Source organism: Vulpes vulpes, chromosome 14, assembly GCF_048418805.1.
Source record: "Vulpes vulpes isolate BD-2025 chromosome 14, VulVul3, whole genome shotgun sequence".
In the NCBI taxonomy this organism is placed as follows: domain Eukaryota; kingdom Metazoa; phylum Chordata; class Mammalia; order Carnivora; family Canidae; genus Vulpes; species Vulpes vulpes.
In genome coordinates, this window is record NC_132793.1 from 45,239,170 (window position 1) to 45,311,258 (window position 72,089).

At 41.9% G+C, this 72,089-nt stretch overlaps 1 long non-coding RNA gene and 2 pseudogenes across 2 annotated transcripts; 1 reads left to right on the top strand and 2 right to left on the bottom strand.

Moving 5' to 3' along the window:
- Positions 1-20,069: 20,069 nt before the first annotated feature.
- LOC112922633 (oligosaccharyltransferase complex subunit OSTC-like) lies at positions 20,070-20,517 on the bottom strand (annotated as a pseudogene).
- Positions 20,518-40,886: 20,369 nt separating this feature from the next.
- On the top strand, positions 40,887-47,986 carry LOC112922673 (glyceraldehyde-3-phosphate dehydrogenase-like; annotated as a pseudogene).
- Positions 47,987-55,033: 7,047 nt separating this feature from the next.
- Positions 55,034-67,954, bottom strand: LOC140595406 (uncharacterized). 2 transcript variants are annotated; one of them, XR_011996992.1, is made up of 3 exons: positions 63,730-67,954; positions 58,531-58,792; positions 55,034-56,256 (listed from the first exon to the last, which is right to left on the bottom strand). It is a non-coding gene; the product is annotated as an uncharacterized lncRNA (long non-coding RNA). The 2 variants fall into 2 exon arrangements; XR_011996991.1 differs by lacking the exon at positions 63,730-67,954 and adding an exon at positions 60,846-63,723.
- Between the last annotated feature and the right edge of the window lie 4,135 nt (positions 67,955-72,089).

Below are 72,089 nucleotides of genomic sequence, written 5' to 3' on the forward strand. Positions count from 1 at the left end.
CTTTGGGGAGGTCAAATTTTACTCAATCTGCCAAATTACTGTTCAGCTCATCAAAAAACTCCATCAAAGAAACACCCAGAAAATTGTTTACCAAATATCTGGGCACTTTGTGAGCCCAGTCAATTTGACACATAAAATTAATCATCACACTGGCTTTATGCATATCAACAGGCTTTAAATGTACTCTCTCCGTGTGGCAAATCCCAGGGCAGAGGTGGCTCACCCACCTCCTAACATTTTCCTGAAGAGTTGTGAGCAATGGATGAATACTAAACCCTAAGTATGAATTCTTCTAGAGTGTGATACCTTTGCTATGCTGCTACCAGAGCCTGCTGTCATTCAGATATAAAGGGGAAAGGGATGATGAGTAGAGGGTAGAGAGGTTACTGACCAACCATCAGCCCTAAATTCCAGAAACACCATGTGTGGGTTTGTTAAAGGCTGGCTTCCCCATAATATGTTCTGATGGGTTTGAAATTGGCCTGATGTAGACCAACAATAAGGGAGAGTCAAGCTCATAGAGCAGAAAATCTATACTCTCTAGATACCTGCTTACTGCAGGAGAATTCAAGGTATTGACCTTCAGTTCAATGCTGAGATAAGAGGCGCTAATCTGTCCAGCCTCCCAGGCACTTCCAGGCTGACAGGGATCTCTTCAGGCACAGCTTTGTAAGTTACTAAATGGGCCTTCATGGGCTCAGTCTGGGGTGACACTCCTGGGAGTGTGGAAGGTTCTAACAGTGAGCCCAAATTCCTCTTCCTGCCTATTCAATGGGGCCTGAAATTCCTTTAATAGAGGCTTAAAAATGCAAATGACCTTGGCATAGGGCAAAATGAATTTATATTCACTGAGATCTCTAGAAGTGGGCATTTCTCACCTTAATCCTTCCTGTCTCTACACCTCCTCATCCCCCAAAGGAGGGGCCCCACTATAATTGGTCAGTTTCCAAAACATAAGTTGAGGCACGTTTATTTGTGCCAGATCAATGGCAGCAGCTGGCCCAAGGCCTTGCCCACAAAAAGGAGGTCTGATCCTCTTGCTTTATCTTGCTGGTGCCTCTCTTGCTCTGTCTCTGTCTGTCTGTCCATCTCTCTCTCTGCTTCTTCCTTCCACAAAGCCATTTTGCTCTCCCTAATGCATTCTGGTCTTCTCCTATGGGTCCTTTGGTCTTCTGGGTGGCTAGCCAGGGTGTGGAGAACTTCAAGGTGATGGGTTTGCTGTGGGGAAGCCATGCCGGGCCGGGCCATCTTCTCAGGCTTAGCATCCCAGAGCATGGTGCTCTGCACACTGGTAGCCCAACCATTACTGACCTCAGTTAGGGACTCACTTTCCTTCACTGCTGTCCCTCTCTCTATCTCTAATGGCATCCTTGAGGGAAAACAAGTGCAGGGTCAGACTCAGGAATACGTGCCCTCTTGGCCCCTATGCCATCCTAATAACATCCAAACCTCTTAATTCCACTTAACGGCACTAAGGCATAATGGACTTAACCATGGATTCTTCCAGAACTTTGGTGGTAGAGAGGTGGCCACGCTATTTGATGGAGCAAGAAAGGAGGAGAGGGCTGAGAAAGAAGTTTCTAAGGAACAAAGATGGAAAGAGGGAGGAGGTTAGGAATGTAAGGTTAGGAAATGATACAAGAGGGTGTCCCCCAAATAATTCTGCTTTTCTTTTTTATACAATTGCTTGTCTGGCCCACAACAAAATCAATGTCATGGGATCCCTGGGTGGCGCAGTGGTTTGGCGCCTGCCTTTGGCCCAGGGCGCGATCCTGGAGACCCGGGATTGAATCCCACGTCGGGCTCCCGGTGCGTGGAGCCTGCTTCTCCCTCTGCCTGTGTCTCTGCTTCTCTCTCTCTATGTCTATCATGAATAAATAAATAAAATCTTAAAAAAAAAAAAAAAGATTAAAAAAAAAATCAATGTCATAAATCCTCCACCCAAAGATGGCAGCCCCTTGTCACTTATACTAGCCCTTGAGAATGAGTATTAGATGAGAACATAATTTGGAGACAGGGAAGAGAAAACTTGCGGTTTAAACGTTTTTTTAAGTTAAAATACTTTTTAAATGGCTATGCTTTCTAAATAATGCTTCCACAAAATTGTGGAAGCACAATTAGAAACACATTCTGGAAGTTGAAATTAAGGAGAGAAAATCAGATGAAACTTTATCCCTTTAAGGGGCACTAAGGGACTTGTCACTCTATATGATTTAGGATCTGTGAATGCCAGGCTCCAGAATTCAGATATTTTATTCCACAGAGATATTCTGAACCAAAATTTCATCGCCCACTTGGGTTCCTTGTGGCATATCTATCTTAAGACTGAGCCAAAGAAATAGATGCCAAACTTCCAAATCATCTGCAGAAATGCAATCTAGGAAGTTAGGCATAATAGTGGCCATAACAGTAGTAATAATAATAGTGATGATGACTAACATCCATTAAGCATTTTCTGTGTGCTGGGCAATATACTATACTCTTTACAAACATATATTTATTCATTCATCTCCTGCAACTCCCAAAATGTAAGAACTCTCTTGATCTCCGATCCTGGCTAGAGAGCACAAGTCCAGGGTTACCCAGCTCCAGATGGCTGAACCTGGAAATAACTACACCTGGCCTAACTTTAGAGTGGGCCTCTTAGCATGAGGAGAACCAAATAGGACCAGTGCAAGGTGGGGAAGGAGGGACCAGGGACTGCATAGACAACCCTAAACCATTCTACTTGAACTGGCCTCATCTTTGTCAAATGACAGTATCTATTATTAAACTTCACTGCCATCACAGGTAGAATTAGGCTAGGTCCTCCCAAAACAGACCCTGAGACAAGAATTTAGGTTCAAGTAGGTTATTTGGGAAGTGATTCTGGGGAAAATGGTGGAGGGATGGGGAAGTGAGACAGGAAAGGGAAGGAAGCCAATCTGAGGTGCCCTTAGGAGCTGGTTACCACCGTGGGCAGCTGGGACACAATGCCCTGGAGACATCTGGGTGATGATGTCAAATGTGCCTCAGAGTTGTCCCACTGGGAACACTAAATACTGTATACAAGGTGTATATACTATATACTGTACCAGTGCTTTGGCTTCACATTTGACAATCAACTCTCCTTCACAGAGGTGTCATTTTTAAGAAAAGTGTTATGGCCAAGGGCTTGGAATTATGACCACTGAAGATAGAATATTCTTTTCTTAGACTCTTTCAGGTTCTCACCATGAGAGAAAGAAGATATCAGAGAAACATGAGACATTATTTGGCACCAAGGAGTCAAAGTGTGCTGGAGAATTCCCCAAGGCTGGCTCCTGCCTCCTTCTCTTATCCGTGGTCCAAAATTTCTGAGGGTCTGTGGCAAAAAGGCTTTGAGGAAAACCAACAAAAAATACTCAAGGCAGGGAAAGAGATGATCAAATGCTTATAGATTCCTTTTGCCTGAGAGTGTATGGGATTTAAAAGTCATAAGTACAAGAGGAAAAACGGTCAAAGGTATTTAAGCCTTGGAAATCAGATAAGAGACATTGCAAGAATTTTTGCTACATTGATTTGGACCACCTTTTAACATTTAAAAGTAAAAAAAATGAGCTTAATTTATGTACCATATTATACCTGACCATGTCATGTGAAGGTGTGTGTGTGTGTGTGTGTGTGTTGTGCATAATCTGAAAAGACTCGAGAGTGTACAAAGAACAAGAGAGCAGACTTGGGGAATCCCTGGGTGGCTTAGTGGTTTAGCACCTGCTTTCAGCCCAGGGCGTGATCATGGAGACCCGGGATCAAGTCCCACATTGGGCTCCTTGCATGGAGCCTGCTTCTCCCTCTGCCTGTGTCTCTGCCTCTCTCTCTCTCTGTCTCTCATGAATAAATAAATAAAATCTTTAAAAAAAGAGAGAGAGAGAGAGAGAGAGCAGACTTGAAATATGTCATGGATTGAAAGCATGATACTACCAAATACATTATAGGCCAAGTTTATATTGCAATTAAACCTGAGTTCTGATTTATCCTTTTTAACTAAAATAAAAACTTTTCAACAATGAAAGCTTTGATGGCATTCTCATAGAAAAAATATAGATGGAACCACAAATAATTTTTAGTTTTATTTTAAAATCTAAATTGGGTGCTGTATTGCAAAGATGTCTTCTACAAAATATTATTTGAATGCCGAGTCACCCAAGTATATGGGGATAAGGTGAACTTCTAAAGGTTTGGGCTTTTTATTTCCTCCTGGAGCACTTTGTCCAGATAAGGCCAATTTCTGCCTTCAATGTCTATGATTTCAAATATGACTTTTCTAAACGTTGTAACCTTATTTTGAAGGAAACCATTTTAAGAGCATGGGATAAAATTCAATTAACTGAGATGACAGAAAATAATCTACTAAGCGAATATATCAAGCAATTGGAAGCTTTCATAGCTTTCAAAAAGGAAGTAACCTATTTCTTGCCTTGTTATCTAATGACACAGGAGTTTATTTCTCTTGAAGTTGTTACAAATCTACCTAATGAAGCCTAAACACTTTTTTTTTTTATTTTTTATTTATGATAGTCACAGAGAGAGAGAGAGAGAGGCAGAGACACAGGCAGAGGGAGAAGCAGGCTCCATGCACCGGGAGCCTGATGTGGGATTCGATCCCGGGTCTCCAGGATCGCGCCCTGGGCCAAAGGCAGGCGCCAAACCGCTGCGCCACCCAGGGATCCCAAGCCTAAACACTGTTACCAAGCAATTAGTTTTATTGTGTCATTGATTCCCTTCATGTCTGTAGCTGTTGCTAATCATTAGCCAATACTGTCTCATCTAAGAATGGACATGTGTGCACATGTGCACACACATGCACACACACACACATACATGCACACTCCAGCTGGCTGAGAATTATAACAGATCCACTGACAGCTTGGGCCAGTGGCTGTGGGTAGGCATCCTCAGACAGTTACCAAATTTGGACATTCCTGCACATTTTATTAGTTAAGGCATTTGTGCTGACCCATACTCATTTGCTATTCTGTGGTACTCTTTACATCATAGGTACTGAAGGTTGGCAAGTTATATTTTTTTCAAAGGATCACTTCACTCTGACCTGTCCCACATGCTCTTCTAGAACCTTGTCTCCTCCCTGTCAAGAAAGAGGATCTAATTCACTTCCCTTGAATGTGGGCTGGCTCACAATGAGCTGGAACCAACAGAATCCAGCAGACGTGACTTCTAAGGGAAGGTCATAACAACGAATACACTTTCTGCCTTAGACGCCAGAACATCTTCTCTTGCAGACTTCAGCTGCTGAACCCAGTGGCCTGGAGGCCACCGTGCTGTGAGGAAGTCTGAGGAAGCCCAGGCTGACAGACCACATGGAGAGAGATTCAGAGCCATCTCCACTTCCTCTAGAAATCCATCTGCTCTGTCAGTTCCAGGCACCAAATGATGGCAACTACATATAGAATATGTCTAGTGAACTTTCCTGAATTCTTGACCACAGAAACCAGGAGTAATAAAATGGGAGTTGGAGATTAAGTTAGTAAATTTTAGCATGATATTGTATAGCCATACATAACCACAGCACTGCATACTTGTAATGACACGAGTAGGTTAGAATATTTCTGTATATGCACTCTTTTCCTTAATAGTGAAAGCAGATGCTATGGGTGCTATGTCTACACTCCGTTAGCATTCATTGTTCCCATACCAGCCTTTTATTTTTTTCCTGAAAGCCACTGTCACTCTCTGCTTGGGGACTCTCCTGGCTGCAGCCTGCATGGCCACAGAGGGGCAGACCAGAAATACTAGGTAGTTGGTGCCTCCAGGGAACCTCTTAATGGAAAATCGAAGTTTCTGGATAAATAGCCCAACCGTTCATCCCTCAGATGGGAAGTCTAATGCATGCTCTACCACATCCTCAGAGTATAGCAGACTCTATAACACGGGTCCCGCTGCCTTCCCCCACCTGCCTAATTCCCCCGCCCGATGGTGCTTCATGACATCACACCCAAGCATCTGTCCACAAACCCTTGTCACAGTGTCTGCCTTTGAGGGAACCTCTATGAAGATAATGAGGTACCAGGCTGAGGGGCAGCAAGGCCGTGTGGTGTCAGCTCTGACCAGACCCCCAGCTCTTCTGCTGCTGCTTCCAATCACATGAAGCATCTGGGGAGCTGCTGAAGCTGGAGCCTGTGGCTGTGTCCTACCTAAGACTAGATTGGGAAGGGACAGAAGTCATCCTCATTCACACCTCTCATTAGGCACCTAGAAGATGTACACATGAACATCCACACAAATTTATTAAAAATGAATGTGTCCTGAGTGGGAATGTTGTCAAAGACAGCCTTTCTCCCTTCTTGCTCCAAATTTTGAAAAATACTTGAGTCAAAAAATGTATTGCTAATTACCCGTGCGCCCAGCACTCTGTTCAACAATGCAACAAATGCAAGAGAAAGGCACACCCCAAAGTCACAGCACTTGAAATGTGGCCAGAGGAGTGACCCTTCTTCATGGCAAAGACCCAAGAGTGGTGTACGGTGACTTGGGCAGGTGAAAGGCCAGCAGAGAAGGGAACTCCACCCTGGGCAGTGATTGCAATAACGATGGCACCTGCCTTTCTTTTCCCAGGGAGTCCTATGGGTTGGGGACTTACGTGGAAAAGGACTCAGGCAAAACCAGACTTGTGGGAACACAAGCTTTTTGCTTAGTACCTAACTGAAGACTACACCTTGAGAGTAATTGCCATTCACAGAGCGCCTCTTCCATGTCACATAGCCTTCAAGGGCTTTTTATATGCAAGGTAGTGGCACTTTATGCAAAGGATATTATTCCTGAAGAAACTGCATAATGAAAAGACTGCATTGTTCAACGTTAATCCCAAGAAAGAGGTGAATATTTCTTATTACCAGCTATGTGGCAACAGCATAAAACCAGTGTACCACCCACCCCTCCACCTGTCAGCTTTGAAATTACACAATTCTGGATTAATATTTATTTCATGGAGACTTGCATTGTTTCAAATCAAGAGCAAATATATAAAACAACTAGTATTTTATATTATACTAAATTAAACTCATATAAATGTGTCCTCACTACATAATTATCATCTTCATCTGTATGCTAACAATTAAATACTGACATTAATAGTAATATAATCGTTTCATGTTTATAAAGAGCCTCATGTTTATTAAGTGTTTACCATAGATAAATGCTTTGCACAGATGTTAACACATTTAATGTACTACGAAGTAGATTACTATTGTCCCAGTTTAAATACAGGAAAAACTGAGGCACAGAGGTGACATAACTTGTCCATAATTATACAACTGATAGAAGGCAATCGTATAACTGGATACAGCCAGGCAGTCTGACCATAGAACCTGTACACTCTCAATCATCAGGCTCTACTTTCTCATTTAACTCCTATAGTGACCCTATTATGGAGGTATTGCTTTCCCATTTTACCGAGGAGAAAACTAAGGCCCGGATGAGTTAGAACTGCAACTGATTTCTCTGTAGCTCTAAAACCCACACGGGGGCCGCCCTGGTGGCTCAGCGGTTTAGCGCCACCTTCAGCCCAGGGCCTGATCCTGGAGACCTGGGATCGAGTCCCACAACCGGCTTCCTGCATAGAGCCTGCTTCTCCCTCTGCCTGTGTCTCTGCCTCTCTCTCTCTCTCTCTCTCTCTCTGCGTGTGTGTCTCTCATGAATAAATAAATAAATAGATGAATGAATGAATGAATAAATAAATAAATACTAAAACCCACATTGCTTGCATCAGACTCAGCTGGATCCTACCTGCCTTCTGTTTCCTAGCTGTATTGACGCCAAGATAGACTAAGTCCAACACCCACAAAGACTGCTTTTGTCAAGACACTTAATTCGATAGAGACAGACAAATGGAAAAGATCCATTTTGACAAATGGAAAAGATCCATGAGGCTTGATGAAAGGCAGGAAAGCCCAGTGGTTGGGTGACCTTACACCAATAATAGCAAATATTTATTAAGTCCCTCCATAAACCAGGCACTATTCCAGGCACCTTCCACGTATCAGTCTGTATCAGAAGCCTTTTAAAAACCCAGTGAGGTACATACTGCTCTTCCTCCCATTGTACAGTACGTCAGAGGCAGAAGGGAGGACGGGGTCCCGCTGTTTCCCTGTGGAGCTGCTGCTTCTCAGCGGAACTGAGGACAGACTGAATGTCAAGTCCCTCCTCTAGCTCAGGTACAAAGCTATAGATGGGCTCTGAAGCGTGGCGAGTGAGGGAAACTGAGGCACAGGCACACGAGGTCAGCTGCTCAGAGCTGAGCAGCAGTGACCCCAGCAACGCCCAGAGGAAGCAAAGTCAAGGCTCTCTTCTCCAGAAGAGCGGGAGGGCCTGGTCACCCACACCCTGGGGCCTTCTTGGAGGACGGGTGGGAAACCTCAGTGATGGGCACCAGAGCGCCCTCTAGGGAACGACCGTGAGCAGAGCCCAGGGTCTGGAGGGGGTGGAGAAAGCTTCGCCTGCCCAGGCTTGGAGTGGGTGGAGGTGGTGGTGGCCGCAGCGGATGCCGGCATAGTGCCTCACGTGCTAAGACAGGAGACAAACTGCACATGCTGGTGAAGTAAGAGTCCCAGGGATCTCAGGTGACTTGGGGAACTGATTTTTACTAAGTTTTGAGGAGCTGTGGCTCATTAAATTGTTAGTTCCTGTAAGGCCAACGGTGCATTTTATGGTAAGTACTGATTTTGCTATTGCTTGATTGAAATTTATTCTAATACATCTTCATCAGGGTATTTGGAAATGGAATGGGCATCGCAGCCTCACTGATTATATAGCAAAGGTGTGGGAAAATTGATAACCGGTTTAGATCATAAAGAGAATGTACCATAATTCTCAGTAAAGTAGTATTCTATACATGAGCATATACCTCAGTAAGATAATATTCCATACCTGCGTAAGTGTATATATTATATAAACACTGCTGCGCCCTGCCCAAGCCTCCTTTATGGGACCAGGTGCCATCCGCCAGCCGCTGGGAATTGTGGCTGCTAACACTTTTCACCTGCCTGCTTCCCTGGAGAATCGCCCACTGCTAAAAGGGAAGCTACCAACTTACCCATGGGATAATGAGCCCACCCATGGGCAGTCAGTGTCCAATGGCTGTTTCATAAGGGTTCATATGAGCCTAAAGAGACCTGAACTCCATGATGCAGTTTACACTCCAGGGCACCCCATGGGATCAGATTGAGAGTAGACCCCAGGGAAGGATCATAGCTTTGTGCAGCATTAACTGGTGAGATAGAAATGATATGTCCAGCTACCAATTAGAGAGTGGGATTTTCAAGGCTGGTTAGTTCCTACTAAATAATATTTTGGAAGCAAGCCAGCTTATTTTCATTTCAGACTGGAGTCCTATGTGAGACAGCAAAACCCTAGAAAACATCTAACGAGCTAGGGAAAGCATGGTACACACAATGGAAAATACTGCGCCATTATAGAAATCAGGATATAGATCTATATCTACTGACATGGAAAGGACAAATTCAGGTCATAGAATCATATATAGAATGTGCCTTTATTGGACACTGTACATACATTCATTCATTCATTCACACACACAGAGTATCTTAGTGTATGTGGCTCCCCTGCCCAACCTCCACCACCCCCTACCCCAGATCATCCTGAGACAAGGGCTTGTGTGTGGACAGTTTATTTGGGGAAGTGATCACAAAAAAACAGGAAGAGAGAGCTGGAGAACTATGAAACAGGGAAGGAGGGAAAACCAACCCAGGGACAATTGTCGAGCTAATCACCGTGGGCTCAGTCCTATTTAGGACCCTCTTGGGGGCTGTGTAGACAGCCTCAGAATTGTCTATTTGCAGAACTGGAGAGGAGTGATTTATCCACTGGATCCAGGCTCCGTTGATTCGGTATTGCCCTGGGGGGAATTCTCTCCTTTCTGCTCCTGAGAGCACCTGCCCCAAATGGGCATAGGTACTCCACCTGCAGTGGTGGAAGAGCCCTGGGGCAAAGGTAAGCAGGGGAGCTGGGGTTACACCTGCATGGTTGATGGCCATGGATGGAGTTAAAAGGTGGGCCAGGGGGCTTTGAGGAGGGTATAGGGGATGTGCAATCCACACAGAGAAGTGAGGGAGGGAGCTGTCTGCAGGCCACCTCCAAAGCAGGCATAGAGAGGTATTAGGCTTCTGCCTAATAGCATTTGCTACACTCAAGAAACCCAGAACTGAGATTTTCTCCTGCTCATCGTGGGCCCACTGGCTAAACAACACAGATGGTAACGGAGCAGCCAGTGAGTGGGACTCTGACTAGAGTTTACAGTCCCTCCTCCTTCACTCCAAGGGTTGAGGAAGGGATGGATAGAGGGGGAAAGGTGGATGCAAAAACACAAAAGGCCGAAGCTAGGAGCAAACTCTTGAATAAATTGTTTGTTCTCAAACAGAGAAGGAACTTTATCTGAAGGGTTAATCCTCCTGTGCTACAACAGCCAGAGATCTCCCCACAAAGATTATCGACCAGAGTGGTGCAGACTGGGGCAAGCTTCATGCACTGCTTTCCCTTATAAATATCAGATCCTAGGGCCAGGCCAAGATAGTTGAAAGCAAATTGTGAGCCCCATCTGCCAGCTGGGGGCATGCTGAGACAAAGGAAAGATTCTAGCTGGCAGGGCTCACTGGAGACCCTTAATCCAGGCAGGCTGATTTTAACACGTTTGTTCCCGTGTTGTGTGGACATTCCTCCATCCTCAGAGATGCTACTTCAAAAAGATCTTTTCTGCTTGTTATCACCTTAGGCACTGTTTTAGATTCAGCTGTAGGTCATCTAGCTTCTAAATCTCAGCCAGCTGAGGGGAAATCTCCCCAGGGTTCCATCTAAATTGTAAATAAATAGGTGTTACTGCAGAAGGTGTCATGAAAATGGAGCCCTCTGTGATTCTGTGGGGTGGCTTCACACAGGAGCCATGCAGGAGCGTTCCAGAAAACAAAGAGAACTGAGGAAACAAGAAGTCCACATGCACGAAGTAATCCACTTTTGCTATCCATAAAACTTCTCAAAAGTGGTTCTTTTTTTTTTTTAAGATTTTTATTTATTTATTCATGAGAGACACAGAGAGAGGGAGAGAAGCAGAGACACAGGCAGAGGGAGAAGCAGGCTCCATGCAAGGAGTCCGACATGGAATTCGATCCTGGGACTCCAGGATCACGCCCTGGGCCAGAAGGCAGGCACTAAACCCCTGAGCCACCTAGGGATCCCTGGGGCTGGATTCTGAAGGAGAAACGAGCAAGTTTGTGTGTTTCCAGCTACTGAAAGCCATGCCTTCCCCCACAGCAACCCTCCAGATGAACCAAGGAAATATCCATCATCTCTCACCTATACAACAGGTAAGTAATGATACCAAATTCATAGGATGGCTTCAGGGTATAAGCACAAAGGGCCTTGTCTGGTGGCACTCATGATAAATGCTCAATTGATGTGACCTGCTTTGATATTAGCAAGTAACTCACATAGCACAGTGCTTGCTAGTAGAAAATGATCTATTAAATAATAACTCATTTTTCTTGCTACACAGACACACACATATACACACACATATAGACACATACCTTAACCCAAGGTCTCCAAAGTGGGGTATCCATGACAATCTATTGGGTGAAGAACAAAAATATTAGGAACTGTATTTGTAAATTTTTATATAAAAATGTCAACATGATTAGGCTTTATTGAAATATATTATATGAATTGACACTAGTTCCCTTCCTGGGTCTGTGTATCAGTCTTGCAGTATTGGTACCTGAAATGCCCCAGAGGAATATGGGAATGCCACTGCTCCAAAGAGCAAAGAGTGGCATTTGGTGACCTTCCAACAACTGTAATAAAAGACACTTTTGGAACTCTGCTAAATGAACTTACAGATTATATAAATCTAGCTTTAACCAAATTAACTCTCCCATTTGGGGAAAATGGCTTTAAAATATTCTAGCCAAGTAATCACAGATTGAAGATAATCCTAATACCACAAACACAAAGGAATTAAAAAAAAAAATGGCAGAGTTGACTCTTCCATTCCCGTTATCCCCCATCGGCCTCATTATAAAAATTATGATTCAATTAGTGTGACAAGAATTCAGCCAAAAAAATATTGAAATTATAAAGAAGACTACTGGAAATGAGGATATACAATCATTATCATTGACAATGAACGTAACTCTACATGCACATTGTTGCTGTGCTATAGTAGTTATTGACACAGGTTTTCAAAGTGGCTGTACCAATTTATATTCCCACCATTAATATGTGACAATTTCAATTGCCCCACATCCTCATCAAACTTTTATATTGTCTCTTAATTTTTTAAATGCCTTGTAGGCATTCTGGTACGTATATAGTGGTAAGTAATTGAGGTTTTAGTTTGTATTTCCTAGCTGCCTGATAAATAGTTTTTCATGTCTTTAAAAGGCTTTTATCCATTTTTCAGATTGCGGTATCTTTTTCTAACTGGTTTTTAGGAATATTATATATATATTCAAGGTCTGATGTAGATATACAGATATATATATTACAAATATATTTTTGTAACTTCTGGCTTGATTTTTTATTCTTTTATGGTTAGTGATTATAAATCGATTTAAGAAATGTTATTTTTCAGAGTCATGAAGATATGTGCCTATGCTATCTTTCATATTTAAATGTACATTCCAGGGACACCTGGGTGGCTCAGCAGTTGAGCATCTGCCTTTGGCTCAGGTCGTGATCCCGGTCTGAGGATTGAGTCCAGAGTCCCACATTGGGCTCCCTGCGGGAAGCCTGCTTCTCCCTCTGCCTGTGTCTCTGCTTCTCTCCCTGTCTCTCATGAATAAGTAAATAAAATATTTTTAAAAATAAAAAATAAATGTACATTCCACTTGGAATTGGCTTTGTCTATGACATAAGGAAACGTCAAAGATCCTTTCTCCCTTGTGGGTAGTCAGTTAACCCAGAATTTTTTATTGGAAAGACCATCCTTTCCCTACTGCACCATTGTGGTATTTTTGCAATAAGATCACAAGATTAAATGTGTAAGTCTGCTTCTGGACTATTGATTCCATTGGTCTATTTATCTATCTTGTATCTGTTCTATACTGTCTTATTATAAAACAATTAATTAAATCCATCAACTTTATTCTTCTCCAAGATTCCCTTGGCGATTTTTGGCCCTTTTCATTTCCATGTGAATTTTAGAATCAACTAATAAATTTCTACCACACACAAAAAATCTGATTTTTGTGGGGATTGCATTAAATCTACAGATAAAGCTAGCATTTTTATTGCATTGTCTTCCAATCCAGTAATATCTCTCAGTAATTTTGTGTAGACCTCTGGGTAGATCAATATTTATTCCTAAAAACTTCATTTTTTAATGCTATTGGAAATATTTACTTTTTCAAAGTTTCATGTTCTAATCATTGCTAATATAGAAAACAATCTGATTCTGGCATATTTTCATCAAAATGGTATTCAGCAGCCTTGCTAAACCCATGTATAATACGTAGGATTACCTAATTATCCATCCATAGATTGCTTTAACTTTTTTCCCCCCAAAGATTCATTCGTCTATTTGTGAGAGAGAGAGAGAGAGAGAGAGAGAGCACACCTGAGAGCAGGGTGGAGGGACAGGCAGAGGGAGAGGGAGAGAGAATCTTGAGGAGACTCTGCACTGATCATGAAGCACCATGCAGGCTCAATCTTGTGACCCTGAGATCATGACCTGAGCCAAAACCAACAGTCTGACATCCAACCAACTGTACCACCCAGGCACCCCTAACTTTTCTATGTATCAAACATACTGTTTCATTTTTTCCTTTTCTTTTCTTTTCTTCCTCTCTTCCTTTCCAACTTTCATAAATTTTCTTTTTATGCCCAATTTGCACTATCTAGAAACATCATATAATGATGAATAAATGTGATGATAGCAGGCATCCTTCTTTCATTCCCAATCACAGAGGAAAGCTGTTCAGTAATTATTATTATTTTTTAAGATTTTATTTATTTATTCATGAGACAGAGGGAGGGAGAGAGGCAGAGACACAGGAGAGGGAGAAGGAGGCTCCATGCAGGGAGCCCGACGTGGGACTGGATCCCTGGTCTCCAGGATCTGGCCCCAGGCTGAAGGTGGCACTAAACCGCTAAACTACTGGGGCTGCCCAATAATTATTATTGTTAATGATTTAATAATGTAATGTTTTCTATAGGGCTTTTACAGAGACACATATTATCAGATTAGGAAAGTTCTCTTGTATTCCAAGTATGCTGTGAGTTTTTAAATTATGAGTTTAACTCAATTTCACATTATCTTTTTTCATTGTAATATTATTTGATTTTGTTCTGATTTTTTTGTGTGTGTACTATTGTGAGGAATGATGTCAAATGATTTTCATATATTAACCTAAGCTTGATTTCCTGGAATCATCCCAATTTAGTGATACTATCCTTTTGATATATATTGTTGAATTTGATTTGCTAATAATTTGGAATTTTTCATCAATATCCATGAGAGATATTGTCCTGTTATTTTTCCTTTTTATTCTATTCTTATGAGGTTTTTGTAACAACGTTATTCTGGCCTCATAAAACAGATTGAGAAGTGTTTCTCCCTTCTCTCTTCTCTGAAAGAGTATATGTAAGTTTAATGTATATTATCCTTAAGTGTTTGGAAGACTTCAACAGTAAAGCCATCTCTCTTGAGGTTTTATTTATTGGAAGTTTTTATTTTTATTTTTTTTTAAATTTATGATAGTCACAGAGAGAGAGAGAGAGGCAGAGACATAGGCAGAGGGAGAAGCAGGCTCCATGCACTGGGAGCCCGATGTGGGATTCGATCCCGGGTCTCCAAGATCGCGCCCTGGGCCAAAGGCAAGCGCCAAACCGCTGCGCCACCCAGGGATCCCTATTGGAAGTTTTTAAATTACAAATTCAACTTCTCTAAGGAAATAGGAGGACTATTCAGATTTTTTATTTCTTCATGTGTCCATTTTGGTAAGTTATATTTTCTATGAAATATGCACAATTCATCAAAATTTCAAAGATTAGCATGAGTTGTTCAATATATCATTGTATGATCTTTCTAATATATAAAAGATCTATAATGATGTCCTCTCTTTCATTGTTGATAAATGGTGATTTGTGGCTCTTTTGGTAAATCTTGCTAAAGGTTTAATAGTTGTATTAATTTTTTCACAAAGCTAAATTTTTACTATGTTGATTACCTCCATATTATTCCTATTTCCTATTTGATTAATTTCTGGTGTTATCTTTATTTCCTTTCTTTTACTTCCTTTAGGCTTAATTTAATGTTTTTCCTAACTTCATAAGAGAGATTTTGGATCATAAATTATCTTCTTATATAATATATGCATTTAAAGCTACCAATTTCCCACTAAGATCAGCTTTAGCTACTTCTCATAAATTTTATGTCATATTTTCATTGTTACTTTGTAATATCTTCCATTGTCCACTGTGATTTCTTCTTTAAGAAAAAATGTTAAAAAAAAAAAAAAAAGAAAAAATGTTACTTAAAAGAGTACGGCTTAATTTCAAATAGAGACTTTTCTAATGATCTTCTGTTATTTATTTCTAGCTTAATTCCACTGAAGTCAGAGAACATATTCCCTATGTTTTTAGTATTTTGAGGTAAAACTTGATTTATGACCCAATATATGGTTATTTTTGATGAATATTTTATTTGAACACACCTGAAAAACCAATCAATCTCCTGCTGTTATTTGAATTATTCTATATATGTTATTTAGGACAAGTTGGTTACTCATGTTGTCCAAATCTATAATTTTATGATTTTTCTGTTTGTTCCATTAGTTGTTGAAAAAAGTATTTAAAAATTTATATCTAATTATAATTGTGCTTATTTCTTCTTTTCATTCTATTGCTTTATACATTTTGAAGCTATGTTACTACCTGCATACAGATTTAAGATTGTCATGTCTCCCTATTGGGTTGAACATTTTATCATTATGAAATACTCTCCTCTATTTATAATAATTCCTCATTCTTTTTTTTAAGATTTTATTTATTTATGAAAGACAGAGAGAGAGAGAGAGAGAGGCGCAGAGACATAGGCAGAGGGAGAAGCAGGCTCCATGCAGGGAGCCCGATGTGGAACTTGATCCCAGGTCTCCAGGATAATGCCCTGGGCCGAAGGCGGTTCTAAACCACTGAGCTACCTGGGCTGCCCCTAATTCCTTACTCTTAAAGTCTATTTTGTCTGATATAAACATAGTTGTACCAGCTCTCTCTTTTTTGTAAAGACTTTATTTACTTATTTTAGAGAAAGAGCACATAATTGGGGATTAATCGAGGGTCTTTATTATTCCATTTTTGGCCTCCATAAGTAAATTGTGCATTCTTTTATTATTCTTCTAATGGTTGCTCTAGAGATTTCAACAAGTACCTTGACTTATTAGGGTCTATTATAAGTTAACAACATTGAACTTATTGTTAAACTTTTAACCTACTCCCCAGCTACCTTTACGATTTCCTCTTGGTCTTTAGTTTTTATCAGTTTTAGCCTGATATCTGTAGGTATGGTTTCTTTGTATTCATCCTGTATGAGGTTCGTAGTGCTTCTTAACTCGATGCCTTGATATCATTTATCAGCTTTGAAATAGTCTCAGCTGCAATTTCTTCAAATACTGCCTCTGCCCATCCTCCCCCACACCCCACTCCCCTAGGACACCAAATTCTCATGTTTAGACCTTCTCACTGTGTCCAATATATGTTTGGTGCTTTTATAAGGGGATCATCAACTTTCAGCCTCATGTCTGGGCAATCTGAGTGGGCTCTTTGTGGATAAAACTTCAATATTCATAGTTTTGGATATTTCTGCCTTTGGGGCTGTTCAAATTTCCAGTTGTGAAGTATTCCAGTCTTCCTTTCGTATGGAGAACATTTGACTTCCAGCTTTCTGGGAAACTCTAAAAGAAGAGTGAGCATCTTAGCATGTAGCATTTATCTAGGCATTTGTTCAATTAATCCCTCTGTTTTTATTATGGTATTACTGTATTAATTGTCATCCTGGCATCTTTCAGCCCAGTGACCCCATTTTAGATTCTCAAACAACGTCTTTCTAATAAAAGCCATGAATTTTGGTATAAATCTTTTATCAATTAAAAGAAGTTCACTTCTGTTCTTGATTTGTTAAATTTATTATAAATAGATATTGAATTTTATCAAATTATCTTTCTGTGTTAATTAAGAAAAATCAGGTAATTTTCTCTTTTATTTTATTTTTATGGTGAAGTGCCATCCTTACTTTCCTGTAGTAAATCATACTTGATATCGAAATATTTTCATATACTATTAGATGCAGTAAACTGATATTTTACTTAGGATTTCTGCATTTACATTCACAATTAAGTGGACCCATGATCTTCTTCCTGTTGTTCTCATCAAGTCATAGAACCAAAATGATGGGCAGCCTGGGTGGCTCAGCGGTTTAGCGCCACCTTCAGCCCAGGGCCTGATCCTGGACATGCAGGATTGAGTCCCACATCCGGCTCCTCTGCCTGTGTCTCTGCCTCTCTCTCTGTGTCTCCCATGAATGAATGAATAAAATCTTAAAAAAATAAAAATAAAAATGATGCCATAAAAGAGATCAGGCAATTTATATTCTTTGTAATATTTTCTTTCTATATTTTCTTATATTCTTTCTAATATTTTTTAATATTGTTTAAGAAAGAACTAGCTGCTCTTTGTTATTTCTTCTAAAGAATTTACATTAACTAGACGTGTGAGATTTGGGGAAAAAATCTTTGATCATGATTTCAATTTATTTAATATTTATTAGTTATTTAAGTTAGCAACTTCTTTTTATACTAATTTTGGGATATTATTTTTTTCTAGGAATTTGACCATTTCATGTAGGATTTTTATTTCATTTACATACATACATACATAATATTCCTGTATTTTATTTAAATTTCTAGTGTGCCTGTGTTTGCTTACCTTTGCTACTCTTTTGTTTCAATCCCAGCATGATTAACATAGTGTTGTATTAGTTTCAGTATCCTTTGTTATTCTTTATTTGCAGAGGTCAGCCTATCTTACCCATCTTTTCAAAGAACTCAGTTTTGGTTTCAGAACTCTTATTATTTTTTCTTTATTTCATGAATGTGTTCTCTATATCCTTCTTCTTTGGAACTTTCTCCAAAAAAAAAAAAAAAAAAGAATTTTAAGTAGGCTCCACACACAACATGGGCCTTGAATTCACAACCCTGAAATCAAGACCTTAAGCTGGGATCAAGAGTCTGATACTTAACCAGCTGAGCCACACAGGCACCCCCCAAATTTTTTAGTTGAATATTATTTATTACTTATCTTTCTGGCTTTCTAATTAGTATATTTAAAAGCTTAAAAAAAGGAGATGTCTGGGTGGCTCAGTGGTTGAGCATCTGCCTTAGACTCAGGTCATGATTCCAGTGTCCTGGGACTGAGTCACATATGGGGCTCCCCGCAGGGAACCTGCTTCTTTGCCTATGTCTCTACCTCTCTGTTTTTTATAATTAAATAAAATTGAAAAAAAAAAAGCTTAAAAAATTCCTTGTAAGTGCTATGTTTAGCTATGAACCACAAATTTTGAAAAGTAGAGTTTAATTACCATTCAGTTCTAAATATTCCTCTACTTTTTTATTGATTTCTTTTTTAACTCAGGGATTAATAGTATTATATTTTTAATTTATAAATATATCCAATTTTTAGCTATCATTGGTATTCATTTCTAACTGATTCCATATGGCAGAGAAAATAGTCATATCAAGAAAATATAGATATTGGTTATTTAGAATGTATTTAGTTTCCTTTATGGCCTCATAAATGTCTTATTTTCAAAAATATTCCAGGGGTGATCAATAAAAATCAATCTCTCTCTCTCTCTCAATATATACCTATATATGTCTACTAATTCAAGCTATACTAGATTGTTCTAATTTTTGTATCTCTGCCTATTTTTAGTCTATTTGGTCTAATAGTTTCTGAATGGGCTGTATTACACCTCAAAAACACGCTTTATCTAATTCTCTGTGCTGCTCTATCAGTTGTTGCTTGATATGTAAGGGCCATATATAGTCAGGATGGATATATATTTTTGTCTTATTATTCCTCTGCAATTACAACATTTTGTTTTGTTGCTATATTTTGCCTTAAATTTTATTTTGTTGAATATTAAAGTTGCTACACCAACTTTCTTTTGATTCATATTTTCCTGGTATAGCTTTTCATCCTATTTTTTCAAGTATTTTTCACCTTTCCATTTCAAGTATTTTTCACCTTTCCATCCAGGCATCACCCCTGTATATTAGATTTTTAAACCCAGCCTAACAGTCTGTTTTTAAGCCACATACATTTATTATAATTACTAATATATTAGGAGTTAGTCTACTTCCTTATTTTATATTTTCTATTTAGTGCATTTTCTTTTCTTTTACCATTCCTTTTTTTTTTATTTTTATTTTTATTTTTATTTTTTTTATTTTTTTATTTTTTTTTTCCTTTTTTTTTTTAATTAGAAAAACTATTTCTGCTCCTCTCATACATCTTATTGTGCAGGAAACAGTCTCACACATATCTGAATAATGTACTGTCACACTGTTTAAAGGCAAAGCACCATAGGTAAAGCTGATCACCTGTCCAGAGTTCTCAGCTTATGGGATCTCACTTCCTGATTTTACATTAATTTTTGAAAGTCAGAAATGTCATCTCCACAAAATGTTAAGGGGGCTGTAAGAAATAATCACTTTATTCAAAATTATAGTTGTGGAAATGGGAGTATATTTTCTTTAAGAAATGAAAAACTAAAAAGAAAATGCCACTAAACATCATTGGTGTGTCAGTACAGGCCAGCAGGAGAAATACTGTGAGAAGTTTGTCTCTTTGATACCAAGAAGACATTCTAGTTCAAGCTTTAATATGATTCCTATTTCTCACTAAATGCTTCTTTTCTGCTGCTTACTCTTTTTCCATATTTCACATCAGAGGATTGGTACAGCCTTTAAAACTTCATTAACAGGAGTAAGTCCAATATCCACAGATTTCTTGTCAAAAGGCATTTTTTAACCCATCAGGTAGCCTGGCAGTTTCATTCTCATGAATACTCTAGCCATGAAAAAACTCAATAAGACACAGACGAATCCAATGAATAGAAGAAGAAATCTATTGAGTTTTGGAATGTTTGGTGCATTCAATTGGCCCAGGATTATGAAACCTAAACCTCCCATTGTAAACAGGAAGCTGGATGCAAGTCCTTCCATAATATATTGTACATTTACTCTGTAGGCCAAGAAAGCTACTGGTCTCTCATGTCCATGTTCATCAGTCATAGAACCAACACTTGGAGGTCCAACAATAACATCATAAATTATTCCTCCGGTGATGAGGAAGTAAGACACCACCACCAGAGCATACAGTCATGGCCAACAGCATGCGCACCCAGGACAGCTTCTTCAGATTCAGGTTGGGGCATTCGAGCACTAAGAACAGGATACTGTACAAGGTCTCCATGTTGGTGGTGGCAGGGGTTTCTCTCTCCTCTTTTATCATTCTTATCCAACAGATGAAATTTACTTCTGGTAGTTTAAAAGGAAGCCTCTTCATTCTTTTTTATAGATATATATTATTCCCTTGAATGAATGTGCTGTGATTTACCTAATTCATCCACTGTTGGTAGACATTCAGGATGTTTTCAACTATATTACAATCATATCCTATTTCAAATAATGAAAAACCCTGTTCATACTTCCCAATTCAAGTTTGTCTTGCGGATTTACCTTTTTTCTGTATCTTTGGCTCCAAGAATTTATGTTAACTAACTAAAATTTAAATAAAAACATTTTAAAAAGAAAAAGAACTGATAGACTCCTCCATAGATTCTGTCTTGAATTGGGATCTCCAGAAGCAGTCCCTGAGATGAGTATTTCTGTGAACATGGTTTACTAGGAGCTCAGCCCTGGAAAAAGTGGGAGAGTGGAAAATGAAGAAGGGAGGGAGCTTCACCAAGTGCAGCATCAAGCAAATCACCTGCCTAGATGACTTTGACTCAGTCTAACAGGAGAACTCTGAAGACAGTACAGGCCCCTATGATCATGTGCTGACCAGGGCAAGCACACTGCTCCTCTCTGACATTTCTACAGGCTGCCCCCAAGGAGACAAACACTAGCACCTACACTAATCATCAGGGTAGAAGAGTCCTAAGGGCAGCCTGTGGACAAAGAGACACAAGCAATGACTCTGGGGAGCTAGTGTGCATGAGAATGCCTGGGCAGATGTGACATTGTCTGCTATAGCAACCTGACCCCTGACTGGGTGCAGGCCAATAAGAGAGAATCAGTAGGAGATGAAGGGAAGCTTTCTAATCTAATCTAATCTAATCTAATCTAATTTAATTGACCATAAAACAAATGAGATGCTTAAACAGAGGAGTGTCTAGGCTGACTGTTGTCTCCACCACTTGTATGTCATGTGACCTTACGCAAACCATCACTTAACCTTTTTTTTTTTTTAAGATTTATTTATTTTAGAGAGAGAGAATGAGACAATGTGAGCAGGGGGAGGGGCAGAGGGAGAGAATCCTCAAGCAGACTCCCTATTGATCACAGAACCTGACTCGGGGCTCAATCAGGACCCTGAGATCATGACCTGAGGTGAAATCAAGAGTTGGGTGCTTAACTGACGGCACCACCCGGCTCCGCTATCCCTTAACCTTTTTAAGACACATTTTTTTTTCTTTGTGTAAAACTGGGAATGATTATAGCTCTTATAACAAAAAGCTTAGCACAGTGTCTGGCACAGAGTAAGAAATGATACGAGTTCCTGTCATTACTCAGCAGAACTTTATTCAAACAACCCCTGAAGGACGCTAAGCTGATTAAACAACCACTAGAAAGCACCTTACAAAGCAAAAGTGCCAGTGTATTTATTTATATAAAATGCAGAAATGGGAGAAAATCACATAAATCATAAGTTGCTATTTTTCTTGGAGTCTACAACAGCCACATTATTTCATAAAGAATTAGACCATATTAAATTACTCAGGCCTTGGAAATTTGTAAACCTGTACAAACCTCACACTGGAAACACTCATTCATATGTACTGTCACTTAAAGCACAAATTATGGTTGGTATAAAGATTTTAATTCATATAAATTCACCAGTAAAAAGTACATAACAGGACAGAACTACTCAGGGCTTCTACACATAAAGAGGCTGCTAGAAGTTATCATAGTTGGATACATTCTCTCTGGATAATTGAGTAGTGGGATTGGATGAAGGAGAAATAAGGAAGGATTTTTTAGTTGAATTCCTCCAAAAGCCAAACTTGGGCAAGGGCTTGGGTGCAAATAGTTTATTTGGGAGATATATTTAACCAAGTTTCTTCAGAGAAACAGAACCAATAGGATGGATAGATAGATGATAGATAGATGATAGATAGATAGATAGACAGATAGATAGATAGATAGATGATAGATAGATGATAGATAGATAGATAGATAGATAGATAGATAGATAGATAGACATGGGGTAGCTCACATGATTATGGAGGCTGAGAAATCCCATGATTTTCTGTCTTCAAGCTGAAGACCAAGAAGCCTAGTTGTATGATTCAATCTGAGCCCAAAGGCAGGAAAAGGTGCAATGAGATGTCTGTTCCAGCTCAACAGTGAGACAGGAAGAAAAGAGGAAAATTCCTTCTTCATCTGCTTTTCATTCTATTGAAGCCCTCAATGGATTAGATGATACCCACCTACACTGGTAAATATAATCTACTTAGCTGAGTCTACCAATTCCAATGTTATTCTCACCCAGAAATACCCTCACAGACACACTCAGAAATAATGTTTAATCTAGGTATGCCATGGTCAGTCAAACTGATGCATAAAATGAAGCATTACAGAAGATGATACCAGGAAACCCAAGTAAGGGAGTCAGGAAATGAGGCAGGGAAGGGAGAAAAACAGATAAGGACCGTGTTCATAAGCAAGTTACTACTATGGGCAAATGATGCTCAGAGGTGCTGGGGACCTTCAGAAAAACCATGTGGAACACACCCTCAGAACTGTCACACCAAAGGAGGGGGAAGCTGAGAAATTTATCCACCAACTTTCAGCCCCTGTTAGTTGAGACTTACCCCAAGTTGTTGAATCCTTGACACTTATAGGTTGCCCTACAAGTGGGTTGACCAAGTTCATGGGGTGCAGAGGAAACCCTTTGGGAAGAAAAGCAGAAAGACAGAAATGCTTGGGTGGGAAGTTTACAGTATATATGGGAACTGTCCACTGTAGCTGCAGATGAATGCAATGACCGAGGGAGAACCAGTTGGGGCATCCACAGCATCTGCTACAAATAAATGTTTTGAAAATCTGTCATGACTCAAGACATAGTGAAATATGAATCCATTTTAGAACACAACTTTTATTTATTACAGGGAGCAAAATATCACTATAATGTTATTGCTTCTAGAACTTTATTCCATAAAATGTACCTCGAAAATTGTGCTCTAAGGAGGCTCTAGGCAATTATAGTCAACTGTTCTCTTTAAAAAATAAAAAATAAAATGATTTGTTTACTTATTTAAGAGAGAGGGAGAATACACACATGCACGAATTGGGGAGGGGCAGGGGGAGAGAATCTTCAAGCAGATCTCCTGCTGAGTACAGAGCTGGATGCTGCATTCAAACCCAGGACACTGAGATCATGACCTGAGGCAAGGCCAAGAGTCAGAAGCTTAACTGACTGAGCCACCCAGGCACCTCCATCTTTCCTCTTAAAAAGAACTATTTCTCTTTTTTTTTTTTTTAATTTTTATTTATTTATGATAGTCACAGAGAGAGAGAGAGAGAGAGAGAGAGAGGCAGAGGGAGAAGCAGGCTCCATGCACCGGGAGCCCGACGTGGGATTCGATCCTGGATCTCCAGGATCGCGCCCTGGGCCAAAGGCAGGCGCCAAACCGCTGCGCCACCCAGGGATCCCAAGAACTATTTCTCAATCCAGTTTTCCTTAGCCATATGACAACCATGATAACTTTAGCACACAATATACCGTAAGTCAACAGTCAATGTATCATAAATTAATGCCAACACTAATACAACATTTTGGTCACCATATCTGTTACAGAAGAATCTGAATGTGTTAATACTATCCAATAACTCTGCCCTCAAGTTTTCCAGGCCATTTAATTACTAAATTTCTCTTTTAAAAAAGATACCTATTGTAAGCAATTCAGGCTTTGGTGGTTGTCAGGGTTGTGAGGTCACCAGAGCTTTTAACCACTGCCTAACGTGCATCTTGTGCTGATTAACATATCTCGGATTAACTAGATTTAGCATGCGGCAATCATACTCCATTCAGTAGGGCCCATCTCTGGTGAATCATGGACATTAATAACAGTTGCAAGAGCTCAAATATTATATAATCACTAATTACATTCTGCGCAATTAGTGGAGGCTCATCAGTGTGAATCACTAATGGCTGATCACCCTGTTCTCTCTGGAAAGAAATAGACGGTCTGCATAATTTTCTGATTGTATTAGCATAGACACAAACGCTATTAATGAACTTTGGCGATCCTGAAGAGGTTCTGTGTCTGTGATGGACAAAGGCAAGAGGCTCCGTTTGATGGGCACAGACACTTCATTTTGAACCTCAAAGCCATGTGTTTGTGGTTTGTTGATGTGACTCATTCATTCCCCACCTTTCAAAAGGAAAATACACACAACATCCTGTACAACCAACCACTAAAGAACTTGCAAACAAAGCTAGTAAAAAACAAAAAACAAAAACAAAACAAACAAAAAAAAACGCCTATGGACCATCATTGCCTTTAGCTGATTTTCAGAGAGCCAACATCTAAGGATTCGTGAGTATTCAAATTTGAAGCTGGTGACAAGAGGAATACATCTGGAATGGTAAAGACTATTTCTTTTAATCCTCTATGTTCTGGGACAGTGTATTAGTCTGCCCAAGCTGCCATAACGAAGTACCACAGACTGGGGGCAATTTCAATGGGAGAAATTTATTTTCTTATATTCTGGAGTGAAGTCCAAGATCAGGGTGGCAGAAGGTTTGTTGTCTTGTGAGGCCTCTCTCCTTTGCTTGCAGATGGCCACCTTCTCAGCATGTCCTCACAGGGCCATTCCTCCATATACATGCATGTCTCATGTCTCACCATGTGTCCAAATTCCCTCCTCTTATAAGGACACCAGTCATATTGGATTAGGGCCCACCCATATGACCTCCTTTCACCTTAATTACCTCTTCAAAGTCCCTGTCTCCAAGGACAGTCACATTCTGAGGTACTGGGAGTTAGGACTTCAATATTTGAATCGGGAGGAGGGGACACAATTCAGCCCATAACAGGATATGCACGAACTATGACAATTCATTCTAACCCAAGAAGTTCTGGCTGGAAGATAGGCAACACAATGGGACCGTGTGAAAGTCTTAAAGGCATGCTTTGGTGAGCACTATGTTATTCGAAACAGCAGTCCACAGCCACATATGACTCTTGAGCACTTGGAATGTGGCTAGCTAGTGTGACTGAGGAACTGAATTTTTAATTTTATGTCATTGTAATTAATTTTAGAACTAAAGAAATGTAAAATATTTTTCTGTGAAACGCAACTTTATTGTTTTAGAAGGGATATATTTCACCTCAACTATTAAAAATTTAGTGTCCCACTTGAAATGTGCTGTCTGAAATACACACTGAAGTTTGAAACAGGATAAAAAAATATAAAGTATTTCATTAATAATTTTTTATTGCTTATGTGTTGAAATGAAAATATTTTTAATATATTGATTAAATGAAATGTTATTAATTTTTTTTTACTTTTTATAAGATGTCTATAAGAAAATTTAAAGTTGCCTGTCTGTCTTGCACTATATTTCTTTTTTTTTTTTTTTTTTAAGATTTTATTTATTCATGAGAGACACACACAGAGAGAGGCAGAGACAAAGGTAGAGTGGAGAAGCAGGCTCTATGCAGGGAGCCCGATGTGGGACTTGATCCCGGATTCCGGGATCACGTCCTGAACCAAAGGCAGACATTCAACCGCTAAAGTACCCCAGGCATCCCCTTGCACTATATTTCTTTTAGACAGCGTTGGTTTAGAACTTTAGTCCTCTGATATCCCATTGCTCACCAAAGTTGTATCAGCGGATAAGTTCCTTTAGCCAAAATGATTAAAATTCCATGCCTTTTTGTGTCCTTTGTACTAAGATTAGGATAACTGAAACCAACCATTACTTCTTGGATACTAATACAGTTGACCTTTGAATAATGTGGGGGTTAGGGATGTGGACCCTTGCACAGCTGAAAATCCATTTATAATTTTGACACCCCAAAAAAGCCTCTTGTTGGCTGGAACCCTTATCAGTAATGTAAACAGTTGATTAACAAGTATCTTGTATGTTACATGTATTATACCGTGGTGTGTGTGTGTGTGTGTGTGTGTGTGTGTATTCTGTATTCTTACAGCAAAATAAGCTAGAAAAAAGAAAATGTTAAGAAAATCATAAGGAAGAAAAAATACAGTTACAGAATTGTACTGTATTTATTGGGAAAAAATCCATGTATAAGTGAACCCTGGGCAGTTCAAACCTGTGTTGGTCGAGTCAGCTGTATATGATGAAAGTTCCCATTTCTTGCCATATTTGTTAAGTTTTCTCAATAATACTTTCAACATTAAAATCATTTCTTTTTCAACATTAAAATCTTGCCATCACATACTATATTTAGGAATCACGAGTAATTTTCTTCATAATGAAAAAATTCTTCCACATAAATGAATCCAGCTATTCTTGTCACCCTGGCTTTTTCTCCACAGTACCCTGGCTTCATTTGTCCTCCCAACGCTCTCATCTTTTTTTTTTTTTTTTTTCCTCTCTGTCTTCCTACCTCAGTTGCTAGGAAATTTTCAGATAAAGTATTTGATACCCTTTCCTTATTTCTATTTAACACAAGCTGAAAACCCACTCTCATTTCTTCACCTGCAATATGGAAAAGTCACACTGGATTTTACATCTTAAAACTTAAAGAATTAAAATTAAAAATTCAAACTAAATAATTGTTTGATGTTAGGTTAGAATAACTGGTTAGTTGTCTCTAACCCTTTCTTAAGCAGCTTAATCTGCAAACACCAGAGAGAACAACTAACAAGCAACAGAGGAGACAAGGACTTCTAGAGACCTGACCCCATGGTGCAGCTTGTCCTTACCCTACCCACCAGCTGACGTTAGCCCTGAGTAGGGAATGTCTGAAATTCCTTAAGTGACCACAGAATTTGTCCAATATCACATGCTCATTCTAAAATACAGGACACAGGGGCAATAAAATAGATGGGTTTTGCCTTATCTCTTTGTTCTTCCTGGCATCAATCAGCCTTTGGAAATAATTAAATCAATGCAAACATTTGTTGGAAGGATCCCCACTTTGAAGGTCATTTGCTACCTAACTATCTTGGTCATTTACATGGATCCCAGGGAGGATTTCAAAGAATCTCTCACCCTTATTGCTCAGATAAAAGAAAGAATCAGGTGTTAAGTTTGGTTGTATGTATATGTGCTTTAACATTTGACGAGGTTTCCGTTTCACACACGCATGATTCCCATGTTAGTTTTATTTTTCTGTCCTTTAATTGAAGTGATGCCAGTCGAATCAAAGGTGAAAAACACATTTATATCCAAAAGGGAGAAAGTATTTACAGCCAGAAAAGTGACATGTAAGTGTCACTTGCATAAAGCAAATGTTTTTCTGTGCATGTAGAAGCAGCAATACATGGCAAAGTGGTTTCAATTAGAAAATAAAAGAGGGGAAAGGTTGGTAAAAAAAAAAAAGATTTCCCAACCAGAACTTAAAAGGGAAAGACAAGGAAAAGATATACATGAACCAAGTCTTCTTTTAATATAACAGAAGTTGTTCAATTGAAAACATGAAAAGATTTTAGAAATCAAGAACTTGTGGGACGCCATGTTGAGTTTTGGAGGCAACCACTGGAGAACAAAAAATTTAATATATGTGTTATTTAATTTCCAAATATTTGTGAATTTTCCCATTTTCCTCCTAGTATTGCTTTCTAGTTTTGTACCACTATAGTTAGAAAAGATACTTGGTATAATTTCAGTCTTTAAATTTGTCGAGTCCTATTTTGTGAGCTAACATATGATCTGTCCTAAGGAATGTTCTGTGTGCCCTTGAGAAGAATGTATAGTCTGCTTCTGTTGGATGGCATGTTCTCTGCAAGTCTGTCAGTTCCCTTTGGTCTAAAGCACAGTTCAGGTTCAATGTGTGCTTTTTGATTTTCTGTTGAATGGTCTATCTTTTGTTGAAAGTGGGGATATTGAAGCTCCCCACTATTATTGTATTGTTGTCTATTTTTCCTTTCAGATCTCTTAGTATTTGCTAATATATGTAGATGCTCTGGTGTTGGACACATGTATATTTATAATTATTATATCTTCTTGATGACCCCTTTCTCATTTTATAACGACTTTTGTCTCTTTTTACAGTTTACAGTTTTTGTTTTTTAAAGTCTATTTTATCTGATATAAGTATAGCTACTTCTATTCTCTTTTGGTTTCCATTTGCTTGGAATATCTTTTTCTATCTCTTCACTTTAAGCTTATGTGTGTCCTTGAAGCTGAAGTGTGTCTCTTGTAGGCAGCATATAGTTGGGTCTTTTTTTCTTTTTTTAAATTCATTCAACCACTCTATTCCTTTTGATTGGAGCACTTAATCCATTTACACTTAAAGTAATTGATAGGTAAGGACTTACTATTGACATCTCGTTAATTATTTTCTGTCTGTTTTGTGATTTATTGTTGTTTGTTTTGTTTTTTGTTTTGTTTTGTTTTGTGATTTCTTTATTCCTTTCTTCCTCTTTTGATGCCTTCCTTTGTGAACTGATGATTTTTTTTTTTTTTTTTTTGTTAGAAGACAAAAGTTTAATGAAAACTGGTCTCTGGGTAGGTAAGAATCCACAGGGCTAAAGAGTTACATGGGAATATAGTAGAAATTTAGTGGTATACTTTCCCAATCCTGTGTGTGTCTATTATAGGTTTGGGGTTTTGATAGGTCGTTACCCTGAGGCTTACTTAAATTCTTATGGATACACCAGTATATTTTAATTTGATAGCAATCACACAAAAACTCTAACCTTTCATTTCTCCACACACCCATTTTATGTTCTTGATGTCACACTTTACTTGTTTTTATATTTATATTTGTACCCATTAACAAATTGTTGTAACTATAATTATCTTCAATAATTTTGTCCTTCAACCTTCATACTAGAGTTAAGTGATTAACATACCATGATATTACAGTATGCTGAAACTGACTATATACTTGCTTTTACAAGTGTGTTGTTTATTTTTGTATGTTTTCATGTGACTAGCTAGCATCCTTTCATTTCAGCTTAAGGAACTCCTTTCAACATTTCTGGTAAAGCAGGTCTAGTAGTGATGAACTCCCTCAGCATTTGTTTGTTTATCTAGCCTTCATTTCTGAAGGGACAACTTTGACAAGTACATTCTTGGTTATCAGTTTCTTTTCTTCAACATTTTCAATATGTCATCCCAGGAAATTTATATTTTAAAAAATGATCCTTGACCCCTACCTCACACCATCCACAAAAATGAGCTCAAGATGAACTGTAAAAATCCTAAAAGAAAATGGAGGAGACTATTCATCATGAACTTGGGTAGGCAAAGATTTCTTAAACATGACACAAAAACTATGGACCATAAAAAAAATAATAATAATAATAAAATAAAACCCTGATAAACTAGACTGCATCAAAGTGGAAAATTCACTCATCAAGAGACACCATTAAGAAAGTGAAATGGCAAGCCACACACTGGGAGAAAATATTCTTGAGTTGTACATCTGCCTTAGTCTGTTGGGGCTATTATAACAAAATATCACAGATGAGATAGCTTATAAAAAACAGAAATTTATTGACTCACAGTACTAGAGGCTAGGAAGTCCAAGATCAAAGTGCTCAGAAATGCATTGTCCAGTGATGACCCACTTTCTGATCCCTTCTCATTGTGCCCTTATATGGTAGAAGGAACTAGGGAATTCTGTTAAGTCTCTTTCACAAGAACACTAATCCCAATCATGAAGGTCCCACCCACAGTGACCTAATCACCTCCCAAAGGCCCCATCTTCTAATACCATCACCTTGAGTTTAGGATTTCAACAAATTTGGCGGGGGGGGGGGGGGGGGGTGGGGGGGGGGGTGGGGGGGGGGTGGGATGGGGTGTGGAAATAAACCAAGTTTTTAAATGGACAAAAGGCTTAAGCAGGCACTTTCAAAAGAATGTTTTCAAGTGAATAATAAGCATCTAAATGGGCTATTATTATTCATTAGGAAACCACATGACTACCTCCTGCTAGACTGCTCTTTTCAGTTAAGGATGATTCCTAGAGATGGACTCAGCTGAGAACTACCAGCAACTGAGAAATAGGACTTCCATCTTGAAAAGGAGATTTGGACAACATACCACAGCATCTATACTTAATCTCAAAATTTCAAATACATTCTATTTGAGTGAAAAGCCTAGTACAAAAAAAGTTCAAAAGTAGGTAAAACTAACCCATGTTAAAAAAAGTTTGTAATGGTTACTTCAAAAAAGGATTTTTTTTAAAGATTTTATTTATTTATTTATTTGAGAAAGAGAGCATGAACAGGGGGAGGAGCAAAGGCAGAGGGAGAAGCAGACTCCCTGCAGAGCAGAGCCTTGATGGAGGGCTCAATCAGAGGACCCTGAGATCACAACCCAAACCAAAGGCAGATGCTTAACCAACTGAGCCACCCAGGCACCCAGAAAAGCAATATTGACTGGAAAGAGGAAATTTTCTAGGATGGTGAAAATGTTCCATTATTACTTGGCAGTTACATGTACACACATATAAAATTCCATTGAGGTACATACTTATGGTTTGTGCATTTTACAATAGGTAAATAATTTCTTCCTTGAAATACAACATGAAGCCTCCAAGATTAGGTTATAAAATTCAGGTAGGACAATTAGGCAAAGAAAAGAAATAATACTTCAACAAAAATAAAACATTTAGTAAACTTAACAAAAGAAGTGTAAGACTTATATGCTGAAAACTGTAAGGCAGTATTGAAAAAAGTTAAAGGAGATCTAAATAAATGAAAAGACATCCTATGTTCATGGATTGGATAGCTTAATATTTTTAAGGCAGTAACACTTTTTATTTTATTTATTTATTTGTTTATTTATTTATGTATTTATTTTCAATAACACTTTTTTAATGATTTACAGATTCAATGTTTTCTCTAACAAAATCCCAGCTAGCTAACTTTTTGCAGAAATTGACAGGTTCTATTCCAAAGTTTATAGAAATGCCAAGGACCAAAAATAGCCAAAACAATCTTGAAAAATAAGAATAGAATTGGAGAACTCACATATTCCAATTTAAAATTTAGTGCAAACCTGGATAATTCAAAATTATGTGCTACTGGCATTAAGGATAGACATACAGATCAATGGCATAGAACTGAGAACCCAGAAATAAACCCTTGCTTTTATCATCAATTGATTTTTTAGAAGATTGATGAGACTTGTCAATGAGGGAAAGAATATTTTTTTGAACAAATGGTGCAGGTACAACTGGACAGCAACATGCAAAATGGTGAACTTGGACACCTATGTTATAACATATACAAAAATTATCCCAAAATGGATCAGAGATCTAAATATAAGAGTTAAAACTATAAAACTCTTTTAAAAATTTGATTAGGTAATGGTTTATTAGAAATAACACAAAACACACAATCAGATTAAAAATATTTTTGAACTTTATCAAAATCAAAAGCTTTTGTGCTTTAAAGGACACTATCAAAAAATAAAGAGAACCCACAGAATGGAAGAAAATATTTTTAAGTCATATATCAGCTTGAATCTACTACCTCTTACCTCTCAACAATAAAAAGTAATCCAATCAGTAATCCAACCCAGATATCACATATCATTAAATATATATATATATATATATATATATATATATATATATATATAAAGATTTTACTCATCTATTCATGAGAGACACAGAGAGAGAGGCAGAGACATAGGCAGAGGAAGAAGCAGGCTCCCCATGGGGAACCCAATGTGGGACTAGATTCCAGGATCCTAGGATCATGACCTGACCCAAAGGCAGACAGATGCTCAACCACTGAGCCACCCAGGCATCCCTGAATATATATTTTTTCTTAACTGAATTCAAAATTTGAATTAATTAAAAAATTATATGTGTGTGTGTGTGCAATTAAGAAACAATCCAAAGCTAATAGCACAGGAGGTTTGCAAATAATGGAAATGAAAATGAAAATATACATGATTCAGATGTAGGAAGGAGGGGATTAGGGTTAGATGGGAGGAAAGAAAGGGAGAATAGCAATATATTGACCAAATAGGATTATAAAAATATATAAATAAATGAGCAAATAAGAAAAATATGTGTGCTATACTCATAAGAGAAAACAAATCCCATTCAGAAGATGATAGTCATAAACTTATATACAACTCATAACAACCTCACAGGAAAAACTCGTAAAAACAAAATAAAAGAGATGGACTAGCAGTTATTTTGACTACTTACCCTAACACCCTTCTGCAAAATCATTAACAATTCACATACATTTTTAAAATATCTCTTTAAACATTGTATATTAGTTGCTAGGGCTGCCATAAAAATGTATTGCAGACTGAGTGGCTTGAACAACAGAAATTTATTTTTTCATGCTGCTGGAGGCTGGAAGTCCAAGATCAAGGTGTCAATAGATGTAGATTCTCCTTGGCTTGTAGATGGCCAACTTCTCCCTGTGTCCTAACATGGTCTTTCCTCTGTGCAATGTGACTCCTGGTGTGTCTCTGTATGTCCAAGTTTCCTCTTCTTATAAGGATACCAATGAGATGGGATGAGGGCCCATCTAATGACTTTATTTTACCTTAAATCATTTCTTTAAAGGCCCATCCCTACTACATTCTGAGGTACTCGGGGTGAGGGCTTCAAATGCTCTGATTTTGAAGGAATACAATTCAGTTCATCTCACATGGATCAGAAAGCAATCCAAATCCTCTGGAGCCAAAGCAAAGTGAAATCAGATCAACAGAGAAATAAGCAAGCATTGAAACCATCGGCTCAACTGAAACCAAATATCACTAACTGGTAGCGAAGAGCTTTCACTTTGATGACTTGCTTATAGAGACAGAAGACAGGGCCTACCCTAGATGGGGAACCAGAAACATCTTACATAAAACAGCATCTCACAGAAAATCATGCCTCAATAGAAGGCGAACTAAAGAAAGAAAATCTCCCCTCATAGGTAGAAAGCAAAAAAAGTCCCTGCCTCAACATGTACAATGGGCAGGAGGAAAAAAAAATTCCCCTGAAAATCTTTCCATAACCCAACCTTAATATAAGATTGGGACCTAACTTTATACTTCCTTAGGAAGGGTTAATGTGTCTACATCTGATCCCCTGTAGGTTGACCTTCTGGAAAAGGGATTGCTTCCCAAACATTTTAAAGGTCCTTTAGACACAGTGTCTGATATGATTTTGAAACTCATGAAACGAAAGCATCATTATGAAATTCCAATTTGATTGCAGCAGGCATAAGTAGTCTTGGCTAGGCTCCCGTTGGATTCACTGAATCTATGGACTTATAAAATAATATAAAATGAATATTTTGGGTGGTTGGCACAAAAGAAGTGTAAGATTTATATGCTGAAAACTGTAAGGTGGAACATTGGTTCTTCTGTCCATAATGTGAGAGCTACCATAGTGAGGAAGACTAAGTGAAATAGCCCCTCTGACAGAGCCTGCCCTGCTCTTTATCAACAGGTTACATTAGAAACAGTATCACATTCAGGGGAAGTGGCAGAAATCATTGGAAAGAGGAATTACAAATTAAAGAAAAGAGGGCTTATTTTATCTCCATTATATTCTCCTCTAACTGGCCATTCTGATCCTGCAAAACCAAGACAGACATTGGGGGATGATCGTGGACTAAATTCAAATGGAACTAGATTATAGCCACATGATAGCTATGCTTGATGTGGCACTGTACCACAGATTAACATGCTTTGGTTACATGGCATGGAGCCATTAATTTGGAGAATGTTTTCTTTTCCATACTTATTAAGAACCAGAACAGTTTGTATCTACCCACGATGGACAACAGTATACATTTGCAGGCTTGGCCCAGGGCTATGTACACTCTCCCTCCCTTTAACCTATGGACTAAGTATTCTATGGCCCATAGAGACCTCAACTGGCTGGACATCCCGAAGAGCATCCCATTGGTCCATGTATCAATGGCACTAAGTTAAAGGGCCAAATCAGCAGAAATGGTACAATATATGTGCTTCAGACCAGGTGAAATAAACCCTATTCAGGAACCAGGGGCACCTGGATGGCTCAGCGGTTGAGCATCTGCCTTTGGCTCAGGTCATGATCCCGGGGTTCTGGGATCAAATCCCACATCAGGCTCCCCACAGGGAGCCTGCTTCTCCCTCTGCCTATGTCTCTGCCTCTCTCTGTGTCTCTCATGAATAAATAAATAAAATCTTAACAAACAAACAAACAAAAGAACCTACCCATCAGTGAAGTTTTTAGTGGTCTGAGGCATGATGGAACAACCCTTCAAGCAAAGGAACAAATTATTGCATCTCACACAATGCCTAGGAAACCTATTTAGGTTTTGGTGGGAAAATATTCCATATTTGGGAAACTTCTCCAATCCTTTTACTGAGTGACACAAAAGGCTGCCAGCTTTAATGGGGCTCAGAGCAAAAAAGGTCTCTGCAGCAGACCAGGCCTGCTACATGTGCCATACAGTCTGACAGACCTGCTGACATTAGAGGCATATGTAACGAGAAAAGATGCCCAATGAAGTTTATGTAAGCTCCAGTAAATGAATCACAATATAGATTCTAGAGTTCTAGAATAAGTCAGCAATACAGGATTTTACACCATCCAAAAAAACCCTTGCTCCTTGAAATGTGGCATATACATACAATGAAATATTATTCAATCTTAAAAAGGAAAAGAATTCTGACATATGCTGAGATACAGATGAAACTTGAGCACATAATGCTAAGTGAAGACAGACACCAAAGGACAAATATTGTATGATTCCACCCTTAAGAGTAGTTAAATTCATAGAGACAGATAGTAGAATGGTGGTTGCCAGGGTCAGGAGAAAAGGGAGAATGGGAGGTACTGTTTTGTTTTGTTTTTAATTTTTTTTTAAATTTTTATTTATTTATGATAGTCACAGAGAGAGAGAGAGAGGCAGAGAAACAGGCAGAGGGAGAAACAGGCTCCATGCACCAGGAGCCAGACATGGGATTCGATCCCGGGTCTCCAGGATCGCGCCCTGGGCCAAAGGCAGGGGCTAAACCGCTGCACCACCCAGGGATCCCTGGGAGGTACTGTTTAATGGGCACAGAGTTTCCCATGAGGGATGGGATGAAAAGAGTTCTGGAGATAGATGATGGTGATGGTTGCACAACAATATGAATGTAGTTATTACCACTTACCACTGAACTGTTGCACAACAATATGAATGTAGTTATTACCACTGAACTGTATAGTTAAAAATGGTTAACATGGTTAATTTTATGGTTTGTGTATTTTTACCACAATAAAAAAAAAGATTGGAGGAAAATTGCTATTGGCAATCTTTTAGGGCAGGCAAAGATTGAATACATGATAAATGAAGCAGCAAGTGACTGCAGCTAGAATAGCCTTCCATAAAGTGGGTGTTATGAGATTCAGAATCTTAAGGAAGGGTGGACCCAACAGTAATCTCTTATAAGATGGACATAGCAGATCCAGAATGGGGCATGAACAGGTCCAGAGGGGCAAGTAACTATACAAGCAAGTAGCCATCCTTCCATACCATCCACCATAGTTTCTCCCCATAAGCTAATACCTGAACCACATGAGTGGGTCTTCTAAGATAGAGCATGAAATATAATGATGTTCATATTTCATATTAATGTCCATCATGGAAAAGACAGTAAAAGATCAGGTAGGCAAAATGACTTAGTCTTCCTCCATCATCAACTATTCTAGTGCTGGCAAAATAAGTATATGAACTGAAAGGGAATGATGGCAGGTTTGGGGGTCATGCACGGGCCCAACAGAATGGGTTCTCTCTCACCATAGCTAATGCTGCTACTGAATGTCACCCAATATGCCAACCACAGAGACCAGTGGTCCTATTATGGCACCATTCCTCAAGAAGACCAACCAGTTACTTGAGAGCTGGTTAATTACACTAGACCTCTTCTACTCTGGAGGGGGCAGCCTTTCTTCTTGACCAAAGCAGCATACATTCCAAGTAGGAGTTTGCTTGTCCTGTCCTCAGGGTCTCAGCCAGAAGCACACTTATAGGGCTTACAGAATATTTGATCCACCAACACAAGATCCTTCATTATGTCACATTGAACCAAAGGACCTACTTTACAGCAAAGATGGTCCACCGTGGTCTCATGTCTATGGGTTCTACTGCATTCACTGCTACAAAAAACTGCCAGTCTGACACAGTAGTTAAATGACCCTTTTAAGGCACAATCAATGTGAGAAATAATATCTTGCAAAGTTGGGCTTCTGTCCTCCAGAATGTCACACATACCATAAATCAATCACCATCATGTGGTACTGTGTTTACAGTAGGTGAAATCAATAGGTCTGGAGTGAACATAAAAGTGGCCCCATACACCATCATTCCAGTGATTTACTTAGAGAATCTGTACTTCTCTCTCTGTAATTCTAAGTTCTGTGGTACTAGAAATTTTGGTTCCCAAGAAGGGGGAACACTTTCACCAGGGGGATGCAAGGGTCCCACTAAGCTTTAAGATATGAGTGCCAACTTCAGAATCCTCATGCCAAACGAGCAGCAAGGCAGGAGATGGGTCACCATCCTGACAGGAAAACTGACCATGATCAGGAAGAGGAGGGGCTGCTATTACATAGTTGGGGGAGAAACATGTGCCCCTTAGTCTTTCCCTGATCAGTGTTGATGGTAAATGGACAAGAGCAGCAACAGTCTGCAAAGGGCATGGAGACTAGAGGCTCAGACTCCCCAGGGATGACTCCTCCTGGTTCACCCCATCTGGTAAGCCACTGAGGCCAGAAGGGATGCTGGCTGAGACTGAGAGAAATCAGAATGGATAGCAAGGGGGGGCGGGGGATGAGTATCGACTGCAGTTCTAAAACAGCTGGAACACAAGGTTAATCTGACTAACTTTCCTCTTGTAATTACACTTCCCCGGGGGGCGGGGGGGAAACAAGGAAAATCCTGAAGCAGTATTCACTGAGCAAGTGCACCTCAGAGAACAAGGGGTATTCTATGGTGGATGCTGTGAGACCCTCCAAGAGTCCCTCTTTATGACTGGAGCGCCCCCACCATATGGTGGCATGGCAGGTGCCTACTTAGGACGTACTGTTGAGTCCCTTTCCAGAAACAACCATTAGCTGAAGGGAGTTTCCTGGCCCAAGTATTTGCCCCTCCTTGGGGACAATCTATCTCCATCAACTGGTCACTGAAGGGGCACAATTTAAAAGACTGCTGGTCTTGAATCTGCACATATTCCTTTGAGAGAGTATCACTAAACTGAGGTCTATAGAAGGGCATTCATTCATTTGGCAAATATTTATCAAGCACATATTGTGTACCCGGACAATTCCATGAACTTGGTATACATCAGTAAACTAAACACACAACAATTCCTGTCCTCATGGAGTTTACTTGCTAGCGGGAGGAGACAGTAGTCAACAAACCACATAATAAGACAGTGAATTATATGGCATAAAAGGGGGGGGGGGAAGCAAGATAAGAGTGATAAGGAGTACAGGGAAATGGAGAAGGTTACAGTTTTATACACCTTGTTCAGGTAGACCTCCCTGAAAAGGTGACACTGAGCCATCTTGAAGGAGACGTGGGAGGGATCTCTGTGATTATCTTGGAGGAAACTGTAGCAACCAGAGGGATCAGCTAGGCTCAGACCTGTGTGTGTGTTCAAGAGATAGCCAGGAAAGCAACCACCAACAGTGAGCCACAGGGATGGTAGTAGGAAAGGAGGTCAAGAGGTAAACAGGTCGAGGGTGAAGGGGACCACCTTGTAGAACATTGTGTGAGGATCTTGACATGCTGTGGGAAATGGAGAGCCAGGGAAAACCTTGATCAGAGGACTACCATGATCACTTCCATCTTGACGGGATTTTTCGTTCTGCTTTCCTAAGAAGAGATTGGTGAGGGGAAGCTAGAAGCGTAGACACCAAGAGACAAACTAAGAAACTCTGGCATTAGTTTCAGTGAGACCTGATAGTGGCTCAACAGAGTAGCAGTAGAGGTAATGAGATTCTGGATATATTTTAAATGTAGAGCCAATCTTATTCCCTGATATATTGTTGGGGGCATGACAGAAAGAGTCATGATGGATGACTCCAAGGTGCTCTGGGGAAGTAACTGGAAGGTTGGAGTTGAGAGATGGGAATTGGGGAAGGGGTATCAGAAGTTCTGGACACATTTAGTCGGAGATGTCCAGTAGATTCATGAGCAAATCCTGCTGCTTCAGTGTTCCACTGCCAAACTGGAAGTGTCTGGGAGATTGTGTTCCCACCCTCAAAGCCACACTCAGACAATGACTGATGAGTGCAAGGATATAGTAGCCCAGCTCCCATTTCTTGCACTGGTACAAACCTCAAGCCATAACCTGCATTCCAGAGCACCTTTGTGGGACCAAGCTGAGGTCACCTTCTACAGAACTTTGCCCAGTATTGTAACTTGCTTGGTTTCCTTGCCTGCTCTGTCCCTATCCTGCTTCCCTCATTGCCTTTCTAGTTTCTCCTAAGAGTGGCCCCTTATAGACCATATACACAATTCCTCATCTAAGGTCTGCTTCTGAGGAACCAGACCTAAAATGACATCCAAATAGAGATGGATATATGAAGGAGGCAGATGGATATATGAATCTGGAGTTCATCAGAGAGCTTTTGGCCAGAGAAATAAATTTGGATATCAGCCACATATAAATGTACTTAAAGGCATGACAATGAAAATGACTTGGTATTATTCTTTCATCATAGAGATACTTTCATCTTGTAAGCAATACAGGGAATCAAAAGGCTGATTCCTTTTTAAATACTATTAAATTGTAATTATAGCTTAATTATAACTAAATGTCAGAAGTTGATACTTGTTAAACCTAGGCTGTGGGTGGGATGCCTGGTTGGCTCAGTGGTTGAGCATCTGCCTTTGGCTCAGGTCATGATTCCGGGGTCCTGGGATTGAGTTCCAAATCAGCCTCCCTTCAGGGAGTCTGCCTCTCCCCTTGCCTGTGTCTCTGCCTCTCTCTGTTTCTCTCATAAATAAATAAAATCTAAAACAAAAAACAAAAAAAAACTAGGCTGTGGGTATATACAGGATCATTATATTATTCTTTTTACTTGTATGCATGTTTGAAAATTTCCACAATAAAAATCACACAAGCAATATATGAATATGCTCTCCTTTAAAAAAAAAAAGAAAGAAAGAATTGGGGGAATTCAGGAAGGTGGTGAAAAAGTACAAACTTTCAGTTATAAGATAAATAAGTACTAGGGATATAACATACAACATGACGGCATAGCTAATGCTGCTATACGGTATATGGGAAAGTTGTCAACAGAGTAAATCCTAATAGTTCTCACCACAAGGGAAAAAAATTGCCATTTTGCCATTTCTTTTTATTGTATCTGTGTAAGATGATAGATGTTAACTAAATTTATTAAGGTAATTATTTCATAATATATGTGAGTCAAACATTATGCTGAACACCTTAAACTTAGATAGTGATGTATGTCAATTATATCTCAATAAACCTGGTAAAAAATAATTGCATAGTAAAAAACTAGAAATAATATAAATTTCCATCAACAATAAATAGGTATGTGAATTGTGGTTTACTGACACAGCCATGATTATGATGAACTCCCTATGACAATACGAGTGAATAAATCCTATAAACATGATGTTGCAAAATGTACACAGAAGAGTACATACCATGTCATCCCATGATATAAAGCTCAAAACAGGTAAAACTAATCCATGCTGTTAGATAAGAATATATTACTCTTGCAGGGTATTGACTGAAGGGTACATCAAGGAGATTCCTGTGATGCTGCTCATGATCTTTTTCTGGATCTGGTGCTGATCTGTTTCTGGATCTGGTGCAGCTGCACATATAAGTCCGCTCATTCAGTATTTACATTGCATTGTCAACATGCTGAACCTGCCTCAATCTCATGGATGCCAGTGAAGACATAAGATTCCTAGGTCAGAGACAAAGGGACTTTATTCTTCCCAGGAATCGTGGGCTTCCTGTTTGCATCAGTTCCCTTTGACCCCTAAGTACCATGGGGGTGACATGGAGATGAGCCCAAGTGGATGCAGCACACACACTGAGTTTGCAGTGGACCTGAGAGACCCTAGGCTTAGGAAATCTCAGTTTTTTAAAGGGGCTGCAAGCAAACTGCTCAAACTTTGTCCCGGTGGGGACATTATCTTTACCAGATTGGACAGCAGACAAACCTATCCTTGCCTCAGAGACAGAGAGACCATCCCTATTTTCCAAGCCTTTTAGCTATACAAATATCCTTGAACAGATAGTCTGGAACAAAAGCTGTTGGTGCCTCTGCTCACAAGACATGAAGTACAAATACAAGACCCAACAATAAAATGTACATTTAAAAAAATCATGGCTTTCTGTTCCTCCCCATTTGACAGACAGTTGTATCTTCTGGTGTAGTGACCGCCGAGTTGCGGAGACATCATGGTGGAAGTCGAAATGGATTTGGCCGTATTCGGCACCTGGTCACTGGGTCTGCCTTTCACTCTGGCAGAGTGGGTATTGTCGCCATCAATGACACTTCATTGACCTCAACTACATGGTCTACATGTTCCAGTATGATTCTATCCAAAGCACATTCAATGGCACAATCAAGGCTGAGAACAGGAAACTTGTCATTAATGGAAAGCCCATCTCCACCTTCCAGAAGTAAGCTCTCCCCATCAAATCGGGTGATACTGGTTCTGAGTATGTTGTGGAGTCCACTGGGGTTTTACTACCATGGAGAAGGAGGGGGTCACTTGAAGGATGGGGCCAAAAGGGTCATTGTCTCTGCCCCTTCTGCTGCTGGGCGTGAACCACAAAAAGCATGACAACTCCTTTAAGATTATCAGCAATGCCTCTGGCATCACCAACTGCTTGTCCCCTCTGGCCAAGGTCATCCATGACAACCTCGGCATCGTGGAGGGCGTCATGACCACAGCCCATGCAATCATTGCCACTCAGAAGACCATAGACCCGAGTAACCAGCGATGGTTCTTTTCTGGCGGACTTCTCCCTGACAAATGAAGTTGGAAGAGCTGAAGATCCCAAAGGACTATGTTGTACAAGTTATCATGAGCCAGCCTTTGCAAAACCCAACACCAATTGAGAACTGATTGGTACACACCGCGGACCGAGTGCGGTAAAGGGCTAGAGTGTGCCCGGCGGGGCCTCGGGAGAGGCTCAGGTGTGGCTCTGAGCAGAGGGGGCTGCCCCCTGCTCCTTCGGGAGCCACGACTCGGGAGCGCGATTCCAGCAGCACAGGCCCTGGATCCCAGGGCGCCGGGGGACACAGCCTAGGATCCTGCTCTCCCCATGGAACAGGCAGAGGCAGGGAGGGCACAGGATAGCGAGGACGCTCCTGCCACTGGGCTCCCCTGAGCTATGCAAATCAGCGCCCCCCGCCCCTGGAGCATCTCCCAGTGCAGCGCCCAGTGCAGCGCCCCCCGCCCCATCTCCCAGTGCAGACTGGGAGACTGCGGTAGTTACTGTGGGAGCTAACTCCACAGAGCTGGAGACCTGGCTGATGCCACTCTTGTTCCTCCTTGTGTCACCCTGTGCCTGGGAGGGTCAGGGCCACCAGGGAACAGAGGCCTCACAAGATAAACAGCTCCCATTGAGCCGTGCATCTGGCAGCGGGCAGGGCAGCTCCCTCGGGTGCACACACCTGAGAATCAGCACAGCAGCCCCCTCCCCCAGAAGACCAGCTGGAAGGACACGGGAAGCAAGTTCTTGACCAAGCAACGCTGGAAAACTCCAGGGGAATTCGAGGGATATACAGTATATAGAACCAGAGAGTACTCCTCCTTGGAGGAGTTGTTTTCTTGTTTGTTTGTTTTTTGTCTTTGTTTTTTCCCCATTTTCTCTTTCTTTTTCATCCTTATTCCAGTACAACTTGTTTTTAGCCACTCTGCGCTAAGCAAAATGACTAGAAAGAAGAACTCACCACAAAAGAAAGAATCAAAAACAGTACTCTCTCCCATACAGTTACAGAATTTGAATTACATTTCAATGGCAGAATGCCAATTCAGAAGCACCATTATAAAGCTACTGATGGCTCTGGAAAAAAGCATAAAGGATTCAAGAGACTTCATGACTGCAGAATTTAGATCTAATCAGGCTGAAATTAAAAATCAATTAAATGAGATGCAATCCAAACTGGAGGGCCTAACAATGAGGGTTAATGAGGTAGAAGAAAGAGTGAGTGACGTAGAAGACAAGTTGATGGCAAGGAAGGAAGTTGAGGAAAAAAGAGAAAAACAATGAAAAGACCATGAAGAAGGGTTAAGGGAAATAAATGACAGCCTCAGAAGGAAAAATCTATATTTAATTGTGGATCCAGGGGGCGCTGAAAGGGACAGAGGACCAGAAAGTGTATTTGAACAAATCATAGCTGAGGACTTCCCTAACTTGGTGAGAGAAACAGGCATTCAGATCCAGGAGATACAGAGATCCTCCCCTAAAATCAATAAAAACCATTCAACAACAACAACAAAAAAAAAAACCATTCAACACCTCAACATTTAATAGTGAAACTTGCAAATTCCAAAAATAAAGAGAAGATCCTTAGAGCAGCAGGAGACAAGAGATCCCTAACTTATATGGGGAGAACTATTAGATTAGCAGCAGACCTCTCCACAGAGACCTGGCAGGCCAGAAAGGGCTGGCAGGATATATTCAGGGTCCTAAATGAGAAAAACATGCAGCCAAGAATACTCTATCCAGCAAGGCTCTCATTCAGAATAGGAGAGATAAAGAGCTTCCAAGATAGGCAGAAACTGAAAGAATATGTGACCACCAAACCAGCTCTGCAAGAAATATTAAGGGGGACTCTGTAAAAGAAAGAAGATGCCCAAAGAAACAATCCACAAAAACAGGCACTGAATACGTATTATGATGACACTAAATTCATATTTCAATAGTAACTCTGAATGTGAATGGGCTTAATGATCCCATCAAAAGACACAGGGTTTCAGACTGGATAAAAAAGCAAGACCCATCTATTTGCTGTCTACAAGAGACTCATTTTAGATGTAAGGACACCTACAGCCTGAAAATAAAAGGTTGGAGAACCATTTACCATTCAAAAGGCCCTCAAAAGAAAGCAGGGGTAGCAATGCTCATATTAGATAAATTAAAGTTTATCCCAAAGACTGTAGTAAGAGATGAAGAGGGACACTATATTATACTTAAAGGATCTGTCCAAGAAGAGGAGCTAACAACCATGAATATTTATGCCCGAATGTGGGAGCTGCCAAGTATATCAATAAATTAATAACCAAAGTTAAGACATATTTAGATAATACACTAATACTGGGAGACTTCAACATGGCACTTTCTGTAAATGACAGATTTTTTAACACAACATCTCCAAAGAAACAAGAGCTTTAAATGATATACTGGACCAGATGGATTTCACAGATATTTACAGAACTTTACATCCAAACGCAACTGAATACACATTCTTCTCAAGTGCACATGGAACTGTCTCCAGAATAGACCACATACTGGGTCACATTTCAGGTCTTAACCGATACCAAAAGATTGGGATTGTCCCCTGCGTAGTTTCAGACCATAATATTTTGAAACTAGAACTAAATCACAAGAAGAAATTTGGAAGAAATTCAAACACGTGGAGGTTAAAGAACATCCTGCTAAAGATGAAAGGGTCAACCAGGAAATTAGAGAAAAATTAAAAAGATTCATGGAAATTAATGAGAATGAAGATACAACAGTTCAAAATCTTTGGGATACAGCAAAAGCAGTCCTGAGAGGAAAATATATCGCAATACAAGCATCCCTCAAAAAATTGGGAAAAAACTCAAATGGACAAGCTAACCTTGCACCTAAAGGAACTGGAGAAAGAACAGCAAATAAAACCTACACCCAGAAGAAGAGAGTTAATAAAGATTCAAAAAGAACTCAAAAAAATAGAGACCAGAAGAACTGTAGAACAGATTGACAAAACCAGGAGTTGGTTCTTTGAAAGAAATAATAAGATAAATAAACCATTAGCCAGCCTTATTAAAAAGAAAAAAGACTCAAATTAATAAAATCATGAATGAAAAAGGAGAGATCACAACCAAAACCAAGGAAATAAAAACGATTTAAAAAACATATTATGAGCAGGTATACACCACTAAATTAGGCAATCTAGAAAAAATGGACGCATTTCTGGAAAACCACAAACTACCAAAACTGGAACAGTAAGAAATAGAAAACCTGAACAGGCCAATAACCAGGGAGGAAACTGAAGCAGTCATCAAAAACCTCCCAAGACACAAAAGTCCAGGGCCAGATGGCTTCCCAGGGGAATTCTATCAAACGTTTAAAGAAGAAATAATACCTATTCTACTAAAGCTGTTCTGAAAGATAGAAGAGGATGGAATACTTCCAAACTCGTTCTAGGAGGCCAGCATCACCTTAATTCCGAAACCAGACAAAGACTCCACCAAAAGGAGAATTATAGACCAATATCCCTGATGAACACGGATGCAAAAATTCTCAACAAGATACTAACCAATAGGATCCAACAGTACATTAAGAAGATTATTCACCATGACCAAGTGGGATTTATCCCCGGAATGCAAAGCTGGTTCAACACTCTCAAAGCAATAAACGTGATAGATCATATCAACAAGAGACAAAACAAGAACCATATGATCCTCTCAATAGATGCAGAGAAAGCATTTAACAAAATACAGCATCCATTCCTGATCAGAACTCTTCAGAGTGTAGGGATAGAGAGAACATTCCTTAGCATCTTAAAGCCATCTACGAAAAGCTCATAGCAAATATCATTCTCAATGGGGAAACACTGGGAGCCTTTCCCCTAAGATCAGGAACATGGCAGGGATGTCCACTCTCACTACTGCTATTCAACATAGGACTAGAAGTCCTAGCCTCAGCAATCAGGCAACAAAAAGAAATAAAGGCATTCAAATTGGCAAAGAAGAAGTCAAACTCTCCTTCTTCACAGATGACATGATACTCTACATAGAAAACCCAAAAGCCTCCACCCCAAGATTGCTAGAACTCATACAGCAATTCGGCAGTGTGGCAGGATACAAAATCAATGCTCAGAAATCAGTAGCATATGTCTACACTAACAGTGAGGCTGAAGAAAGAGAAATTAAGGAGTCAATCCCATTTACAGTTGCACCCAAAAACATAAGATACCTAGGAATAAACCTAACCAAAGAGGTAAAGGATCTGTACCCTAAAAACTATAGAACACTTCTGAAAGAAATTGAGGAAGACACAAAGAGATGGAAAAATATTCCATGCTCATGGGTTGGAAGAATTAATATTGTGAAAATGTCAACGCTACCCAGGGCAATTTACACATTTAATGCAATCCCTATCAAAATACCATAGACTTTCTTCAGAGAGTTGGAACAAATAATCATAATATTTGTGTGGAATCAGAAAAGACCCTGAATAGCCAGGGGAATATTGAACAAGAAAACCAGACCTGGGGGCATCACAATGCCAGATTTCAAGTTGTACTACAAAGCTGTGATCATCAAGACAATGTGGTACTGGCACAAAAACAGACAGATCAATGGAACAGAATAGAGAACCCAGAAATGGGCCCTCAACTCTATGGTCAACTAATATTCAACAAAGCAGGAAAGACTATCCCCTGGAAAAAGGACAGTCTCTTCAATAAATGGTGCTGGGAAAATTGGACAGCCACGTGTAGAAGAATGAAACTAGACCACTCTCTTTCACCAGACACAAAGATACACTCAAAATGGATGAAAGATCTAAATGTAAGACAAGAATCCATCAAAATCCTAGAGAACACAGGCAACACCCTTTTTGAACTTGGCCACAGCAATTTCTTGCAAGATACATCTAGGAAGGCAAGGGAAACAAAAGCAAAAATGAATTATTGGGACTTCATCAAGATAAAAAGCTTCTGCACAGCAAAAGAAACAGTCCACAAAACTAAAAGACAACCTACAGAATGGGAGAAGACATTTGCAAATGACCTATCAGATAAAGGGCTAGTATCTAAGATCTATAAGGAACCTATTAAACTCAACAGCAAAGAAACAAACAATCCAATCATGAAATGGGCAAAAGACATGAACAGAAATCTCACAGAGGAAGACATAGACATGGCCAACAAGCACATGAGAAAAAGCTCCGCATCCCTTCCCCTCAGGGAAATACAAATCAAAATCACAATGAGATACCACCTCACACCAGTGAGAATGGTGAAAATTAACAGGACAGGAAACCACAAATGTTGGAGAGGATGTGGAGAAAGGGGAACCCTCTTGTACTGTTGGTGGGAATGTGAACTGGTGCAGCCACTCTGGAAAACTGCGTGGAGGTTCCTCAAAGAGTTAAAAATAGAACTGCTCTATGACCCAGCAATTGTACTGCTGGGGATTTACCCCAAAGATACAGATGTAGTGAAACAGCAGGACACCTGCACCCCAATGTTTAAAGCAGCAATGTCTACAATACCCAAACTGTGGAAGGAGCCTCGGTGTCCATTGAAAGATGAATGGATAAAGAAGATGTGGTCTATGTATACAATGGAATATTCCTCAGCCATTAGAAACGACAAATACCCACCATTTCCTTCAACGTGGATGGAACTGGAAGGTATTATTCTGAGTGAAGTAAGTCAATCGGAGAAAGACAAACATTATATGGTCTCATTCATTTGGGGAATATAAAAAATAGTGAAAGGGATTGAAGGGGAAAGGAGAGAAAATGAGTGGGAAATATCAGAGACGGTAACAGACTGTGAGAGACTCCTAACTCTGGGAAACGAACAAGGGGTAGTGGAAAGGGAGGTGGGCAGGGGGTGGGGGTGACTGTGTGACCGGCACTGAGGGGGGCACTTGACGGGATGAGCACTGTGTGATATGCTGTATTTTGGCAAATTGAACTCCAATAAAAAAATAATTAAAAAAAAAGAACTGATTGGTCCTATTGGCTGGTCCCAATATCCCTTCCACTCCTTTTTATTGTTTGTTGTCATTTCCTACTCTATGGTGTGAAATTTATTTTCACTGCTCTGAATTCCGCATGAGTGGATTTAGTTCTGAGAAATTACCAGTGAAAAATTCCATCTGTGATGGAGATCAACAAAAGTAATTAATAAAACACAAAGAGAAAAAAAAAAGGGAAGCTGTCATGTGATGGCTGAGGGGCTGCCCAGGACATCATCCCTACTTCTACTGGCACTGCCAAGGCAGTAGGCTGCGCTGAATGGGAAGCTCACTGACATGACCTTCTGTGTCCCCACCCTCAACGTTGTCAGTCATGGATCTGACCTGCTCCCTGGAGAAAGCAGCCAAGTATGAGGACATCAGGAAGGTGGTGGTAAAGCAGGCCCTGGAGGGCCCCCTCAATGGCATCCAGAGGTACTCTGGACCAGGTTGTCTCCCACGACTTTAACAATGACACCTGCTCTTCCTCTTTTGATATTGGGGCTGGCATTGCTTGCTTTGTCAACCTCATTTCCTGGTATGACAATGAATTTGGTTTTAGCAACCAAGTGGTGGACCTTATGGTCCACATGGCCTCCAAAGTGTAAGAGCTCCCTGGACCCCAGCCCTAGCAAGAGCAAGAAGAGAGAAGCCCTCAGCTGCTGGGCAGTCCTTGCCTCAATTCATCCCCCAACACACTAGAATCTCCCCCCTCCACAGTTTCCATCCCAGAACCCCTGAAGAAAATGAAGAGCTTGGGAACCCATACCTTGTCATGTACCATCAAGAAAGTATACTGTACCCCCCATCAAAATCATGTAGGTAAATCATTACAGGAGAGGCTAAAGATAAAAGTTTCTTTGGCCACTTCCCTGTTCCAAGTCAAGAAGTGACCAATGTTGGGTGCATTCCTTTCTAGAGCATTAGCTATACAAATACAAGCATCTATATGTATGCTTATGTATGCCGATATACATATGTATACCATGTGTGTAGATATAGAGAGAGACAGAGACAGAGAAACAGAGAAAAGAGATTTGGAGCACTGTATGAAATGAGTTAAATATATGACATCATATTCTACATGTCATTCTATAGCTATGATTTTACTTAACGATGTATTCCCTATCTTTTCCCCTTCCTTGTCACTACATACACACAGATCTTTCTCTTCTAATTTTCTGCATAGTGAGCTATGGTATGAATGTACTACAGTTTAATTAAACGTTCCTTGTTTGGATATGTTCAGTTTTTGCTGTTTCTTTGGTTTTTGCATTTTTCTTAAAGATTTGTTTATTTATTCATGAGAGACACACAGAGAGAGAGGCAGAGACACAGGCAGAGGGAGAAGCAAGCTCTTTGCAGGAGATGGATGCTGGACTCGATCCCGGATCCCAGGATCACCACCTGAGCAGAAGGCAGCCACCCAACCCCTGAGCCACCCAGGCGTCCCTGGTTTTTGCATTTTTTTGTTTTTGTTTTTGTTTTGTTTTGTTTTGTTTTGTTTGTTTGTTTTTTTGTTTTTTTACTATTACAAACTGTACTTCAGTGACCATCCTTGTTGCACAGGTCTCCTTACACATTTGTGTAAATATTTCCTTAGCGTGGATTCCGGTGGGGGGGGGGGGGGAGGGCTGCTGCCAAATTGCCCTCAAAAATCATTGTTCCTGTTATCTTGCTAGTAGTTTGTGAGTGCCCATTTCCTCATGAACTTGCTAACAGTGTACATTATTGTTCATTTTCATTTTTGTCAATTGTAAAGGAGAGAAAAGTGACGTCCTGTTGAGGTTTTAATTTGCATTTCCAAAACCTCTAGGAAAGCTGAGCATATTTGCATACCTCATTTCTTAGATCACCACATCTTAATATTTATGTGCCCGGGACTGCAATGGTACGTCATGCAAAATATTTCACTTTATTCTCACAACCCCTCCCTGGTGTGGTAGTGAGGAAGGAGCCACTATTTTTCCCCATGTGGCAGGTGAGTCAACTGAGACTAGCTTGTATTCACTCATCTAGTAATTGTCAGTGGCAGCAAACTCTTCTAATTAATTACACGGTATCTGTTGTCTTCTTCCTCAGTAAGAGAACCCAGGGAGTAGAGGGAGCAGCAGCTTGTCAGAATTGAATCACCCCTTTCCAGCCTTCTTTGTAGGTAGAAATAGCTATATGCTAGCTCTTAAGGATGAGCTATAGATGCAGTTGAGGGTGAGAGGTACTCCCTCTGAAGCTGTTTGAAAGGACAGTGACCATCTGATGCCTTATCCTGCTCTCCTCCCTTATTCCTCCTTGAGATGAGATTAATCAAGCTATCCAGCCATGACATACCCCTGGGGCAAACTTGAGATGGAAATAAAGTTCCAAAAATGGTGGAACAGGGAGACAGTAGGAATGTGGGACCTTGATAGTGTTATGGGGCCTGTTCTCTTCCACCCTAGACACCCTAGACTACCTACTTCTGGAATTTCTATTGCATGAATGGGAAATGATCCCCTCTGCTTTCTGTTATTACTGAGACAGCCATGGAGACAGGTTTGAGCCAAAGCCAACCCCATGATCAGGACCCTTAATCTATGCTGAATCTCTGCTTTTCTATCCAAGCAACACTCTCCACATAAAAAGATGCTTTTACTATAGCAGTCACCTCCAGTCGCCATTAAAGACTAGAAAAAATCTTTGCTCTTGGCTCTTCTTCCTGAGGACAGTAGGAGTTGCACATCCTGCCTCTGCATCAGAACAATTTCAACCTCATAACAGCAACAGAAGAGGTAGTGCTTGTGAAAAAATAAAAGTAGTAAAGGTCCAATACTATGTAACTTCCTTTACGGATGGTGTCTACACAGGGGAACTCGAACTTATAGAAATTAACTGCATGGCAAATGTTTAAAGCAAAAGTTCCAATACTGGCTTTCCTATCATATGTGCTGTGTGATCTTAGAAAAACCATCTCATTCCTCTTAGCTCCCTTTTCTTGTTAATAAAATAAGCCTGCATGCCATAGGCTGATGATGAAAGTCCAGCTAGGAAATACACATAAAAGCTTTTCAAAAAAAATCATCGCCGCCCTGGCCACAGAAAGAGTCACTGTATAAATATTGAATTCCCAGTGTACGTATACACCATACACAGAAAGCCTTGCGGTTATCATTATCCCATTTTAGTGACCCCAATTTTCTCCCTCTTTTTTAGCCATTATATTGTAAGGAGACCCCATGAGACCCGGGGATGTTGTCACAGTGAGGGGTAGGTGTGCCCGGATGTGTGTGTTTTTAAGATTTATCCTTTTTCTCATTGAGTTTCATATATTTCATGCAAAAGAATTGCTGAATATTCATCCATCTATCTAGTATCCCCAAGTACGCTATTAGAAATGCATTGCTTATCTATATTTTTGAAATGTTGAAATAATTCAGTGTTGATCCTTTGTGAGATAGGTTTGCTACCTTTAAACTGAAGTGACAATAATACCCCAGCCGTCTTCGATTTCTCTCCAGTTGTAGTGATATCCCTGATGCTGCTAACAAACCAGAGCCTGCCTGTGAGAATCCTGTATGTCACCATTAAATTGAAAAAGGCCTGAAGTATCAAAATCTCACTTCTGGTAGGAAAGAGAATTGAGGAAAAAGCACACCAATGGTTATTCATGAATCACTCTGGCCTGCCAGGGCCAGGATAAATACCCGCGGCCTCCTTCTCTTCTCTGGGCTCATCATTTTCTCCCTGAAGGTGTCTCACCTGCACAGGAAGAACTAGGGTGGAGGGATGCTAGTAAAAAATGATTTTTAAAGCCTCTTAAAACGCAAAAGGCTGTGTGTGGGTTACGAGCTCTTCTTATTGCATAAGCAACACAACGTCCAATTAATCTCGGCAGATTGGGGAGAGGGGATGAAAGAGTCGGTCACGTTTGGTCTAGGGTTTTGTGGCAGCCCAGGAATGTGATGAGGAAATGAAATAAATACCCGATGAAGGGACTTCTTTTAAAAGATTACAAGCCAATGGGTCCAGATTTGGGCTTCTAGTGCAACTGAAAGGAGAGATCCACTCTCCAAATACTGATTCTGCATCTAAGCTGGGGAATATTCAAGCCACTTCTCCATAAGAGGCGAGGACAGGGTGTCTGCAAGGCAATGCAGCAGTGCACAAAGACCCAGTAAAAGTGTGGCTTCCGGGTATTTTATTGTACACTTCCCGATGTCTTCTCATTGTTCAGATGGGGAGTTGCCGTTCCCACTGGCCTTGACAGCCCGGGCTATGTGACATGTTGGCAAACAATTTTACTGTTTTCCTCTCTCTCCTTATGAATGATATTTATAGACGAAGAATTGCATTTGCTTCCGTTTTCCGACACAGTTCTCTTCTTGGGCGTGGATTAAATGTAGATCTGGGTGTTGAAAGACATTTACATAAGTGCTGTTTGTGAACTGGAGGCCAGTTCTTCTATTATCGCCAGAACATTTAAATCTTAATGACTGGCATTGTTGTCTAAAAGACGGTGTTTTTCCTGCTGAGAAACTGCATTAGATTCAAGAAACAGAGCTCATTTCCATTCTCGCAGCAGTCTCTCTAGAAATGACATGCAGTGCTTGAAACTGTTTATTTCCAAATTCAGGCCTCCCTTGCATCAGTCATCAGCTTCAATTACCAGTTTTCCGGAGCCAAGCCATCAGGCAGTCTGACACCGGGGTCCGGCCTAATTCCCACCTTCTCCAGAGTCAAGAGCATAATGTGCGGATGAAAAGGTGCAAAATAGCCCGGACTTCATTAGCATGCAGGGCCTGGCTGTTCATTTGCCGGCTGCGAATGGAAGTTCTGACACTCTGAGCGGGCTGCAAAATGAGAAAAGTCCTCTTCAGGGGAGATGGGGTCCTCGGTGGTGAGGAAAGGTCATCAAAAAGACAGCCACTGCCCTTGCTCCCTGCTCTCCAGGACTGCTTATTGATTCCAGGGACACCTCATTACACGCCGGATCAACATATTATTGCCATGTTCTGGGACTGAATTGTTTACAAGTGTCTTTATCACCGGCAAAGGCCTGCCCGGCGATGCATGACTACACTCATTTGGCTGTGACCCGCCAATTATATGTTATCCGATATGTTGCTGGGTATCTTGATCTTTGCCCGGGTCTTCTCTCGGCATCAACACAGTCCCATTTACTACTTCTTTCTAACCACTCTTTGGGAAAGTAGCCATTAGCCTGTCAGTATATAAGTGTGTGTGTGTGTGTGTGTGTGTGTGTGTCCTCTGCTATAGGAAATTTGAACGTGGATTCTCCCTTGCTTGCTGTGCATAAGATTCATAATCAGTTGGGAGAAAAAAAAATCTCTCTTTCACACACACACACGCACACACACACACCTTTTCTTTTCTTTTTTTTTTTTTTTTATGGCATCAAGAACCCACACGATTTGCAATCAGTATGCATGGCAGAGAGCATAATGCGGCTTGTTACTGAGCTCCCTCTGCTTACATTTAGGCCCTACGAGAGAGCTGTCATATTTTATTTGGGCATAGCCACTGCAAACCACTGCACAGGACCATTTTAATCTTTCATTACAGACACTTCTATGGCTCCATAAAAGAAAGAGTGGAAGAGCAACTCGATTAAAAACTCAGTAAAGAGACTGTGGAACCTATCCTCCTCCCCCAAAAAGTGGAGCTGAAGCCATGGTTTAGAACTGAATGCATTCCAGTGCAACTTGATTTCCATCTCCCCTCCAATGGTGACTACTGACAGAGTTTTAATGATGTTAAGGATTGACAACTTTGGTTTGTTATTATGAACGCTGCTTAGGGAAGTTTTAATGACTGCCAAACATTTGGGCTATCTCAACTAAGTACTAAAAGGAGGCCATTTCATTTACATCTCCAATTGCCATCAGAAATGGTTCTTTAATGAGTTTTCCAGGAGCGTGAGGGGGAGGGGGCGAGGGGGTGGCCTTCGAGGGGGAAGGATGTAAAGCAAATGTCAAGAAATTTGCCTTTACTTTCCCTGGAATAATACATCCTTGGCAACGGGCACAAATTATAATGAGTGAAATGAAACTCAAAAATCTAACTGCCTTCAGAAAGGTGACATCTGTAAGTACATTCATTTCCAGCAGTTTCCCAGATTTGTCTGTTATTTCTCTTTAAATTAATTTTCTCCAGGCATATTTTTTCTCTTTTTGATTTTTGGAGCGGAGTCTTAGAAAGTTGGAGTTCTTTTTGTTCTTTCTGAAATCCCTGGGCCCTAGCTTCCTGACAAATAACTTACTGAAAAGGCTTTTATGACTCATAAAGGCCCCTCATCAGGGTGCTTCAGCCCAATTAAAGAGTCAATGAGAGATGTTTGCCCCACCAAGTGTTGAAGGACACTGCAAATTCTGTAGTGTCATCAACCAACAAATAGCCTTTGGGAGAGGAGAAGATGATGGGAAGGATTACTCTTGCTTGCTTTTTTTTTTTTTTTTTTTTTTTTTTTAGACATGATTGCATATGGAGAAGTTTGGTCAAGGGATAAAGATGGAACAAGCAGGATTATTCACCAAATTTCCCATCTGAGTAGCAATTCTCAATATGGTTGGAATTCAGCAAATGCCAAAATGGATGACTCTCAATAACTAGAGGCCATCCAAAAGGGAAGGGTTTCTCTTTTTTTTTTTTTTTTTTTTTTAAGATTTTATTTATTCATTCATAGAGACACACACACACAGAGAGGCAGAGACACAGGCAGAGGGAGAAGCAGGCTCCATGCAGAGAGCCCGTCGTGGGACTCGATCCAGGGTCTCCAGGATCAGGCCCTGGGCTGCAGGCGGCGCTAAACCGCTGCGCCCCCGGGACTGCCCGCAAAAGGGAAAGGTTTCTTTACACACTTATAAAAGGTTGTAACAATGAAGCAGCGGGAGTTCCCTGTCAATGGACAATCTCGGGTGGAAGGTTCTGAGCAGAAGGAAGAGCTCCATCCAGGGTTTCTGTCAATTTTTATAACCAGCTCATCTATTATTTCAATCATCAAAAAGAATTCCTCACTGTTACCGCTTTAACACCTCATTTTCTTTATGACTCTTCCAAATTGGAACCAAAGATTCTCTTCGAGTAACAGGATGGCCTGTAATCCTGGATCCTCTGGATTTCTTCTCCATCTTAGGGAATCATGTCTTTGTAAATTTCTGATAGTTAATGGAAAATCCATACACAGACTGTGCAAGTACAGCGATGTGGTACAGTGATCTTTTTGTAACTAACAAAAAGAGAACCTTGAAATAGCAAGTGTTGGAGATGATGTGGAGAAAAGGGAACCCTGGGGATCCTTGGGTGGCTCAGCGGTTTGGAGCCTGGCTTCGGCCCAGGGCGTGGTCCTGGAGTCCCTGTATCGAGTCCCACATCAGGCTCCCTGCGTGGAGCCTGCTTCTCCCTCTGCCTGTGTCTCTGCCTCTGTCTCTCTCTCTCTCTCTGTCTCTCATGAATAAATAAAGAAACTTTTTTTAAAAATTAAAAAAAAGAACAAAAGAAAAGGGAACCCTCATGGACTCTTGGTGAGAGTGTAAATTGGTGCAGCCACTGTGGGGAATGGAGGTTCCTCAAAAAATTAAAAATAGAAATACCATGTGATCCATTGATTCCACCACTGGGCTTTTACCCAGAGAAAATGAAAATACCAATTCAAAAAATTATATGCCTTACTGTGTTTATTGCAGCATTATTTACAATAGCTAAGATATAGAAGCAATTCAAGTGTCCATCCATACATGAATGGATAAAGAACATGTGACATATATAATTTTATATACATGTAATTGAATATGACTCAGTCATAAGAGAGAAATCTTGTCATTTGTGACAAAATGGATGGGCCTAGAGGGTATTATGCTAAGTGAAATAAGTCAGAAACAGACAAATACCCTGTGATTTTAGTTATTTGTGAAATCTAATAAACAAACAAAAAAGCAGAAATATATCCATAAATACAAAGAACAAACTAGTAAAAGGGAGCAGGGGTGGAGGACAGAATGGGTAGAATGGGAGAAGGGGAATGGAAGGTACAAGCTTCCAGAGAAAAAAAAGAACCTTGCTTTAAATGTCATTTATTAAATATACCTTTATTTCAGGGAACTTTCTAAAAATTTCACACATATTTACTTATTGAATATAACAACCCCATGGGTATTGCTATTCTCACCTTCAAGATGAGGACAACTTTTCACACGTCTAACAGAGTTTTCAAATGTGCTCAAGGTCACAAGGCTAATGACAGAGGGAGAATTTATTTGTATGTTTTTGTATATTTTTTATTGGAGTTCGATTTGCCAACATATAGTATAACACCCAGTGCTCATCCCGTCAAGTGCCCCCCTCAGAGCCTGTCACCCAGTCACCCCAACCCCCCCGCCCACCTCCCTTTCCACTACCCCTTGTTCATTTCCCAGAGTTAGGAGTCTCTCATGTTTCGTCACCCTCTCTGATTTTTCCAGAGGGAGAATTTAAACCCAAGTGTGACCCATGGCAGAATCCATGCTCTATGTGCCTCTCTTAGAGCCGACATCCATTACGCATTTCCAGGAACCCAGTAAAATGCATTTTCTGCACGCTAGCAGAACATCAATGCACAAAGAGCTACTACTCATGAAAATGTGTCTCACCTATCATCTTTTACACATCTGATATCTTTAGCCATGAGGTGGGCTGCAGCAAGCCTACTTTGACTGACATGATAAAGTTTTGATCCAAAAGGGCAATTCAGGGCATTTAATAAAAAAGCAGGTGGAGGTTGCAGGGAGAACATGTTCTGGGAGCTATAGAAATCCCCCCACTGGTCACTAGGAGCAACAGAGGAAGTCTTGTCAGTCTTCTGCACTCATAGTCATCCCAGTTGTCTGTTGATCTTCCCTTAGTAATTCTGTTAAAAGAAAACAACAACTCTTAATTCACTTCCCGTGAACATTATAGGCCAGGTTTTCCGCAGGCTTATTCTGCCTTTGAAGAACTAGTGACAAAGGGCCCAGTTATAGTGTAGGAGACTGAATCTCAGAGACCGGAGAGTGTCCATTCACTGACTGCAAATCCACAAAAACATGTGCAAGAGTTCTGGAATCTTCCTTCTCTCATGTTTCTGTTTTTTTCCTGTTGTCCATGAGAATGCTAGCCACCTTCTAATGTCTCGGGCAATGCATTATTTTGAATGTCTCCTGGACAACTGGCCTGGCTGAAAATAAAGGAGACCACTTGTCCATCATGACCTCTCCTCTCCTCAATTCTTTCATTCGGCATCAGTGGGCTCTAATTTTCCAGCACATTCCAGCTGCCCCAGTTTCTTCTGTTGAGAGAGAAACACTTCTCTTATCAGTTAATTTATCACTAAGACATCAAGGATTCAAATTCCTACCCTTCTCTTCCCACTCCACCTCCACCTGCATTCTAAAAAGGCAAAGTTTGACACAAGGGAATCATCATGGTGGAGGAGGTAGTGTTTGGGAAGGGAAAGTCTTCCAGGTGATCCATTCCAGTCACAAACATGGCCATTGCCACATGTGGATGTGTGTGTCTCCTAAGCCTCACTTAGGTGCAGAGGATTTCAAAATTATTTGATTTTCAGAGCATATAGTTGAGGACTCTAGATAAATCTACTAGAAATAAGTTCTACTGATCTAGATCTTAACCCAGGGGCATATGCATGCTAGTCATTCCTTCCACCCATCCCTTACTTCTATGCCCCTTACTTGGTTTTTGTACAGATACACACCATCTTGGAAATCTAACATGCATTTTCCGCCCTCAAAGAGCCAACAGTAGGTAGCAACAAAGCGTTACAAGATAACAAATGACTAAGGACAAAATAAGAAGTGTGTAATAAGATATGTCCATGGAGTTCAGATGGGGCCAGAAGAGAGCAGTGGGCTAGTGTGACAGCAAAGGCTTTCTGGATAAAGGATTTGAGTAGGTGCATAAGGGGTGGGCAGGCACAATGGACAGCACCCTCATTAAGCCACTGACAGTCCCTCCTATTCTTTTTGCACAGGTGCAGCTCCTCCCACCAAGAGGAGGAATCCAATGCCCTATTGACTTGGACAGACCTTGTGATCTGCTCCAACCAATAGAATGACATTTTGAGACTTCTGGCTGCACAGGCCTTCAAAAGACCAGCAACTTCCACTTCTTCCCTCATGAAGCCCAGCTGCCATCCTATAAGGAGGTTCTGGCTGGGCCACTGAATGATTAGCAGCCACACAAAGAGAGGCCCTTGAAGGTAAGAGGCCATCGTGGTAGCTCCACGGGAATAGGCCCAGCTGACACTCCGTGGAGAAGTGCCTAGCAAGTCCTGCCTGAATTCCTGACTCATGGAATTGTGAAAAATAATAAGTTGTAGTTTTAAGCTGCCAAGTTCCAGGGTAATCGGTTAAGCAGTAAAGATAAAGGGGAGTACACCAGTAATGAGATGCTTTCCCATGAAGGGATGGCACAAGTAAAAGGAAAATGTTGCTCATGGTATTTAGGGTGCCCTAAATCAAGTAAACCAATCTGGCTAGAGCAGGCATTTCAGATTAGCAACTAGAAAAACAGATTGATAAACTGAGTCTGGATAATTTTAATGTAGAAAGAGGAGCTTCAAGACCATTCGCCGATGCCTTCTGTAGCAGATGCGGTCAGTGTCCTACCAGTAAATCCTTGCCTTTCAACTCCAGTGTCTACCAGCTCAATATACAACCACCAGCCCCTGTGTTGCATTGCCTGGATGCTTTTTTTGGGTCTCGGAAGCCCATTCTGCCTTTGCAACAGGCCAAAAGTGCTGAGGAAATAATGCCTGTGAAAAGTAACCCTCAGCTAGCGATTGATGGGAGTTGGTGTATAAATACTCCAGCTCAGGGGGACTTACTCTAAGACACATTCTACGTTGTTTCCCAGAGTTACCTCAATAGAATTAAATCCCAGTTGCCCACCACGGTAATTTGCTTTTAAGTGCACTTTAATGGCTGTCTTCCCTTTCCTGTCTGTCAACCCCACTCCTCAACTGGCATTTCCTCAGACCACTTCCCAATAAACTGCTTGCTTGGGGGGAAGCCCAAACTAAGATACAGTTTTACAGTTAAGAAAAATGAAGCCAGGATGTGGATTACTTTGGGTAGATGCTGTAACAAAATGAACGAAAATATGTGGTTTTTCAAACAGAATAGACCTTTATTTCTCTCCATGTTAACAGTCCAGGGTGAAAGTAGACTCTGCTCCAGGGAGTCATCTTGTGAACCCAGGTCATTGGGGGAGCTTTGTCATAGTCCACATGTGGCTGCCATTAGCATCATTCCCAGCCAGCTAGAAGGAACAGGAAGGTGCAGGTATGAGACAATTAACTCCATCACTTCTGCTTGCATTCCACTGTTAAGAACTTAGTCAACCGCAAGGGAGGCTGGGAAATGTAGTCCAGCTGGGCAGGTGGGTGCCTAGCAAGAAGAAAATTATAAATGGGTGGTGAGAAGTGGCAGACAGGAGTCCCTGACACAGGGAGATCAGGTGGTTTCCTAACTGCACACAGCTGGTTAGTGGACAAATAAGCCTTCTCCCCACCACTATTTCCTTCTACCCCTACGTTGATTCCAATCACGCTATGGCAGGTCTCAAATATGAGTCTGATATTCTGCAGGATCCATCTCCTCTCACAGAGTCAACAAAGCAGAATAAGTCCTTGGAATCCCTCTGAAGTTCAGTCTATACTAGGCTGCTGGATTGAACTTTCTGGCCAGAGCAAAATGGCACAGGAAGTCCACAGTCTCCACTGCCTACGACCCTCTCTTTCAAGCAGAGCCAGCCAGACTTACTTACACTTAACCCACGTTGCCCCTTAGTATGTATTTGCAAATAATAATAATAATGGCCATCTTCCGCAACTTCACTTTACTGCCATACCCCAGAACAGTGTCTTAAAAACCATCCACATCTGATGATGTATGAATGGTGCCCCTGGAGTAAGGTAAAGCTCAACCTGTCTATTGTAATCATAATTCCTGGAAGGAATGGAAAGAAAGAACCATGAGGCTGGTTGACATCCATGATCAGAGACATTTTACAGTCGTCTTTGAGGAATCAGGACTTGTTTGGCTTGCAATTATCCACAGGCATATAAGTGCTGCAATTATCCACAGGCATATAAGTGCTGAAGGTCTTTTCCTTTTTTTTTTTTTTAAGATTTTATTTATTTATTCATGAGAGACACACACAGAGAGAGAGAGAGAGAGAGAGAGTGAGAGGCAGAGACACAGGCAGAAGGAGAAGCAGGCTCCATGCAAGGAGCCTGATGTGGGACGGGACTCGATCCCGGGTCTCCAGGATCAGGCCCTGGGCTGAAGGCAACACTAAACCGCTGAACCACCCGGACTGCCCCTGAAGGTCTTTTCTTTTGAACCCAGTAACAACACCCAGCACAGCTTATTTAAACACTGAAAGAGAAGAAAATGGGAGGAGACAGGTTTATCTAAGTGAATCCTGTTCATAACTTTTACATGCTAACCTATATTTTTAAAACTCAGTTTTTTAGTGGATTTGTGTTTAAGCTGGCCATATGTGTAGAAATGGCCTTTTTTTGTTTTGTTTTGTGAGCAATCAGAATCATTTATTCTCTCAAGTAAATTGAAAGAATTTGTTTATTGGGAGAATTTCTATAATGGCTCTGCACTGTTTTTTCCTCTCACATTAAAAAAAAAAAGTTTTTTTTTTCTTGATGAAGATAGCACTTTTTAAAATCATTATTGTGGGGACATCTGGGTGGCTCAGTCAGTTAAGGCCTGTCTTCAGCTCAAGTCATGATCCCAGGATCCTGGGATCCTGCTTGGGGCTCCCTGCTCAACAGGGAGCCTGCTTCTCCCTCGACCTCTGCCGCTCCCCCTGCTTGTGCTCTCTGGCTCTCTCTATGTGTCAAATAAATAAATACAATCTTTTTTTAAAATTTTTATTTATTTATGATAGTCAGAGAGAGAGAGAGAGAGAGAGGCAGAGACACAGGCAGAGGGAGAAGCAGGCTCCATGCACCGGGAGCCCAACGTGGGATTCGATCCCGGGTCTCCAGGATGGCGCCCTGGGCCAAAGGCAGGCGCTAAACCGCTGTACCACCCAGGGATCCCTTTTTTTTTTTTTTTTTAAAGATTGTATTCACTTATTCATGAGAGACACAGAGAGAGAGAGGAGAGACAGAGGCAGAGAGAGAAGCAGACTCCATGCAGGGAGCCTGATATGGGATTCGCTCCCGGGACTTCGGGATCACGCCCTGAGCTGAAGGCAGATGCTCAACCACTGAGCCACCCAGGTGCCCCAATAAATAAAATCTTTTAAAAAGATCATTATTGTGCTTCTTGTCCATTCTGCAATTTTTCACGAGAGAAGGCTTATTTCTTTTACAATTAGGATGAAAATAGCAACGGTATGTGTCATTTAAGTTACTGAATATCACCTACTACTATAGTTGCAATATTTTTACTACAAGTGTACATGAGTAGCAGTTACCTTTGATTTGAACTCTACAAAGTAAAGTGATACTCCAAATTTTTTTTCCAACAATTTCCGGTTATGTTCAGCAAACCTCCCTCCAAATGCAGAATTCAGTCTAATTTAGGAAACTGTGCTGAAAATATGTGTCTAATCACCAAAAAGCTGAGCATTTATCAGGATAATCCTTCGAAACTCATCAACTTTAATGGTATCCAGACGGCTTTTCTGGAGAGGGCTCATTAGTTAAAAGAAAAAAAGAAAGAAAGAAAGAAAATTCAAAATTTCAATATTGTGTGGCTTTACTTACATCGTCAAAAACATAATCAGAGTTTCCTGCCTTCTTCTTTAATAGCCATTTTCTGCCCATACACTGCCTTGAAAAATAGTCAAACAAATGTAAAGAAGATAAATATCAAGCATAAAGGAACTACCGCCAAAGGGGATAGGTTGTGTGCATAAAAATGAGTAACATCAGTACTGCAGATTAAGAAACTGAATATGTTGGTGTTTAAAATTGGAATGGCTCCCAATTGAATTGATAATGTTCCATTTAAGAAAAGAAATGTTTCCAAATCACTCCGCTGACTGGAAGTCTGAATCAAAGTCAGAAATTAATAAGAAGATGCAGACAGAGACCCCTAATCACAAATAATAGAAACGATTTGTATGCTTTAAAAGACTGCAAGGCCCAGGGGAAAAAACCTAATGAAATGCAAGAAGAAAATGTTTTAAAAAAAAAAGAAAAAAAGAGAAAGAAATGAATGTGCTTGTTTGAAATGCTATTGTTGTATTCTTGTGACACCATGACTTGTTTTCTGGACAAGTAATTCTTCAATAGAACCAGGCAAGAATTGTATTCATTGTAAAGTTGTATATTTAGACCTATAGTCTAAAGGGCTTGCCTGTATTTAAAGCTCAGTGCTACCCCAGGCTCATTACAGTTTAAGACCAAGCTCGATCATATTGCTGCTTGGACACTACTCAGAACTTCAGGGTACTTTTCAGCGGCTTTAAGTACTTAGATTGTCAGCATTGTAGGAAATAGAAAACATATTGAATGGGTGAGGTGTGTACATCAAACACATAGGAATGTATAGACAGAGATAAGGATCCCAGTCAAACATCCTGTTATAGTGAAGTCAGTGCAGAACAATTCCAGGGTAAACACAGACTTGTAGTGAAAAGACCTGCAATGCACAGGTTGCAAAAATTAGAGCAGTCTGAGTCTCATTCAAGATCAAATGGTTCTCTTCTAGACTTAATGTCAGGAATAGGGTTCTGCCATGGGTGGCAGAAAGATAGAGGAACATAATCCCAGCCATGAAATCTTCAGCATAGAGACAGAAATGGCAAAGGAAAAGTGTCTAAATTCATGTCTGTTATGACAACTGTATGGCATCATTGTACAAGTGCTTCCTTCCTAACTGAGGCCAACTCAACATTTGGCTGGCCTACTTGTGCTTTGTGGGAAGTTGGTATCAGGATGGGGGCCAAGGTAGGATGGAGGAAGTGTGGTCAGGAGGAGAAATGGGACAAGTCAGTTAAGGACTATTAGCAACCTAAATAATTCACCTCTGCTTTCTGGTAATTCAATTTGCCTTTTATGTATTTATTTTTGGAATAAATAATACCTGCATAAAGGGAAAAATTGAAAGTACAAGAAGTAATGGAGTGAAAAGTTAGTCTCCCTCTCTCCCACCTACCATGTTCCCCTTCCGGTAGGTATTTGCAAACCTAAATGCAGCCAATCAATTTCAATCCACGATGTTTAATAAAGCAGACCCCTACCTCAAGCCCTCCCCAACACCCATGTCTTCTTCCCTTCAAGCAGTTCTTTACTCAGAACCCCTGTCCCAGCAGGTCTATTAATCTCAGGGTCTTTGATACACGACCTGGAGACACCGTGATGACCCGGGCATTTTTCTTTTCTTTCTTTCTTTCTTTCTTTCTTTCTTTCTTTCTTTCTTTCTTTCTTTTTTTTTTTAAAGGGGTAGGGTTATTACTTAATGATAATGACTCATTGTACATATTGTCGTCTGCTGATATTTAAGAGATAAGAAGACATTTGTCTCGGCGGACGTCTGAGGCCTCCGGAGGACGCTGGGAAACCCTGCCAAAACGTTTCCAAACTGAATAGTCATTGGGCTGCCAGATAATTCAGAAACTATTTGTATGAGCTGTTTATCAAATTATTAACCGCACAGATGTTGTTTGGCTGAAGAGCAGCTGAATCCCCTCTCTGGCAGCCGCGGAGACAAAGGTCTCCAGGAATAATTGGAGATGTGCATGGAATATTAAATTAATTTACTGTTCTTAATTCTTATGCAAATTTTGACCTCCGATGGCGCCTATCAATTACCCTGCGCGCAGTGAAAGCTAAGGCGACAGGTTTCTTTTCTTCTCTTTGCTTTTTTTTTTTTTTTAAGAACTCGAAAAAGGAAATATTTGCAATAAGCAAATAGGAGCACCGCGTAACTGGAATTATTTAATTGAATCTCCAAGTTTTCAGGGATGTCCATAGAGGATAAAACCCCAGGACGCAGGGGAGTGAAGGGGTGCGGAAGGCGGAGGAATTTGTTGGTGGATAGTGCACCTGCGGGCGGCGGAAAACTACAGCAATCAGCAGGGACCAGTGATGGCAAATAGCGCGTTGGCCTGCGGGCGGGCGTGGGCCTCGGTCATCCCGAGAGCCGAGCGGTAGCGCCCGGGTCCTTCGCCGTCGGCGACTCGGTCTAGGCCACCCCGGGTCAGCGCCTTTGCGCTGCTTTCCTCGCCCGCAACCTGTAAGGTCTCCTAATCTCCGGCATCCCTTTTACTTATCTTTTAAGGGTTTTAACCTCTTTTACAACCCCTCCCCATCCTCCAAAAAACAAAAAATTCTTTGATTGAAAAAACAAACCACAGAGCTGAGCGCTCATGTTCAACTCCGACGGAAATCCCGGGTGGGCCAAAATGCGATTGTCTCGTGCGTGGAGAGGTGACACCGACTCTTTTCTCAGAATTGAGCGAACGCCCGGGCTTTGTCTGCGCTGGTGGCTTAAACTCTGTGCGGTTTCTACGCCCCGGTGGTGGGTTGTAAAACTGGGGTCTCTGAGTCTTTCATCATCCTTTTAATAAGGAAAACCAGAATGGGCGCATAATGTCATCAGCCCCGGCTCGACCTCGCCGGGACCTCGGCAGCCCGACGACGTCGCCAGCGGCCCCCGGCGCAGTCACGACGCGCCGCCTTTCAGCTCCTCGCGGCCCCCACAAAAGCCAGACAACAATATCAATTAATCATGCAGCCTGCAAACAAGGAGATTTATCCCGCGACAAACAGCCCCACCGAGAGCCGCTGAATGGGTGTGATTAGCATGTGAAAAGGCGAGCAAAACTCCGCGGTTCAACAGCTAAAGAGCAATTTGATGGGGCTGGGACGGGGAAATTACTTGATTAGCGTCCACCGGAGGAGAGCACGGTAACTGCCCCTCGGCCGGGAATCCGACAGGGGAACAAAACGCGCTGGTAAACTCGGCGGCGTGGAGGGGGAGCGGGCGAAGGAGGGTGGCGCGGGCGCCTGCACCGCAGAGTCGAGATCGGAGAGGGGGCGCGCATCGCGAGCAGAGGGACTGACGTTCTAGCCCCGGCCAGAGCCCGAGGCCGAAGCCTGCAGGAGCGGCGACAACTGGCTCTCGCGGCCCTCGCCTAGGGCTCCCGGGCTGGCACAGGGCGGACACGAGGCTCCCCACCCCGCGCTAGAGGCCGACCGTGAACGCGCTGCTCTAGTCGGAAAGACAGAGAGGGGCGTGAGGAGGGAAAGGCCCACCCGCGCGGCCCCGAGAGTCCCCTTCGGGGACCCCAAGGCGCAGCCAGCGCCGCCGCAGCCTCGCCTGCCCTAGGGCTCCAGCACCGGGTCAGAGTCTCGGTGCGAGGCGCGGCGGCTCCTCTCGTAGCTCTGCGGTCCCATTCTCGCCCGCAGAGAAGGTTGGAGCTGGTCATGACGTGTTTTCCGGCTCCTCCGAATTCCATCGTCCTGTTCCGTCTCCTCGAAATCGGCGGCGTTCGGGCTTCGGGCTTGGCGTTCAACAAGAAAAGGGTTTCTTGGCTGCGCCGCCACGGGGAGGCAGTGGGAAGCTGGGAGAGAACTCCCTGAAGGCGAGGGGTTGCGGCGCCAGCGCCTGGGGTAGGGACCTGGATGGAGCAGGCGCCGGGGCTCTCCCTGGTCTCGGCTGGGAGCCCCAGGCCTGTCCCGGATCCAGACTCTCCGGGCCGAGCTGGAGGCTAGGAGGCAGCGCTTGGCGGCCTCGTCCCAGGCCCGGAGGGCAGCTTCAGAGGCCCCGAGGCACAGCCCGGCCCAGGGTTTGGTTTGAGCAAGCACACGGGGCTCGGGGACTGCGCTTTTATTTGCTGGGGAGAAGAGCGAAGGGAGGATACACTACAGGGTAGAGCGGCTGGTCCGCAGGGCAAGGCCAGGTGGAAGGTGCGGGCACCCTCAGACCCCCCATGCACCCCGTCTGCTGCGGCGCCGGCACCTTCTCCTCCACCGCGGACACTGCCCGGGAGCTAAAGCTTGCGTCAAACCCCACAAGAGGAATTTAGTAGTTCTCGCTCGACGCGCCTGTAACCTTCCCTCTAGACACAGACTCACAACCCCTGCTCCCTGGCTCCTCCCAGTGCCAGGGAAGGGAAAGGCTCCCACCCAGTCCCCAGAGGCCCAAACTCCCCCCGGGGCTCCGGATCCACTAACGGGTCCTTCCGGCTCACGCTCGGAATCGGGATGCACAGGTGAGTCCCCGGGGATGCACCTGAGGGAGAATCTAATTTGGCCTTCGCGAAGCCCATTTTCACAAATGTAACGAAGACTTAAAAAGATTTGCCGTCAAGGCCCCGGCGGTCTTAAATTCACCCAGCCCCTTGGCATAAATAAAACAAGCACCAAGGAGTCACATTTTGTTTTACATAAAGGGTGTGTGTGTGTGGAACGTCCCCATCGAGATGAACAATTGTCACCCAGTTGAACAGTGTCTATAAAACCACAGTTCGTGGCCGATTTCAAAAAAGCTGCTTTCTGCGATGTCTCTGGCGGCGGACCTGCCGGGAATTCGAGTTCGTCACTTTCCCTTTCTCCTTCGCCGCCCCTCTCTCCCTCTGGACTACTCGCTGAAGCCACGGTGAGGCTCCCTCGTCTTCCTGTCCCCAGCCAGACCCCTTGAGTCATAGTTCCCGGCTGGGCACGGGTGCTGAGGTCAGGCGGGCGCGGGGTGGGAGGGGGGAGCGCGATGTGCGGCCCGCAGGTCTGCAGCGCGCACAGGTGAGCAGGGCACGGCGACGGCGGCCCGCGAAAGGTGGGATCCCAGGACCCGACTGCAAACCTCAGACCTTCGGCTATCTCCAAACACCAAAGCCCTGCAGGCAGCGCGGCTGCACCCACGGAAATCTGTGCCCGGCGCACCCGCCACCTCCCTCTGCTCGTCAATAATTTAGCGGTGTGTCCCGAAGTGCTTTCTCCGGGCAGCCAGGGCTGTACATTTTAATCCCAAAGCCAAGAGGTTGAACCATCTCTAAATTGGCGGGCGGAGGGGGCGGTGGCAGGAAACCGGGTGGCTAAATGCCTTTGCCTGCGGGGTGGCAGAGCTGCTCCCACCAATAGCGACAGCTCGGGGCTGGCTTTGTAGTTATTTTTACAAGTTCTGCCCGGTGCCCATCAAGTCGCCCTGAAAAGCAAAAGAGGCCGCTGCAATTTATTCCAATGGGCGGTTTTTAAGAAGCTGGCAATTTGAACCGGCTGGGTGTTATTTAGTGCAATATGAAATCAAATGATCCTATTTCTCAAATAACAGTGTCTGTGAGGAGAAGTGAATCCTCTGAAAGGGTAATTGTCTGCTGATAGTGTTTTCCATTATACCCGATCTGGCCTAAATGGTGTTCGGCAGCGGGGCTGAGAGCGAGGGGTGAAATCAATGCGAGAACTCGCCCTCGGGAGGCAGGAAAAAGGGAGCACCGCTGGCGTCCTGGCAGGTTGAATGAACAATGCCACCCAGTGCGCCGCCGATTTCGACGTCATTTTGCAGGTGTCCGACATCATTAGGAGTGATCTTGTGGATGAAGGAAAACTAACTCTTCCTCCTTTTGCAACTTTGGGAATCGTTAGAAATTGGAGCCAGCCCTTGCCTTCACAGTATCCTAGAGTTCTTTAGGCAGACTACAGATTGACAAGAGTCTGGGAAACAAAACCTAGGTCGGCGCCCTCCTCATCACAACATATTCCTATTGTGAAGCGGAGTCTCTCCTTCCAAAGACACACTTCTGTCTAGGACTTTCCCAGTCTGATTTCTGGAAGCCAAATTTAAGTCCTGGGAAAGGTATTGTGTCCAAGAGGTGTCTGTTATTGACACAGATGGTAGCACTTTTTGGAGGAAAAAGTTGGCCCTTGAGCTTTCAAAATGTCTTCTGTGGGCCCAGCCACTGTTTCTGGTGGAAACCAGATAAAGGGAAGCGGTTTGTGTCTAAGAAAGGCACAGAGACGAGCAAAGTTAAGGAATGTTTTAAGAACAAGGACAGTGCAACACACTCTCCCACATGGCTTTGAGGCCTGTCAGTACCCAAGGTTCAATGCCAGCATGCACGCTGGTGAGGTCCCAGGCCATCTCTCTGCAGAATTATTCCTAGATACAGAGGCGGTGGCGGGCAGCATCCTTGTATAGGAAACCTTTTTACTTATTATTCAGACACCTTGAGGGGGTAGTCTCCTCCTTAGAGCCTGCGGGCCTAGACAGGGAGGAGTTGGGCCAGAACAAAGCCCCTGGGCTCAAGGCACTTCCAAGGGCACAGCCAGGCTAAGGCCCGGAGAGGGTTTCTGGGTGTGTTACCTCCACCCCACTCCACCGCACCCTTCAAACTTTTTTTCCTAAGGAGCATTTTGTGTGTTCTGGATATCCTGAGTTTGTAGGTACAGCCTATCTACACCCTTTGCTAATTTGGGGTATTTAATGCTAAACCTCCTAGAACAGATTTGTGGTTTGTTTCTGCTCAGGCTGTTTCGTTTCATAGTCTCTTTGGATGTATGTGTGTGTGTGTGTGTGTGTGTGTGTGTGTGTAGTATAGATATTACATATAGAATGGATATATATTTAAGTATATATAGTATAATATATATACTTAATATATATATATATATATATATATATATATATCCCATACTGCGACCTTTGTTTACGAGTCTATTTGGTTCTTAATGATTTCCCCCCTTGCATGGTGCTACTTGCAAAATTTTAAAGAAGCCAAGGAAGGGTGGTGATTTCTGCATATCCGAGAAACCCGGCCTAGGAAGCTTCTACCCCTTTCTTGGAGGGAGGTTCTCCCACCGCACCTGGAGCCTACAGCACCGACACCAGGCGCGCCATCCCTGGAGCTCTCCCGGGCCCTCCAGTAGAAGGGCGGCAGGTAGCCTGGGTTCAGCCTGCAGCACCCCCTCCAGGATTCATTGCCGGGCTGAACACCCAGCCGGCACAGGTTCTCCTGCCGGCCGGGGGCATGGCTTGGACGCCCCACCACCCTCCGGAGCCCCGATCCAGCGTTTTCATTTCTCACCCTCCTGCTCCTGGTCTGAACAGCCCGGGCTGTTTCCTAGGGTCTTCTGGGGACATCCTCGCCCCTCCAGGGCCTGCCCTCCCTGTCGAGGACCGCGCGCCCTGACGCCCCAGGGGCTTCTCCCACCAATCCTGCCGCCCTCCGCGCACACTGGGCGCCTCCCTCGCGGAGGAACTGCGGGCGGCCTCCCGGCTACCCCGCGGGCCCGCGCGGGGCGCCCCGTTCGCCTCCAAACCTGCGCTCGCACTTCCCGAGGAGGCGGTGGCCACGCCGAGCCTGCCGGCCATTCCTTTAGGAGAAGGGAGTGTCAGCAAGGAGTCCCTGCAGAACCCCAAAGGGGCTCGGATCGGATCGCGTGCCTCCTCCCAGGCGGTCGGGCTGGGAACCCGGGGACTGGCGGCGTCCGCTGTCCGCAGGCTTCGGCTCCTTGGTGCTTTCTACTCCGTCTCTCCTCCAGACGTGCCCAGACCCTAGGCTGGCGCGGACCCCGGCCGGCGCGGGACAGGGCTGGGGCCGCGGCTGCCAAGGAGAAGGGGCTTTGGGGCCGCAAGCCCACCGCCAGTCCTCGCCTGCAGGGAAAGCCTCTCCAAGGCCACGCGCGGGGTCGGGGACCGGACCCCTCTTCCCAAGGACGTGGGTTAAGACGGATCCTTCCCCGCCTGGGGCCAGTCGCCCGTCCCCTCCGCGCCTCCGCCGGGAGAACCGCCGCCCGCCCAGCTCCTCCGCTCAGCCCCGAGCTGCCCCGGCCGGGGCTCCGACTCCGGCTCTCCAAGCCGCCTTCCCCCCGGACCCTCACCCCGCCGCCCTCCCGTCCGAGGCCTACTGACCTGGGAAGCCGCGCCCGCCGCGGGCCGATGCCGGGCGCTGAGCGCAGGAGCAGCGCGGTTCACAGTCCGGGGGACCCGCAGGCTCCGCCGCGACGGCCGCGGCGGGCGAGGACTCCGAGCTCCCCTCCCCCACGCCTTATAATTTAATCACACGCGATATTAAATTATCAAGCCGCTCATTAATCGTCACACGAGTTCCTGGGACTCAGCACGCCGCCGCGGTTTTGACAGCCCAAACCCATTCGCGGGGTCGGGGTGTGTCTGGGTCTGGGGCGGGGGGGCTGTCGAAGCGCTCTCCAGACACCCTGAGCGCCCACGCGGGCTGACGGGGCCTCTCGCCTGGAAGAAGATCAGGACAAGAGCAGGCTGGGCTTCCGAGTTTGGCTGAGGGTTTGTTAAAAGCTCTAAGGCAACCCTCCGGGCTCCTTTTCTTAATATTTGGATTTTGATCACGATGATTAAGACACCCGGCAGCCGATCAATCAACAGCATCTTAATTTGCAGTTTTTCTGGACGGTGAATTTGACCTGAATCTGTGCATCTTCATTACCTACTGTGGACGGTGTGAAATTAATGTGTTTGAAATACAGATGAAATCAGATCACTGAAGTCATTTCAAAGGATAACTTTTCCCCCAACTCAAAGAGGCTTTTTCTTGCTTTTTGCATACTGTAGAGTCAAGAAAGGAAAATGTTTTTTTTATTCAATCCTTAATTTGAGGCTTTCTCTTTAAAAATAATTATGCATTTCACTCTAAAGTCTTAGAAACGGCTTTTATTTCGTAGGTTTTATTTCCCCTTTCCCTATGTATATTAGGTGGATCTTTTAAAAATGAATACACCGATTAAATGGAAGTTTGTAGTAATTGATTCTGTACGATGAAGAAGCAAGTGCTCATAAAAAGTTGTCTTAGTGACACAAAAAAGGCTAATTAGTTCTCAGTATTCAGAATGTAACACACCAGCAGAACAATAAACAAAAGAAATACCTACTGCTTTGGAGGGGCTAATGTAGATATGAATCTGTCAACCAACATATATATATATATATTTTTTTTTAAATATCCAGTTTGAAATTAGTCTTTGAGAGAAATGTAATTCCCAAATTAAGTCTTTACCCACCTTAGCAGAAGCAAAAGCTAGTGTGTAGCAAGAAAAGGCCAGTTCCTGTAGGAAGTAACTATGGCTTTAGTTAAGTTGAAAGTTTTCTTTTTTTTTTTTTGAAAGTAAAGTTTTCTAAACAAATAGTAGACAAAATCAAACTATTTCCCTTAAAATATATAACATAAAAGTATATGTCAAATCAAAGTAAATTTTAAATTCTTAGCACCTAAATTGCATTTTACCTTTTCAATCAGAAAAGTGTGATCAATTTACAAAATGTGATCAATAAGTACATAATCCTGACCTTGTGGTTACGTTTTATCACAGAACATTATCGATATTATTAGTGGTGTCCAAGACCATTCTTGAGATATTCTCTCTTCTATTCATTTGTTGTCCGTATTTTTCTACTCTACTAACACAGAGACATAGGTATCAAAAACTCAAAACACACACACAGCTAGGTGAATTTCATAAATCCTAAAGAAGCTAGTTGGGGGGGGGGGTGACTATATAATATGTGAAGTTTTCTTTTTTAAATAAACCAGTGGAGAAAAAAAACATGACTATCTTTATCCAGGCAGTTCATGCCTATGTATGTTCTGCAATGATAGGAACATTTGTTGTTCGGATGGAGAGGTCACTTTCTATCCCGGGGGCCCTTTCTTGTTAAAGTGGGCCACTGGCAACTGTCTGCTAAAAGTCATAGCTGAAGACCCTGTTTTAAAACCAGAGGCTTTCAACTTAACCTGAGTATCCAGTGTGGAATGATGGATTAGGTAATCGTCTACTTCTCAAATGTAGGGTGTGGATCAAGGCTACATGAGAAGCTTGAAGAAAATTTAAAATGTAATATTTTGTTGAATGAGCCATCAAATTTGAGAAAAATTGAGTTATTCCATTCATTTACTTGCTTTTGCAGTCATCATTCGTTTGACTCTTACAGGAATGCTGGAGGTATGACTGTAGAATAGTAATGTAATCTTTCCTGCTCATGCTTGAGAAAATTACACAATATATTCATGGTACAGGACAATAAGTGAGAACCCACATTCCTTGACTCCTAGTCCAGTGCTCTTTCCAAGTAACATTTGTTTAATATAGTTAACATACACTTCAAATTTCTCTTTTGTGAGCCTTCCCCCATCACTCAATAAAATCAAGCACTTGATTATTCTGAAACTCTTTCAGAATGTAACAAATATCAGGCCTACTCTTGACTGGGGGTCAGCTTAGCCCCTAGTTTTAGGTCTGACCTTGGACACGTTACTCTATATACCTTCAGCTGGGTTCTCCCAGAAGCTGACCTTGAGACAAAGACTTGAGGCTAAGTAAATTTTTTGGGAAGTGATCTCAGGAAGCAACACAGTAGAGGAAGCCAAGAAAAGAAATAGTGAGAGGAAGGCAGGGCAACCCGGGTGGCTCAGCGGTTTAGCACCACCTTCAGCCCAGGGCCTGATCCTGGAGACCTGGGATCAGGATCGAGTCCCACATCAGGCTCCCTGCATGGAGTCTGCTTCTCCCTCTGCCTGTCTCTGTCTCTCTCTATCTGTGTGTCTCTCGTGAATAAATAAATAAAATCTTAAAAAAAAAAAAAAAAAGAAAAAGAAAGAAAGAAAGAAAGAAAGAAAGAAAGAAAGAAAGAAAGAAAGAAAGAAAGGCAGCAATAAAGAGTGAATTATCAAGAGAGTTACCATTGTCTCCAACTGAACCAAATCTTGCTACAGGAGCTCTGGGAAGCAAGGGAATTGTAGTATCCA